This window comes from Globicephala melas, chromosome 4 (assembly GCF_963455315.2).
Source record: "Globicephala melas chromosome 4, mGloMel1.2, whole genome shotgun sequence".
NCBI classification, from domain to species: Eukaryota; Metazoa; Chordata; class Mammalia; order Artiodactyla; family Delphinidae; genus Globicephala; species Globicephala melas.
In genome coordinates this window covers 103183987-103256075 of record NC_083317.1, presented here as the reverse complement: position 1 = coordinate 103256075, position 72089 = coordinate 103183987, and the positions used below count along the sequence as shown (strand labels likewise).

General features: G+C 37.4%; 1 protein-coding gene across 1 annotated transcript; it reads left to right on the top strand.

Moving 5' to 3' along the window:
• Positions 1–19428: 19428 nt before the first annotated feature.
• NMD3 (NMD3 ribosome export adaptor) lies at positions 19429–59211 on the top strand. The gene is made up of 16 exons (XM_030845141.2): positions 19429–19551; positions 20108–20164; positions 20705–20839; positions 22973–23069; positions 27309–27389; positions 30024–30152; positions 30432–30522; positions 38004–38082; positions 38765–38861; positions 41669–41786; positions 47803–47948; positions 54144–54256; positions 55064–55136; positions 56403–56509; positions 57439–57509; positions 57833–59211. Exons 2-16 carry the CDS (start codon positions 20121–20123, stop codon positions 57961–57963), a joined length of 1512 nt encoding a protein of 503 aa, XP_030701001.1. The 5' UTR covers positions 19429–19551; positions 20108–20120; the 3' UTR covers positions 57964–59211.
• The last annotated feature ends 12878 nt before the right edge of the window (positions 59212–72089 follow it).

Sequence of the window (72089 nt, the reverse complement as noted above, 5' to 3'; positions counted from 1 at the left end):
TTTGGTGGATATCAGAATCTAGTCCTGTTAATTGTTTGAGGTTTTGTTATATACCTGTAAACTGGGCTGTATCCTGAATTCTTCTAATTTCCCCAAGTATCTGGCTCCAAACTAACTTCTAATTTCTTCCATCCTTCTGACTTGAAGTCACTAAGAACAAAGGCTGCCCTTTTCTCAGCAAACTGAAGCTGGACAACTTGATATAAACTTCAGAGAAATCACTGCAACAGCTCACGTGTGGACAACCTTTATGCCTACTGCTGTGTGGGCCACGCATAAGGTTCCCTGGAACACCTGATAACATCACCAGAGAGATTCAAACCACAAAATATTCTGCAAGCCCAACATCTTGAAATCACTGGCTGCCCTCAGAACTCAGCAACTGGACTCACAGTCTGCTCTAATCATTAACCTTTGTTTTTATTTTGTTTCCATAGAAATACCTCTTATTAAATACCTGACTGCTTGAACCATATAAGCCTAACTTTGGGAGCCCACCTGTATCACTGCTATAGGGGTTCAGAATTTGTCACCCCAAAATATGCCATGTTAGTATATTGATTATTTTGAACTAACGTTACTTGAGAAACAACTGGTACAAGAAGGACACTCTGACCCTCCTTTGTCCCCCTAAAAGTAGGAGATAAATCTCCCATGAAAGTTACCCTCCCTGTACCAGGAGGGTAGAAGGCATCCTTATCAAAAGAGATAGGGAATTTAGGGCCAAGAAGGCTGTGTAAACAAACGTTGCTACTTCATCATTTTACTAAGCCAAGCCCAAACCCTCTTGTCTTGTCAATCTTCACAAATTTATTGTTTCTTTGTCTAAAATGTATAAAACCATCCTGCTTTGTTTACTTCTTTGTGGGGCTCCCGTATAATTACATTTGTTTATCTCCTATTAATCTTTTTATTACAGGTGGGTCTCAGCCAAGAACCTAGAAGGGTAGAGGAGAAATTATTTTTCCTCCCTTACACCACCTCCTGAAATGAGACACAACTCTTTAACCGAACTGACCTATTCTCAGTACTAAGAGACTGGTTCAGTAAGATGGAGGAAACTACCAACTTCACAAGGGCTGTGAAACTTAGCAGGGAAGTTTCAAAGGCAGGAATGAAAAATAGCAGAATATGCCACACTAAAATATACCTCTTTGGCATAAGGTTTATTTTGAGCTGATTATTTTTTTTTAAAAAGCAGACACAGGAGAAGCTCCAAAAACAGAGTTGAATTTACCCTTTTTTAAGGGAAATCTCCATTGGTTAGGATGTCTCCCTCTCTGTACCAGGAAGAGAAGAAGGACTCTAAATCACAAAAGACTCATCCATGAAGAAGGTGCTGGCTTAAATCTGCATAACAACCTTACCCTGTTTACTGTGTCTTTCCTGATAACTTCCCATAACTGCCCCCTCTACTCCCCAATATCTTTCTTTTGTCTTTAGCTGAAGATAGTATTTAAAGTGATGGCTTGGGCCATTTCGGGGCTTTTTACTCAGTTTTCCTGGATATCTCCCATGTATACATGAGGTATTTGTGTTAATAAACTTCTGTGTGTTTTTCGCTTATTAATCTGTCTTTTATTACTGAACTTAGAAGGGTAGAGGGAAATTTGTTTGAAAAGGGCTTTTTTTGTGGAAAAGAGGAGGATAAAGAAGAATGACAATTAGTTCCAAAGATAATTTCATAATAGTAACAGTTATTAATGCTAGAACTGTTAATGAAAAAGATAGTGTGCGTGTTTCTAAGAGATCTTTTAATATGAGGATCATTCACAACTTTCTCTTTAGGGTCAGGAGTAGTTAAAAGGTAATATGACAACAGTAAGCAAAGTATTAGTTGCTGTTGTTCATTTTTACAAAAGACCAAATGGAGTAAAGACACCCTCTAGTGGAAGGTTAGGTCCTTTCTACAATCAAACTGAAAGAACAGAAAATCTATCCACAGTTAACATTGCAATTGCGATGTGGAGATTTTGCTTTCTTTCTGAACAATAGAATCAATAACAGAATTAAGAAATTAATTCCCTTGTGTAAGAAATTAATTCTCATTCATATGTTCTTTTTTAAAATAAATTAAATTTATTTGTTTATTTTTGGCTGCGTTGGGTCTTCATTGCTGCGCGCAGGCTTTCTCTAGTTGCCACAGCAGGACGTACTCTTTGTTGCGGTGCGCGGGCTTCTCATTGTGATGGCTTCTCTTGTTGCAGAGCACAGGCTTTAGGCACGTGGGCTTCAGTAGTTGTGGTGCACGGGCTTAGTTGTTCTCGTCATGTGGGATCTTTGTGGACCAGGGCTTGAATCCGTGTCCCCTGCACTGGCAGGTGGATTCTTAACCACTGTGCCACCAGGGAAGTCCCATATGTTCTTCCTGAATGAATTTTATTTATTTTAATTACTTTTAGGGTGCATTATCCTGTAAATAGGAATAACCAAATTGTCATGGTCCAGGAAATCTGTTGTTTTCTATTTTGAAAAAAAGGGTTAGTCACTCTGTATTGACAAATAAATCTACTCTTTCTCACAAGTTTATACAAATAGATATTGACTTGTTCAATAGATAATCTGAATGTGTTATCAAAATTTGCTTTAATTTTATAAAATTAATATTTGAGAGAGAATAGTTTGCAAAGTTATCAAAAGATCTAATAATAAATATCTAGAAAAATAAGATGTTGACAGAAATGCTTATTTTATGACTTTCAGTGTCAAGGTGCTTGAGAAAGAGAAAAGAATGAAGGGACTGAGTGTGTAGAGCTGGTGGGGGTGGTGGGCAGGAGACTATACTCTCAGAGTCCAGCCCAGGGTCTTGTTCACAGTGGAAATAAATAAACATTGTTGATTGGAGGTGAGAAAAGTTGTTCCCTAACCAACTGAAATAAAATCTCTTCTGGATGAATTGCTAAGATGATTGCGGTGGTAAAATATCTGTAAAATGCAAAAATCCATTGTTTCATTTATCTAAAACTGTCCTGTAAGACTTACATGTTGACATTCCCTTGGTTTTGACAAAAGAAATACTGAAATACAATGGTGGAAAGATGGTCTTTTCAACGAATGGTTCTGGGCCTATTGGATAGCCATCTGGACAAAAAAAATGAATCTTAGCTTCTACCTCACACCATAAAGAAAAATCAATTCCAAGTGGATTGCAGATCTAAATGAGAAAGGTAAAACAGCAAAGCTTCTAGAAGAAAACACAGGCACCTCAGGGACAGCAAATATTTCTCAAACTGGACATGAACAGCACTAACGACAAAGGAAAAGGTTGATAGGTTGTACTAACTGAAAATTAAGTACTTCTCTACATAGGGCTTCCCTGGTGGTGCAGTGGTAAGAATCTGCCTGCCAAGGCAGGGGACATGGGTTCAAGCCCTGGTCCAGGAAGATCCCACATGCTGCGGAGCAACGAAGCCCATGTGCCACAACTACTGGGCCTGTGCTCTAGAGCCCCTGAGCCACAACTACTGAGCCCACGTGCCACAACTACTGAAGTCCATGTGCCTAGAGCCCGTGCTCCGCAACAAGAGAAGCCACCGCAATGAGAAGCCCGCGCACCACAACAAAGAGTAGCTCCTGCTCGCCGCAACTAGAGAAAGCCCGTGCGCAGCAACAAAGACCCAATGCAGCCAAAAATAAATAAATCAAATAAATAAATTTAAAAAAGAACTTCTCTACATAAAAAACACCACTAGAAGACATTTGCAATACATATAGTCAATAAAGGACTTTTATCAAGAATACGTAAAGAAGGGACTTCCCTGGTGGCGCAGTGGTTAAGACTCCGCGCTCCCAATGCAGGGGGCCCGGGTTCGATCCCTGGTCAGGGAACTAGATCCCACATGCATGCCGCAACTAAGAGTTCGCATACTGCAACTAAGGAGCCCACACGCTGCAACTAAGGAGGCTGCCTGCTGCAACTAAGACCCGGTGCAACCAAATAAATAAATATTAAAAAAAAAGAATACGTAAAGAATTCCTACAAATCAATAAGAAAATGAACACAGTAGAAAAATGACCAAAAGACTTAATAGGGACTTTATAAAAAAACACATTCTATTGATTGATAAACTTATGAAAATGTGTTCAACTTTCTTAGTCATCAGGGAAAGAAAACTTAAATCACAGTGTGACAGCACTATAACTAACGGTATCCTGGTAAATATTAGACAATTGGCTTTCCAGAGGGTCAAAAAAGTGTGTATGTATCACAAATTGACAAATAATAATAAAATATACAACATAATATATACTCTTCATTGTAAATTCCATATAGCCAACAGAATGCTTCTGTTGATTTTTGATGAACTTCTGTATCCTTATCTACAGTTGTAATTCAACCATGCTTCGATAATTTTTTTAGCTATTCACAAGATAGCAACTACAAACATGACACTTTTAAGTTTAATCTGCATTATTAACGTTTCCCCCATCCCTATCTTAAGTCTGTATAAATCATCAGAACAATAAATCAAGCTCTGATTAGTAGCACTTCCCAGTTTCCATAGTGTAAATACTCCACTGTGGCCAATTTCAAACTACCTAGAGGATATCGCTGAAGAGATGCATATAGTATTATGCACTATATAGTATTTCCACCATACAGATACAATTACTGTAAATAACCTTAAAAGCATAGATGATAGTCAAATGTAGTAAAATAATTAAGAGGTGGTGAATTTTGAATACTTATTATTTTTGTTTTAATATAACATTTATATTTATGTAAGTTAATTTTTTAAATAATGGTTGTGTTTAATAACGAGCTCTCAAAATTACTACAAATTTAACCTTTGGCCCCTGAGAGCCGATCTAAGCCAACTCCAACAAAGGTGAACATAAGGTAGGTTCACCTTTGCACTTACCAGAATGAAAAGATAGCCAATACCACATGAGGCCCTATGACCTGACAATTCCTAGATATATCCTCAACAGAAATGAACACATATGTTCACCAAAGACATGTACAAGAATGTTCACAGCAGTACTATTCATTGTACCCCTGAACAAAAAGCAACCCCAAAGGCCATCAACAGTAGTGCAGATAAGCAAATCATACTATATTCAATGAGAATGAACAGACTATTGTTACATGTGCCAGCATGGATGAATTTCATAAATGTAATGTTGAGTGAAATAAGCCAGACCCAAAGGTATACATGCTGTTTGTTTCCATTTATATAAAGTTCAAAACAGACAAAAGTAGTCTACAGTGTCAAATCAGGAGAGTGGCTACCTCTTGGGGTCAGGGCACAGGGAGACAACTGGGGTTCTGGTTATGTTCTTTTTCTCAGCTGGCACTGTTTCCACAGGTGTGTCCGGTTTGTGAAAATTCATTAAACTGTACAGCTTAAGATCTGTGTGATTTTCTGTGGATGTTGCATTTCAGAGTTTAAAACATTTTTTAAAACCCACTCCCTAGATTTAAAAAAGTAAAACTGACTTAACTGAAAATTCCAAGGTAAAATTAACTTGGCTAATTTAATTATCCATAACTAAAGGAGTAGGGGAGTAGAAACCAGAAGGTTAAGTCATGGAGTCCCATTGTCTCACCATGAGACCCTGTGAAAGGATTTTTATTCCTTTTGTGACTCAACCTTTTCTACTACAAAACAGCAGTGAATTACAAAACCCAGAAAATTACTGAAAGACAGAGATTACCAAATCTCTATACTAATCTTAAAAATAGTTAAACTCTCCCTGGTGGCGCAGTGGTTGAGAGTCCGCCTGCCAATGCAGGGGACACGGGTTCGTGCCCCGGTCAGGGAGGATCCCACATGCCGTGGAGCGGCTGGGCCTGTGAGCCATGGCCGCTGAGCCTGCGCGTCCGGAGCCTGTGCTTCGCAACGGGAGAAGTCACAACAGTGAGAGGCCCGCGTACCGCAAAAAAAAATTACATACAAAAAGACATTACACTCTGTTGCTGCATAAAGACCCTCCTTCTAGAAGTTTTACTGCTATAGCACATTTCACATTTCATAAATTTTCATGTCTGTTTTGCCCTAGACTTTCCTTTCTATGTGAGTTACTTAGCGGAACTTAGTTTAAGAATATGTGATATGTCTAAAAGAGTAATGGATGTGATAGAAAGAGATCCTTTCTTGAAGGTTCGTTCCTGTGAGCCTTACATTTTGTTCAAGGATAAGAACCATCACTAGAGCATCAGTTTCACCATAAATCTACCCATCTCCTTTGAAAAGAGTCTATAATCAGCAAAGATCTTAGAATTATTCTAGACATTTAGCTCTGCACACACACCGACTTGACAAATGTGAATAATAGGCTCAGACTGACTGGACAACCAGAAGACGACAACATTTGGGTAAATCAAACAAGGTTTACGTATTTAAAGGTGCAGCATGAAGTCAGAACAGGTAGGCCGTGCAGTAGAGAGATCAGCTCTCATTTCCTATTAATGGACAGAAGTCCTTTTACTTGAGGACCCCTCAAAGGGGCCACACCAGCAGATACACAGTTGGGGGTGCTAAGTTTGAGCAAATGAGGCTCACATCAGACCTTGCAAAGATCAGCTGCCTCCTTCAGACCTAGTCTTGCATACATGGTGCTAAAGCAGTCCAAGATGTGGTCTTGGTCTTGCCTGGGTACACACTGTAGACAACTGCACCCTGGCCAGGTGTACTGCATCTATCAGGGAGTCATAGTACACACCCCAGGTTTGCAGGAGTACATAGGGCTCCACTGGGCTGGATATAATCCTGAATTCCATGCCATGGAGCTAGAGTAAGGATCTGTCACCCATATGGCCCTGGGAGTCATGCTAATGTACCCTTGGACCAGTTTTAGGATCTAATCTACAAGTCCAGACTTATGTTGACAAGGAATCATGAGATTGAAGAAGGAAAAAAAGACTGCAAAATATATGCCCCAACCATAGACAGTCCAATTATGGAGTCACTAAGCATTGTAAGACAACTTTTCTACGTCATAATGTTTTACATGTGTTTTTATTTTGCTTATTTGTTTTTGCCTTCTAAACCTATGCATTGAGACATGAGAAGGTTTCTATCTAACCATCCTTCATCATCTGGGGGCATCCTTTCAACAGGTGAAACACCCTTTTGCTTTGGATGGTGTCGTTCCTTTCAACTCAGTTTTGAATGATAGGATGCCAAATTGCAGCGTCGCAATGAAATCCCTGCAATTTGGGCTTAATCCATGACATTTTCATTAGGGAAGAATTACTAGATGTTACATGTCTCTGCCTAAAGCTTAATATACCTTAACTGCTCCTTCATGCTGAAACCCTTACTCACCCTGGATCATTCTGCTGAGGCAGAGAGCTGATTTAGATCAGGAGCCAGGCTCAAACCCTGGCTTTACCACCTACTAGGCTTGTGATCTTCAGTAAGTCCCATAGACCTCGAGCTTTGCTTTCCTCATCAGTGAAGTGGGATTTAATCTACCTCATGAGTTTGTAGCGACAGTTCAGAGAATGTTTGTAACCTTGCCTTGAATGGTGCTTGACAGTCTGTGCTCAATAAATATAAATTGAGTCTAAATCTGACAGTTCAGTATTTGAAATATCTCACGTGTAAAAATTCTTTATTGTCTATAATTTTTACTGACATGCATGGGTTTTACTGAAAAGTCTCTAAATTTCAGCAATAAAATAATTGCTAGGATTTTAGAGGATGAGTTTGTTGAGCTCTGAACAGACATTAAAGTGCTTGCAGCTAAAAGCATTTCCTTGTATGTGAACTTAAGGCTTGCGACTACATGCCAAGCAACTCACGAATCAATATCATATTCTGGGCCACCACTTACCCTCTTGGAAGCTTTTTCAGAAAATTAGTAAGTGTAACCAAGAATTTGTTGAACTCAAGTAAATTTTCACTGAGCTGTTTGATTGCTCAGTCTTTTAGACGGATTAAAGGTTATTAGAGAGGGGCCGAGGTTGACAGTGCTGCTGATGGGCCAGGAAGCAATAAGCCTGTACAGTAATGAAGAGAAGGAAAATCATGCCATACAGGGATTAAGATTTTAATTGGTTTCTCAAGGCACTTGCAGACTCTATTCAGGAGCTAATTCTGAATTTTAAAAGAATATTGAAGGAGTGCAATCATGACCATTTAGGGCTTTCTGTTTTACATTTATAAATATTAATTGAATACATCACCACTGTCTAAAAATAGCCCAATAAACATTTACCAAGAACATCTGGCTATTAGACTTCTTAAAGCATCCAGCTATGTTAATTTCGGCAATGAATGTGCAAATTGCTAAGCTTGTTTAGGGATTCTAAACTTGGAAGGGGCAAAGGTTGGGGCATAGGAGGTAGTTCTTTGAAAATTAGCAAGAAAGGGACTGGACTGTAGTGGTCAGTGGCTCAAACTCTGACTCAGCCTCTAGTTACTGCCCCATCTCCTTCATCTGCCCACACGATCTAGGTTCTGCTGATTACAGCTGCCAGCTCTGAACTTCTGAGTTAATGATGCAAAGAATCAGGACTGCAGGAAGCCTTATGGTAGCCACACAGAGTTCCTAGGGAAGCAGGGACTGAGGTTCTAGCAGCAGTAGCTGTGTCTGCAGGGCAGGCTGCAGTGTGTATCCTGTGGGAGTGATGTCTGTGTGGTTTTGACTGGATGAGTTGTGTGATTTTGAGTGGTGTTCCTTGCTGCATGACTCTGAGTCTTGTCTTCCTCCTTCCTTTGGATTCTGAAGCCTACCAAGAGCATGTCACAAATTCCTTTCGGCTAACTAAGCCACAGTCAGTTTCTCATGCTTGTATTTAAGAATATTATAGGATAAAGCAATTCATTCAATTTTTTAAAAGCCAATGTTAGACATTGTCAAAAATTCCCATGCATTGGATTTGCTGTAGTACACCACTTTGAGTCCTCCCTTCTAAATTATAAGCTCCTGGGAATTCCTGGGTGGCCCCGTGGTTTGGACTCCGCTCTGTCACTGCCATGGCCCGGGTTCAATCCCTGGTCAGGGAACTAAGATCCCACAAGCCACATGGTATGGCTAAATAAATAAATTGTAAGCTTCTTCATAAATAAAGTGGGAGAAGAGAAAATATGAAGAGAATTCATACAAGTTGGGTTTCTTCATTTTTCCCCTCATTATCAAAGTAATACATCATCCTATCTTTTTAAAACAGTATTTTTAACAGAGTAATAATTATAAAGTAATTCTTTAACAAACTTATAGGATCAAAGAAAATGCAAAGGTCAGGGGGAAAATGGCTGGGTCATAGGGCACATCTAGTTTGCCTGAGTCCTTGACACACCATGCTGACAGGAAAATGCATATTCCGTAATGTTTAGAACAATGGGGTAGCCTGGTGAGAAAGACAAAGGAGGCTTTTCTCTTTCCTTCTTTTAACACATGCCAATTAGTAAATGTTGTTTACTTTGGGCAAAACATTGTGCTAGCAATCTGAAGAAACTCAAAGAAGTATGAATCACCTGACTGCCCTTCAAGGAAACTCATTCATTCACTCATTCATTCATTCATTCATCTTTCAAATGTTTATTAGACTCTCCTATATTAGACCTGATGGATATAAAGGCCTACAAGGTATAGTCCTTTTCTATTGAGGCTTATGGTTAATAGGTATAAACATCCACATGACTAGAGACCTGTGTGGCCTTGTGACATACAGGCACCTATTAGACATATATATATATATATTTTTTAGCTTATTTATTTTTGGTTAACATTTTAAGCATGTACAACCAATTACCATAACTTGTGTTTTTTTGAAATTGATATTCATTGCATATCTTGAGTTTACAGATTTAAGCAGTATATAATCAGAAAAGTTATAAATAAACTCGGATTATACAGGCAAAGGTATGTTCCCAAAGGTGACACGTACAAGTACATTATTAAAAGCAGGCATCTAAAATTGTGACCGAGCTCTTTTTAAAATGCATAAATGTAAAATTACACTTTTTTTTATTTTGCGGTATGCGGGCCTCTCACTGTTGTGGCCTCTCCCGTTGCGGAGCACAGGCTCCGGACGCACAGGCTCAGCGGCCATGGCTCACGGGCCCAGCCGCTCCGCGGCATGTGGGATCTTCCTGGACCAGGGCACGAACCCGTGTCCCCTGCATCGGCAGGCGGACTCTCAACCACTGCACCACCAGGGAAGCCCACAGCTGCATTTTAATTGTCAATCTAGTGTTAAGCTAGTTCTGAAAAAGGTAATGCAACCGAAAGACTTCCAAACTCCAAATTAAAAATCTGCTAGGCCCAGATTAAATTATGGAATGCTGCAGATGAAAAATAAAGATACAATTGGATTACTGAATGGAATGAAAAATTGCTGACATTTCTCTGAACCTTGGAACTACTAAATTTCATTTCGTTAAATATTTCCATTATTTTTTCTTAGTGGTGTGAGTTATCTCAAATAGCTTACAAAATTATTCTCTACAAAGCACTTTTGTTTGCTGCTGTTCAGAAAGAACAAAAACTGTTCTGCGTTAACTTAACAATATATGTATATTTGTTACAAGATTTTATCATGATGGATAACTAATAGTTTTTCCATTAAGACAAAACAGTAAAATATTTTTGTTCCATTAGCACTGCATCTTAAAAATGTTAACATTAAATACAAAGAACCATTATCTTATTTGGCTATTAGATATTGAGTTGGAAAAACCTACAGTTCTGTGTTTCTCCTTTACTCTCACACTACTGCCACACTCATAACACTTCGGACACTTCCGGTCACCAAATGTTTGCATTTTTTTGCCCCACGCCAAGCAATTCTCCAGGAAGCCAGCTGGGTTTATGATTTAATTGAATTCTGGCACTGTCTACCTGGAGATAGAGTCAGATTCCACAGGTTAAGGGGTTCAATCCCACAAAACTGCTCCCGTCCCACTTCAGATGTCAGTTTCAAGTACTAGGTCCCTAGGTTACCGACGTCTATCTGACTTGGCTACAAATAGGAGGTTCTCACAGCTCCCTCTTTGGGTATTATTAATTTGCAAAAGTGGCTCACAGAACTCAAGGAAACACGTTTACCAGTTTATTAAAGCTATAATAGAGGATATAGGTGAACAGCCAGATGAAGATACATAGGGTGAAACCTGGGAGGGTCCTGAGCACAGGAGCTTCCGTCCCCATGAAGTGGGGTGTGTCAACCTCCGGTATGGTATGTGGATGTTCACCCACCTGGAAGCTTTGTGAACCCCTAACTATTGGAATTTTATGGAGGCTTCCTCACATAGGGATGGTCAATTATTAACTCCATTTCCAGTCCCTCTCCCCTCTCTGGAGGATGGGTGGTGAGGCTGAAAATTCCAAAATTCTAATCATGGCTTGGTCTTTCAGATGACCACCCTTCATGCAGAAGCCAGCCAGAAGCCTACCCAGAGTCTCCTGAATGGAATGAAAGATGCTTCTAGTGCTCTTACCACTTAGGAATTTACAAGGGTTTTAGAAGCCCTGGGTCAGGGATTGGAGATGAAGACCAAATGTATATTTCTTATTATAAATCACAATATCACAGATATATTTCAAATCTCTTACTAGAGAGAGGGCCTATGAAGAAAATGCAGAATTTCTTGAGGTTTAAAGGTTGAAGAACCCCCAAAGGCAAAATCCAATCAAGTGGTTTAGCAGCCTAGGAGGAGGTTAAACCATTTAAATATCTTAAGACCTGAGTCAGAATGGGCTTCTTCTCTTTCTAGGTATTGTACTGATGACAAATTGAAATTATAGTGGAGTGATCACAGTTCAGGTATACAAAAATGGGGTTGGGCGGCCATGGAGGTTCTGGTCTCAGACATGTCCCTGAACCACTGAGAACTGAACATTCTTTGAACTGTACCAGATCCAAGGACACAACCAGCTGTATTCAGAACAATACCTACCAAGTGCAACTTTATGTCCTCAAGGTCTCCCCTTATAACTATGAAACCATTTCAGACCCCAACCATTCCTTACCTAACAATCACCCTTACTTCTTGCCAGCTCCAATTATAATTCTTGATAAACAACTCATGCAATTAACTGTTACCTTGTGGGTTTTGCCTTTATAAGCCTCTCCCATTTTGTAGACTGGTAGAACACAATTCAAGTGCTTCTTGGATCTGTGTCTCATGGGATACAGTCCTAAGAAACCCCAAATGAACACCTGCTTATTTCAATCAGGTCTCCATTTCATAGGATTGTTGTGAAAATTAAACAGTGAGTGTCAGGTGTCTGGCTTATAGGAGGTAACTTAAACACTTACTCATTTTTCTTTTCTCTAGGAGCTTAAGATCTAGTTGGGATGATAAGCTGTAAACCCCTGAAGAGGTAAAGAAAAATCCAAGATTTAAGCCACAATTCACATGCAGTGAGGTGGCTGGAGAAGATGGTTTTTAATGTCATGTCCAGCTCTAAACATCGATTATTCTATGACAGCTGTAACAGAAGTGTCATGGGGCAGTGCATGATGAATTGGCAGTTGGGAGGTGCAGAGAGTAAGTGCTATGAGGTCAAAGAAGGGAGCAACTGCCTTGGACTGGGATGGTTTAGGAAGACTATTAAAAAATTCTGAGCTGTCTGAGCTAGAACAAAAGTCCAATTCAATTAGGAGAGTGACTGGCAAGGGTCTGTTTATAATACAAATTTAGCCCAAGCTGAGGAGAATAAGAAACATAAAATATTGTAGAGAAAGAAGAAAGGAAAAGGCAGTATCAGCAATTTGGTTTCTGAAACACACAGAGAATATAAAGCAGCTATCCTGTTTTTCATCCTTATAATAGTCTTATAATAGGTGAAGTGTATCAGCCCTGATGAGAATCTCCTGAGTAAGGAATCTGTTAGAAGTGTGTTTGGTTACAAATAATGGAAAACCTGGCCAATGGTGGCTTACACAAATAAAATGTTTTGTTTTTTTTTATCCTTCAAGAGAAAGAACTCCAGGGTTGGTGCCACCACATAATAACACAGCCAAGACACAGGCTCTTTCTAGCTCTCTTCTGCCTCACCATACTCTGCTTGATAGCATTTGCCCTTATTGCTCTTTGCCTTATGGACAGGAGAGGGCTGCTGTGCCTCCAGGCATCACATTTGCGTTCCAGACAAGAGGCAGACAAAAGGGCAAAGGAGCAAAGAGTGAGGGCAAAATGGCTTCCATTGAGTCTGTGCCTTTTTATTAAGATAGCTAAAGTTTTCTGGAAGATTGCCCAATAGATTTCTCCTTGTAACCTGCTGGCCAAAACTGTGTCTTGTGGTTGCTCCTAGTGGTAAAGAGACTGGGGAGAAGGGGAATATGGTTGGGGTTAAGTCAGCCAACTGACGATGAAGAAAAAAGTGTTGAAGCATTGTGAAAAAAATTACTACAAATTCAATTTTCTTAGTAGTTATCAGGTTATTCAAACTATATACTTCATTTTATGTGAGTTGTGGTAGTTTGTGCTTTTTTTCATAGTATTCCCTTATCAATATCCAACTATTTCCCAGATGTCTAACTCTTCAAGATATTCAGAAACATTGTATATGTCATCGATTTTTAGTTTCTTGTAGAGATCTCTCTCAGAGCCATCTGATTGCTCCAATCCAGATGAAGCTCCCTTTGTGTAGCATATAACTATCCCCTTGGGATTTTGCTTAACTTTTCTCATGTTTCCTGAGTCCTGTATCTTCCTTTTTCTTGGTTTACATCTGTCAGGAACTTCCTCAGAAGGGTGAAACTAGGAATATCTTTATTCAATCCTCACACTTTATTGACAGTTTGGTCTAGGATAGAATTCAAGGTTGGAAATAATTCTTCTTCAAAGTTTTCAAAGTATATCTTCATTACCTTCTTGTTTCTGTTGTTGCTGTTGAGAAGTCTGAAGGTATTCTGATCTTGATCCTCTGTATGTGACCTGTTTTTTTCTACTTAGAAACTTCAAGGTGATGTTTTCATCACTAGTGTTCTAAGCCTCATGACAATGATCTCTGGTGTGTACCAATTTTTTCCATTTTGATGAGAATACGGTGGATTCTTTCAATCTGTACATTCTTGTCCTTACGTTCTGCAAAAATATTTCTTGTATTATTTCTTCAATAATAATTTTTATAATAATTTGGGAAGTTTATTAGGAGGTCATGGTTCAACTAACTGTAAAGTATCCTAAAGTAAATCCTAAATCCTAAAGTAAATCAGCTACCAGACATTTTAGAAAGTGCTTTTTTCTGACATCCAAATTTGGTTACATACACTCCCTGTACATCCTTGGCAACTCCCCTGAAACTCAACTTCAGATGTTATAAAATGCCGACATAGGCAAAGTAAGTTTATTTCTAGATAGTTTTGGCAGGAAAATTCTCCCCATCACCTCCAGACAAGTACAGTTTTGTGTATCTTCCCCATTCTTGCTACAGGAGTGAAATAAAAAACAGAGCACCAAGTATCTTTGAGATCATCTGAGAGGAAGAGGTGAGCAGGCTTTTAGACCAATGAGACACTGACATGGTAGCAAGTACTGAAAAGAAGGATCAGAGCAAAAATGTCAGTTTCATATCCCCCAATTCTTAGTTCATTGGGACCCAGCGCATATAAAGTTTTATTTTTAAAATTTTTATTGGAGTATAGTTGATTTACAGTGTTGTGTTACTTTCTGCTGTACAGCAAAGTGAATCAGTTATACATATGCATATATCAACTCTTATTTAGATTCTTTTCCATATAGGTCATTATAGAGTACTGAACTGTACTGTGCTATACAGTAGTCCTTATTAGTTATCTATTTTATATATAGTAGTTTTATTGTTGAAAGTTATTTTGGTGCATCTAAATTTGTTCATGTTTTTTCCTTTGTTCATGTTCTCTTTTATAATACCTATAAAATTTATTTTTGTAAAATATTTCCTCATCTACTACTACAGTAGTTCTCTCCCATCACTAACATCTAAAGCGAGAAGTCCATGATTACATCTTTGAAAAACTACAGTAGAACATTACAAATTTAATCTCCAATATTTTGCAATTTGCAAAAGTGGGGAAATTTCTCAAGTACTATTATAGTAATTTTATTATTTTATTTTTTCTGTTTTATTTACTGGGATTCTATGTGAGAGTTTATTTGTATTTTTAAAACTTTTTGTTAAGTATAATACACACGCAGACATATGCACGGATGTTATAGGTGAATGAATTTCACAAAATGAAAACTCAAATTTTATTTTGTTTATAATTTCTTTATCTGTAAATTAAGAGTGAAGCAAGATCACAAGTGTGATGTTTCAAATTCTATACATTGGATGTATCAAATACTAACCATTCCTTGCCATTTAACTCAATTGCTGTTAAGGAGCTTCACCTGAGAATAACATAACTGTCCATAACAGCTTTTTATAGTTTACTAAGCACTTCTTTTTGCAGCTTACTAACATTTCTACATACCTTATCTCAATCATTTCTCACAATATTTTATGAGGGACAGATTATCACATAGTTTTAGAAAGAAGGAACCAACAGGGGCCTACTGTATAGCACAGGGAACTATACTCAATATCTTGTAATAACCTATAATGGAAAAGAATCTGAAAAACAATATATATATATATGTTTATATATGAATAACTGAATCACTTTGCTGTCCAACTGAAACTAACACAAAATTGTAAATCAACTACAATATATTTCAATAAAAATTAAAAAAAAAAAAAGAAGGAAACTAAGGCTCAGAGAGGTGAAGCAACCCCTTGGGGGCAGAGGGTCTATAAGTCGCAAGTTATGGACATGAAGCAAGGCCCTGAGAGTCCAGGTCTAGTATCAATTCTATAGATAAACTGCTTTTGTGTGGTGCATCCCAGATCCCCTTTCAGAAATGAAGGACTTATTCCTCTGAATGGCTTATTCCTTATTCCTGCTGCTGGCAGAAAGCTCTGAGTCTCACCCACTTCTGGGACTACCTTGGCTGAAGAAGGAAACCTCACCTGAGGTTACGCCTCCTTCCTTGAGCGGTCACATCCAATGACTCATCAATGAACAATGGCCCAGCCCCCTCAAGAAAACCCTCAAGTCATCTCAGCTTCAGAACTTCTGGCATTATGGTTGCTGAGGCCTCCATCAGACTGCAAGGCACCTCGGCTTCTTTCTCTACCCACTTGTGGTTCCCTTCCTTCCTTTGCACAGGTGTTGATTCTAAATGTACTCCCTAATAAACCTCTCCTGCGCTAATCTCCAACCAATGAGATCTTGATATCCCACACGTGCTATCACATTTGATGGTGTGAAAAAAACCACACTCTGCATCTGAAAGTTCTGTGTAGAATTTCAGTGATTAACAGATATGAATGGAGCATTTACTACTTGCTAGGTATTGAAGATATTTAAAATTAATAAAACTCTACTTTTAAAACACTTATTCAGTCTGTCTCCAAGAAAGTTATGTTGTAATCTAAAACAAAACAGATGAAAATCAATACTTATATTTACCTTAATTGGTTGAGAAAGAGATTTTATGGATTCTGATCTAAACTTTTTTTTTAATGAGTTTGTGGATGATGAATCTGGTGAAACTGTAACTTCCTAGGAGGTCTGAATTTAAGTTTGTAAAAACAAATGAAAGCTAAGATTCAAATAAGGACAGATATCCTGAATGTAAGGACTATGGTACAAGAGAACACATTTTTTCAAGGTGAGATTTGAGGATTAAATAAAAAGTGCAAAATGAGTTTCTCTCAGGTGTAATTTGCCTATATTATCCCACTGTGAGACCAGTCCTAGCAAGGTCATCCTGGTTTGTGGCAGACGTTTAACAGCAAGCACTTACTTCTCACATCTGGAGATCTTAGTACTGAGGGGTGGGAAGTGGGAGGAGAGATATAGGTACGTATTTCATTTATCAAAAGCCTGTGAATCAACTATACTCCAAAAAGAAAAAAAAACCTGTGGCCTTTCTGCATTAACCAGAGAGGGGTCCATATGGAGGCCTTGTTCTTGGCTCCCCCTTGTAACTTACAGGGAAAATTTCACAATAACCGGAGCCCTTGATGTCCTGCAAATGAAGGAGGAGCGTGTCCTCAAATCCCTCACAGCGGAGCCCACTTAGGTGGCACCAACCTGACTTCCAAATGGAACAGGACATCTACAAAAGAAGAAGTGATGGCGTTACCTCATAAATCTGAAGAGAACCCGGGAGAAGCTTCTGCCAGCAGCTCGTGCCATTGTCGACATTGAAAACCCAGCAGACGCCAGTGTCATACCCTCCAGGAATGCGGACCAGCGATCTGTGCTGAAGTTTGCTGCTGCCACGGGAGCCTCTCTATTGCAGGTGCTCCATCCACTCCTGGCAGCTTCATTAACCGGATCCAGGCAGCCTTCCGCTGTGTGTTGTGCGGTTATCAGGGGTGACCACCAGCCTCACAGAGGCGTCTTATGGTCCCTGTGCTGTGTGGACGCTGCCATCCCTTCAGCACGAGGGGAGCTCCCGGCGGGTCTGATGTGGTGGTGCTGGCCTGGGGATTGTGCGCCTGCGCGGCTCCATCTCCGGTGCGCGCTCGTGGGAAGTCAGGTCGTGTCTCTGCTTCTACAGGGATCGTGAAGAGACTGAAAAGGAAGAGCAGGCGGCTGCTGAAAAGGCTGAGACCCCGGAGGAATTTCGGGGTGAATGAGTCGCTCCAGGTCCCGAACTTATTGCTACTCAACCCGAAGTTGCAGACGAGTCTGAAGGCGCAGGTGGCCTCAGCACCTTCTAGCAGCTCCTCCGGAAGGACCGCGGCGCGCAGCCAGCCTCTGAAGGCCGGTCTGCCGCCGCCGCTCAGACCACTAAATGGGGAGAAACAACCAGAGTGGTCTCAAAGCTGCTCTTCCACAGACTCTTTTTTTTTTTTTTTTTTTTGCGGTACGCGGGCCTCTCACTGCTGTGGCCTCTTCCTTTGCGGAGCACAGGCTCCGGACGCGCAGGCTCAGCGGCCATGGCTCACGGGCCCAGCCGCTCCGCGGCATGTGGGATTCTCCCGGACCGGGGCACGAACCCGTGTCCCCTGCGTTGGCAGGCGGACTCTCAACCACTGCGTCACCAGGGAAGCCCTTCCACAGACTCTTAAACAGAAGATGGAAATAAGGTCGATGGAAAATAAAGTTTCTTAAAAAAAAAAACAAAAAAACGAAAAAAAGCCCACGAATAGGAATAGCTGACCTGAGCCTCAGAAGGCTGGCAGCCTGGTATGGTGGTACATGTACACAGAGTTAGACAGACTGTTGTTCAGGTCCTGGTTCTGCCACTTACTTGCTACAGAACTCTCAGCAAATTACCTAGTTTTTTGGAATATCAGCCTCATCTGTAAAACATAAGCTCCATAAGGGCAGGGACCATGTCTTGTGTTGATCCAGTGCCTAACAAGACTGGCACTGTGGCACTTGCTGCCAAATCAAACAGGGTATGGAAGGGGTGTATTGAGAAAGAAAAAAGGAACAGCCCTTGACATTCTGAAGCTGGTCAGTACTCACAGGTAGGCCAGCAAAGGAAGATTATTTCCTGTAGGACCTGCCAGTTGGTTTGAAAGGCTGTGTTCTCAGGAATGTGACAGGTTACGTCAGGGTCAGATCCTGAAGGGTCCTTTTTCTATGCAGAGAAACGAAATAATCCAGAGTGGAGACCATTGAAGGATTAAAAGCAGGGGAGAGTAACAAAATCAAATTTGCATTTTAGAAGGATGGATTGGAGTGTGGAAATAAGAAGGAATGGGAGACTACTTAAGTACCCTACGCAAGAAATGGGAGGCCTTCTTTAATGACCTTCTATAAGACGACCTTGCTTATTTCTTGAAATTTGGGGCGAGAAGACAGAAAAAGAATATGGTTGCACTCTTCAAACATTTGAAATTCTGTCATAAGAAAGTGATTAGACTCTTTCTGAGCTGCTCTAGGATCAAGGTATAAAGTCATAAGGAAATATTAAGTGCACTATGGGGAAACACATTCTAATAATTAGAGTGGTCTGAAAATAACATAGACTTCTTCACAAATAGTTATTTCTTACATTTCTTTCATCTATTCAACAAATATTCCTTGGAGCAGTTAGGATGTGGCAGGCATTAGGCATATAACGGTGAACAAAATAGACAAAGGCACTGCCCTCGATGGAGGTTACTGTAATTTTTGTCCAATGTGGTACCGTTTATAGATAACTTTTATATAATCATTTAAACAAGAAGCAAGCTCCCAATAGGGGTATCTAAAAAATGGCTCTGAGTGAACTCTGGCCAAGAAGATCGGGAAGGACGATAACCAAATAGAAGAGTTGTAAAGTCTGTGTGAGTCTCAGGCGCCATAGGACGGGAGAGCCAGAGAGCCCGCTGCCTTCTCTCCCTCATCTTTTCCACCAGCCTGGCCTCCGCCCCGCCCCGCCCCGCCCCGCCCCGCCCTGCCGTCTCCGCCCTGCCGTCTCCGCCCTCCGCTCGCCAGCACCCTCCCCTTTCTCGGTCCCCCACACGCCGCTGTGATTCGCGCTGTCGGCCCGCGAGATTTCGAGCTATTCTCTCGCGAGATCTTCAGTGTACAGGAGTCAGGTGTGGTGGCCGCTGACTAGGCGGTAGGAGCTGGTCCTGCTGCGGTTTTTCGGCACATCTGGGTCTGGCCCAGAGGCGGTAAGTAGGTTCTGGGGGCCGAGACCCGGCTTGCAGTCGTGCGGGGTCCCTAAGGAGAGAGGGGGACGGACTCCCTGGGCTCGGGCTTCCTCGGGCCGCGTGCGCGGAGCGTGTGTGCCGCCGGCGGGAGCCCGCGTGAGGTCTCACCCGTGAGGTGCGGGGTCGGAGTGGGGTGGTGGGTGGCCCGCAGGTGCGGTGACACCGCCCGCGGACTCTTACAGTGAGGTTCGAGGCACGCCCGCGGCAGCGGTGAGGGCGTGGGGTGTCCGGTGCGGCCCCGGCCCCCTCTGGCCCCTCCTTGGGTTCGCCGGGGTTGGCGTCCAGGTGCCGCCTGAGGTCAGCGCGCAGTTTAGTGGCTCGAGGGTCTTGCAGACGGGAACCTCCGGAATTCGCTTATTTGTGTTATTAAAGAAATTACTTCTTCCAAAGGTTCCAGGTGGAATTGGTTTTTCTTATTTGCGGCTTTACGAGGCTTGGCTGCCTTATTCAGAGAGGCAGAAGGAAGATGAGTAACAGATGTCTTAAATCTTACTATTCTCTCTCTTTTTAAAATCAGGATATACAGAAAAATGGAGTATGTGACAGAACCCGCGAAGCACACACCTGGACACATGTGAGTCGCGTCCCTTTTCCCCCATCCCTCTTAAGTTTAAAAATGTTAAAAGTGACTCTTTGAAACTTACTGTGGGGAAAGCTTTTCTTTGCGGGGTGGGGTCGGGGGGATTCTTTTGTCTTAAGTGGGAAAAATGAAAAGCCTTGTTTCCTGAGAAAAACGAGTTCATTTTTCGCTGGGAAGTTTGTGGTAGTAAATACTGGTTTAAGAATGTTAAAATATTCACTGTACATTCTTCTATGTTGGCATCAGCCATTGACTTTTAAATTTAAGGTAATTAAAATGTAATAAAATTATGTATTCATTTGTTCTGTCTAGCAATGTGATTCAGTTATATATATTTTTTATATTCTTTTCCATTATTGTTTATTACAGGTTATTGAATATAGTTACCTGTGCTATACAGTGAGACCTTGTTGTTTATCTCTTTTATATATAGTATTATAGTTTGTATCTGCTACTCCCTGTTTGATAGTTTTTTAATTTAACCTGTGCACTTATGAAATCTAATTTGAAAAACGTATGCTTTGTTTATTTAAGCTTGTGCTGCGATTGCGGTGTCCCGATCAGTCCAAATCCTGCCAATATTTGTGTGGCTTGTCTGCGAAGTAAAGTAGATATCAGCCAAGGCATTCCAAAACAAGTCTCTGTATCTTTCTGCAAACAGTGCCAAAGGTACGGTGTGGTACTATTTTATCCTGCTTAAAGTTGAAATTTGTATGTGGGAGAGCCACCAGGATATACTGACAATATTTTAAGAGTGTTAAGATATTCACTGTACATTCTTCTAGATTGGCATCAGCCATTGGCCATATGTGGCTTTTTAAGTTTAAGGTAATTAAAATGTAATAAAATTAAGTATTCAGTTCTGTCTGCTACCCACATTTCAAGTCCTCAGTAGTCACATGTGCCTGGTGGTTACCATAGTGGACATCAGAGGTTATAGAACTTTCATTTTGGATAACACGGCAATGATTCTTAAACATTTTGTGTTCCCAGTACACCTAGGGTTATGACACTCCCATAATAGTGAATCACTAGACATGATACTCTTTCCATCCTTTAAAAATAACATGCGATAAGATATATGTAATAAAGTGCATGTAATTGAGATTTAAGTTTTATTTATGTTGGCCTAGTTAGAGGTTTTAGAATTGGCAATTTTGTAGTGTTCTTTTCTATTTTTCTCTGCTAATTTGGTAAAGTTAGTGCAAAGGTATTTGAATCTGTTCTTTTTCTGTTAAGAGATTAATAGGTTTGATGTATACAATTAATAGATACAAGTTTATGTTTTTAAGGGTGAGAGCAGATTTTAAAGACATATTACTATTAATTACCATGAAGCTTTTGTTTTCCGCTTCAGTCATTTAGAAGCCGTGTATGATAAAAAGCACCTTATTTTTTAAGTAATTTAGTGGTGTGTTTTAAATTAAAAATCATGTATTAATGTTCCCATGTAACTAAAATAACTATAGCTGATGGAAAAACAGCTCAATATATCATATCTAGCATGGTCTGAAATGAAGACTGGATTTTAAGGCAGACTTCTTCTGAAAGTTAATGTTTTATTCCTTTTATGTTTTCTTTAGTCGTTGGCATGAATAGCTTATGTCTAGGAGGCCATTGAGTAATACAGAACTACCCATTGAAACTACCCATAAAATTATATGCCTGTGATTTCCCAAATGGGTTAGGACTCTAGTGGCTCTTAACTTTTTTGGGAGGGAGGGGTTCATGAATCCCTTTAAGAATTTAAAAACTGCATCTTCCCAGAAAAATACAGAAAACAAAGACATGAAACTTGTGTACTGTTTCAGGGAGTTTATAGTTTGTAAGCTTGGCAGGTGTGAGGCTTAATCTATAATAAATATTCGCTATTCTTAAGAGCATCGGTGGAAAAAAAACACTGGACAAAGAATCAGGAGACCCAGTTTATCTTGAATTTCTCACAAACTAGCTCTTTGATACTCTTGGCCACTTCACCTCTCTAAGCCTTAATTTCCTCATCAGAATGAAGGGGCTTTATTAGATGATGTACGAAGCCCTTTCTAACTCCAAAAACATGCTTATAACAAAGGGACCTATATAAATAATTTTTTTCAGTGAAACTTTAAAAGTGAAAATCAGACTATTTACTTAACAAGTAAGGAAAAAAAAGCATTCACATAATACATTTAGAAGTATTAATTTATTGAGCATTTGCTGTATGCTAGGCACTGTCCTAAGTCCTGAGCTGACTGGGCTAAAAAACTTTAAGTACATACATAAGGGATTTCAATTTTTATTTAGTCAGGTTTTATATAAGATTTTAAATTTTACAATTTAAAATTTGAAAAGGGACTTTGAAGTAGATAAATAGTCTGAGGTATTATTGATACATAGTATTAGGTACTAATTTACCTTTTTTGTGTGTGAGAAATAAGCAGTTCTTAAGCATTTTAGATGTACATTATAAACCATTTTAATGCTATTTGGAGGTGATTTTTTCACCTGTGTTTCAAAGTATAGCTTCAAGGAACACTGGGGCATTTTGTCATCCTCACTGGAATGCTTATTGGTGCTTGAAGTAATAAGACCTTTTAATAAGTTATTTCTGATTGACTTTCTCAAATACTCAGAATTTTATCTTTTTAACTAAATTACTTGTCTAACCGAAAGTTTTCTGGAACTTCTAAAATATATTTTGGTTAAGTGCCTCAGATCAACCTTGGGTATTATTAATTTAATAATCATTGTTACGTCTGCATATTCACGTGGAAATTTTTTTTTTTCCTGAGAGATCCTGAATTTCAATATATTTTCTCTCAGATATTTCCAGCCACCAGGAACTTGGGTACAATGTGCATTAGAATCTAGGGAACTTCTTGCTTTATGTTTGAAAAAAATCAAAGCCCCTCTGAGTAAGGTAGGTCAAATAGCTAAAACCAGTTTTTGTGGGGGGTTCTGTGTGTGTGTGTGTGTGTGTGTGTGTGTGCGCGCTTAATCTCTCATTTTCAGATAATCCTTGTTTGAGTAGATTTTCCAAAATAACTATTAAATGCTACTGTTGGTAAGCACACTACTACAAATGCTGTTTTCATTTTTAAAGTTGTATATATTCTTTTTTAATGGAAATGAAAATCTTTTTGCTTTAGAATCAAATTTTTTTCATTCATTATTTGAGAACCTCTTATGTGCAATAATCTTTACTGAAAATGTTTATATAAAGCCATTGCTAAACATAATTTGGAGACTATAGTATTAGGGCTATGGTATTCGGTTTTAAAAAATTTTTCGTTACTGCTCTGCAAAGAAAATATTTGTGCCTATTACTTAAAGTCAGGGTATAAACATCTTCAGAAAACAAATAGGGTTTGTTAGTGTAGTTAGGCTCTCTACATACCACTTTCAGTTTTCTTTATGCTAAACTTTATGACTTATTTCCATCAGGTATATTTGTAATTGAAATGGCTCTTTTGGTTTGACGAGCTTCAGATTCTCTTAAAACTCTGATAAAATTACATGTAAGAGTTCTTTGAAGTTTCTCCCTTTATTTTCCTTGTTTTTTCTCCCTGGAATTTGTATCAGTCAAATATTGGCCCTACTAGCTGAAAACTTTGCCTTTTTGCCCTTGTATTGGTTTTGATCTTTTTTTCCCTGTGTTCCTGACAGTTTCTTTTATCTTCCAGTTTTTGTATTAATTTTCTTTCAGTAGTAATATTTTAAGTTTAGAGTTTTTAATGTTCTTGATACAGTCTGTTGAATATTTCTGAAGGTTTAATAATATGCTGTTATTGTTTTTTACTTTCCTTCTGTTCCCTGATTTGTCTTAGTTTTTTTTTTTTTCCTGGAGTCAGTTTTTGTGTAATTTGGTCTTTTGTTTTCATACTTCAGGCTTTTGTCAGATGTTCATTAATAATTCATTAGCATTCAACAGATGTTTATTAACTCAACTCTGTGCCAATCTACTTTTGGTGTTAGGGATATGGAAGTGAATGAGAGAGACAAAATCCCTGTCTTAGAGAGCTTTTATTTTAGTTGAAGGGGAGGGTGTAGAGTGGTCAATGAACAAAATAAATAGGTATATTAAGAGGTATAAATTCTGTGGAGGAAAAAGCCAGAACTGTGCAGGGAAGAGTTGCAATTTAAAATAGAATGGTTAGGGGAGGCCTCATTGATAAGGTGATACTTGAATAAACATTAAAGGCAGTACGGGAGGGAGCCACAATCTGGAGGAGAAGAGCATTATGGGTACAGAAAACAAGTGTAGAGGCCAAAGGCAGGAGCATACCTGTGTGGTTAGAGTGGAGTGGGGAGGGAAAAGTAATTGGGGATGAAGCCAGGGAAGGCATGGAAAGTCGGTAGGTCAGGCCTTGTAGGCCCTTTTGAGGCCTGGTTTTTACTCTGAGTATAGTGGGTATAGAGCAGGGGTCCCCATCCCTCAGGTCGCGGACAGGTACTGGTTGGTGGCCTGTTAGGAACTGAGCCGCATAGCAGGAGGTGAGCAGCGGCGGTGGGTGAGTGAGCAAAGCTTCATCTGCTCCCTGTTGCTCCCTATTGCTGGCATTACCGCCTGAACAACCGCCCCACCCCCCACCCCCATCTGTGGAAAAATTGCCTTCTGTGAAACCGGTACCTGGTGCCAAAAAGGTTGGAAGGTTGGGGACCGCTGGTATACAGGGTATAGGGCAGAATAGTGAGATGAATGATTTACAGTTTATCAGCTTCCTTCTGGCTGTGTTTAGAATAGATGTGAGGGGCATGGGCACCTTTAGGAAGCGATTGTAGTAGTCATGAGAAATGATATTTGGATCAGTAGTAGAGGAAGTGAGAAGTGGACAGGTTCTGGCTGTATTTTGAAGGTAGTCAGTAGGATTTACTCATGAAGCTGGATGTATGTTTATGAGTTGGAATAGTCAAGGGTGACTTCCATGGTTCTTAACTTGATCAACCAGAGGAGGGAGTTACTGATAGTGAAGTAGGAAAGGCTTTAAGAGGAGCAGGTCAGGGGACTTCCCTGGTGGTCCAGTGGGTAAGACTCCTTGTTCCCAATGCAAGGGGCCCAGGTTGAATCCCTGGTCGGGGAACTAGGTCCCGCATGCGTGCAGCAGCTAAGAGTCCGCATGCCACAACTAAGACCTGGCACAGCCAAAATAAATAATAAATAAATAAATAAAATTAAAAAAAAAAGAGGAGCAGGTCAGGCAGGAGAGATCAAAGCTCATCTCAAAGTGGTGCTTAGATGTCCATTAGACATGGAAGTAGAAATAGTGGGGAGCTGGATAAATGAGCAAGGGAGTGGTCCAGACCAGAGATAATAAATTTGGGGTGTGATGGTATTTAAAGCTATAATATTAGATGAGATTTCCTAGAGAGTTTAGAGAAAGGGAGAAATTTCAGGACTGAATCCGGGGATCCTTTAATGATAAAAGTTTGAGAAGATGAGAAAAAAAATCAGTCAGTACTTCTAATTAGCTGCAGGGAGAACAATATATATAATCAGGAGATCTAGAAGGTGAAGGGAATGTTCAGGAAAGAGATTGAGGATTTTGGAGGTTTTGTTGTTAGTGAATGTTGAATTCCAGAGGCCAGTAAAAGGTTTTCAGGATTTGGGGAGGAGTGTTAGATGGGATAGAAAAGGGCATATGTGGGCTTACCTGGTGGTGCAGTGGTTGAGAGTCCGCCTGCTGATGCAGGGGACATGGGTTTGTGCCCCGGTCTGGGAAGATCCCACATGCCGCAGAGCGGCTGGGCCCGTGAGCCATGGCCACTGAGCCTGCGCGTCCGGAGCCTGTGCTCCGCAATGGGAGAGGCCACAACAGTGAGGCCCGCGTACTGCAAAAAAAAAAAAGGAAAAGGGCATATGTGGAACCATATGGAGATCGGAGTGTGGGAGATGAGGGAGTGACTGAGGTAATGGTAAAGAAGAATTAAAGGGCTCGATAAGATGGATTATTCCTGGTTGTCTGAGGACAGATAGTGTGGTGAGGCTGAGGAATGGGGAATGCAGATGGAGGCTGAGGGAGTAAGAAGCTCTCTGTCACCCTCTGTACGTGGTGTCGCTTGTTGACTACTAGGCTTTGCTTTAGGGAACCAGTCGAATGAGGAGGGTTTTACTCTGGATGGCTGTACCTATACTAGCTTATCTAGTTCTCACCAGAAAGGTCTTGATAAAATTATCTGCCTGCTCATGTCTCCCAAATCTGTTATCTACAGCTCAGATTTCTCCATAGAGCTCCAGACCAAATAGATATCTCACTATCCACTGAACAGCTTCACTTGGATATCTTAGATAAATCCTCTTAAACTTAAATGTCTGAAACCAAATATAGCACATCCCTCCCCATTTAATCTGTTTTTTATTTGTGTCAGAAAAATAGTGTTACCTAGATGCCCAAGCTGGATACTTGACCATCATTCTAGAATCTTCTTTTCTTCCTTCCCATATCCAGTTATTATTAAATCCTATAGATTTTATCTCCTAAATAGCTCTTGGCTTGGATCTTTATGCTACTGTTATTTCTGACCCCTCAGTTCAGGTCAGCTACAACTCCTGCCCAAATTATTGAAACAAACTCCATTTTTGTTCTCCCACCCCCTTCCTCAAAACACCCATTTTAGCCATATTGAGCTACATTCATTTTGTCACATATGGCAAACTGTTTCTGGCCTCTGCTGATTTAGCAGTGAGTTACCATTGTGGATTCAGTATTCAGTGCATGAGACTCCTTGTAATGAATGTTCATTTTTTTTTTAAGCCACATACATATTATAGTGAGAATAATAAAAGTAGAAACCTTTGTTCATGAGATTTCTAGTAGATGATGAGGTCATCAGGTCTTTGTTTTCTTCTAAAAAGTGTAATTTCCATTCAAAAAACTGTATACTGTTTTTAGGGGAAAGGAGTTTTTTTCTATGCAAGTATTTTAATTTTTGCTTGAATTATACCAGTTTCATCAATATAGTCATTAGATTTTCCCTTTATTTGCTGTTTTTGTTGCCATACCTCTGATGATAACTTTTTTTTTTTTAAACTGGTGATGTTGGGTAGATTAATCATGGATTCCTTAAGCATCTATGAAATCTGTTTATTAATGAGTTATTCTCTCATTTCTTTTCTCCTCAGAGGGGAACTTACGTTTCTTTTTGTTTGTGTTTTGTTAAGGTACGGCTTGTAGATGCAAGCTTTGTTTGGACTGAGCCCCATTCTAAGAGACTTAAGGTTAAACTAACTATTCAGAAAGAGGTAAGCTATACATAATTTTCTCAGCATGGTTTAAAGTATAGGTAGGATAAGGAGACAAAAGACCTGTATGCAGAAAATTATAAGACACTGATGAAAGAAATTAAAGATGATACAAATAGATGCAGAGACATACCATGTTCCTGGATTGGAAGAATCAACATAGTGAAAATGATCATACTACCCAAAGCAATCTACAGATTCAATGCAATCCCTATCAAACTACCACTGGCATTTTTCACAGAGCTAGAACAAAAAATTTCACAATTTGTATGGAAACACAAAAGACCCCGAATAGCCAAAGCAATCTTGAGAACGAAAAATGGAGCTGGAGGAATCAGGCTCCCTGACTTCAGACTATACTACAAAGCTACAGTAATCAAGACAGTATGGTACTGGCACAAAACCAGAAAGATAGATCAATGGAACAGGATAGAAAACCCAGAGATAAACCCACGCACATATGGTCACTTTATCTTTGATAAAGGAGGCAGGAATGTACAGTGGATTGTATAGTGAATGTACTGCCTCTTCAATAAGTGGTGCTGGGAAAACTGGACAGGTACATGTAAAAGTATGAGATTAGATCACTCCCTAACACCATACACAAAAATAAGCTCAAAATGGATTAAAGACCTAAATGTAAGGCCAGAAACTATCAAACTCTTAGAGGAAAACATAGGCAGAACACTCTATGACATAAATCACAGAAAGATCCTTTTTGACCCACCTCCTAGAGAAATGGAAATAAAAACAAAAATAAACAAATGGGACCTAATGAAACTTCAGCGGTTTTGCACAGCAAAGGAAACCATAAACAAGACCAAAAGACAACCCTCAGAATGGGAGAAAATATTTGCAAATGAAGCAACTGACAAAGGATTAATCTCCAAAATTTATAAGCAGCTCATGCAGCTCAATAACAAAAAACAAACAACCCAATCCAAAAATGGGCAGAAGACCTAAATAGACATTTCTCCAAAGAAGATATACAGACTGCCAACAAACACGTGAAAGAATGCTCAACATCATTAATCATTAGAGAAATGCAAATCAAAACTGCAATGAAGTATCACCTCACACCAGTCAGAATGGCTATCATCAAAAAATCTAGAAACCATAAATGCTGGAGAGGGCGTGGAGAAAAGGGAACACTCTTGCACTGCTGGTGGGAATGTGAATTAGTACAGCTACTATGGAGAACAGTATGGAGGTTCCTTAAAAAACTACAAATGGAACTATCATATGACCCAGCAATCCCACTACTGGGCATATACCCTGAGAAAACCATAATTCAAAAAGAGTCATGTACCAAAATGTTCATTGTAGCTCTATTTACAATAGCCCGGAGATGGAAACGACCTAAGTGTCCATCATCGGATGAATGGATAAAGAAGATGTGGCACATACATACAATGGAATATTACTCAGCCATAAAAAGAAACGAAATTGAGCTATTTGTAATGAGGTGGATAGACCTAGAGTCTGTCATACAGAGTGAAGTAAGTCAGAAAGAAAGACAAATACTGTATGCTAACGCATATATATGGAATTTAAGAAAAAAAATGTCATGAAGAACCTAGGGGTAAGACAGGAATAAAGACATACCTACTAGAGAATGGACTTGAGGATATGGGGAGCGGGAAGGGTAAGCTGTGACAAAGCGAGAGAGCAGCATGGACATATATACACTACCAAATGTAAGGTAGGTAGTGGGAAGCAGCCGCATAGCACAGGGAGATCACCTCGGTGCTTTGTGACCCCCTGGAAGGGTGGGTTAGGGAGGGTGGGAGGGAGAGAGACGCAAGAGGGAAGAAATATGGGAACATACGTATATGTGTAACTGATTCACTTTGTTATAGAGCAGAAACTAGCACACTATTGTAAAGCAATTATACTCCAATAAAGATGTAAAAAAAAAAAGTATAGGTAGGAAAATGAGGGGCTATTGGTAAATTATGACTTGAACAGCTTAAAAGGAAACAAAGGCACTCTTAATTTTAACCCTTTGTTTTCTTTTGGATCATCTGCACAGATGATCAGGTTGATAGTAAGCAGCCATTGTTCATGATAGTGGGCTAAGTTAATCTTCTCAAAGTCATTTATATTTGGAATAAGATTGAAGTAAAAACATGAGCTAAGGCAGTGCTTCTCAAACTTGGCTGATCATTTGACTCACAGTGACTGAATCAAACTGGATTCAATTGGATGTAAGATCCAGGAATCTATTAAAGCTTCCCAGGTGATTTCTGATGATTGCCTATGTTTGGGGACAATTAAATTAAGGAATGTCTTCTTTTTTGAGAGTTTTCTTGGTCTCCTAAGGAAGAACTTTATACGCACACATGCATGTACATGAATATATAGCTATTAAAATTCTGCAAAAAATATCCTTACAACACTTCAACTAAAGGTAAATTTGAAATGTTAATCTAATAAATCCTATGAATTAAACCTATATATCTTTCTTGAAATAGTATGACTTACGATTTTAAATGTAACTCATTTGTTGTTGATTTCCTCAAAGCATTCATGGAAGAAGATTTTAAGTTAAATATTGAAGGATCTTCTTTTAAGAAAACTATGTTATTAAACAGAAAGGAAAGAATGAAGGAGTGTGATTGTTTTCTTCGTCAGGTGATGAATGGTGCTATCCTTCAGCAAGTGTTTGTGGTGGATTATGTTGTTCAGCCCCAGATGTGTGGAGATTGCCACAGAGTGGAAGCTAAGGATTTCTGGAAGGCTGTGGTTCAAGTCAGGCAAAAGGTAATGAGAGAAAGATGATGTGTGAATCCTCCATCTTGTATTTCATCTTTGTCGGTTATAAATAGCGAGTAAAACTTTCTCCTTTCCCCTCTTTCCAAATCGTTCAGGCAGTAGGGATATCCAGGTCTCTGGGGCATTCACCTTTAGAAAGAGATCACTGCCACATTTTAGATAATCTTTAAAGGTTGTTTTTGTTTTAAAAATCAGTGTCCTATATCTGTAGATGGCTTTTTTTTTTTTGCATTTCATTTATTAATCCAGTAATGCATTTATGTTTAGACTTTGCACAAAAAAACTTTCTACTATCTGGAACAGTTGATTTTGAAATATGGCATGTACCAGAATACACTTCGTATCAAAGACATTCATGGTGAGTTAAAATTTAAAGCATTTGAAATGATGTCAGAATTTTATTGCAGCTATCCTAAGGAGTCTTTTATCTTTACTGATAGTATCTAGAATAGTACTGTCCAAAAGAAATTTCTGTTAGGAAGAAAAAAATCTTAGCTCTTTATCTGCACTGTCCAACCAGTTTGGTAGCCTCTAGCCATATGTAGCTATTGAATATTTGAAATGTGGTTAGTGCAACTGGGGAGCTGAATTTTTAATTTTTTTCTATTTTAATTGAAATTTACACTAAATAGCTACCAGATGAGTAAACCAGTAACTACATTAATAGAATGTAAAGTGGTATGATAGAAATTCATCAAAAACTTATGTAGAGGTCAGTTTTCTGATTGAAAGAAAATTATTTTTGAGATCTGTGAGTTGTAATATTTTTGTTTTTCATATGCCTAGCTGCATTTGTGCTGGATACATTAAATCAAAAGGCTAAACTCAGTAATAATAAATAGTGATATACAAATGATATAATTAGATTTCTTGAAGATGGAATTTAAAAATGTGTAATTTCATAATGGCTCCTCACAGCGTGTTCTGTCTTAGCACTTACTATTGATGTAGCACACTTTTATATACTAGCCGATGGATAAATATTTCTTTAATAATAGAAAAAGTAAATATTCTTTAGCAAACTCTTAAGTCTCTTGCTAAAAGTTAATATTTTTAGTTGTAGGACATGTGTATAATTTTCCTGGTTGTTAAAGTACAGGTTTAGAGATAGCTATTCTTGAAGGAATGACCAAATTCTTGTACTACTTATTTTAAAAGTGTAAGCTCCTCTGTTACTTACTGATCTGTTAGTCATTTATCTCATATGTCTTGAGGAAAGTAATTAGAAGTGTAATTTTAGGTCCTTAAATGGGAAGAAATGAGTATCAGTTATGTTACCTGGAGAAAATCTTTTAAGCTTTGTATCTGATTTGAGTGCATTACCACTATAAGGTTAACAGTCTAAATTTGTAAAACATAGTTTACTGAATACTTACTGTGGGGAAGGTACTTTGCAGCCTGTTTAACATGGTGCCTGGATATTTGTGGCTAGCCATCAGGCAAAAATACACCTTTGTTCTGAGTAACTTTGTTTTGAGTAACTTTTGGGGATTAGGGGATCCTAATATTCTAGAAAAGGAAGCAGAAAACTCTGATTATCGTTCATCACCAGGGCAGAAATGTCCTTACACAGAATTTTTTGTAGCAAAAGACTTGGATACATTCTGGTACATACCTTTGCAGTCACTTTAAAAATCAAAAATGCTGGAAGTTTAACAGTCCTTTTTTTCATCCAGAGGAATTAATCTATTTTTTTCCCCCTACTGGTTCTTGATTTGATGTAAATGAATCTTTTGTTTGTTTGCTTGTTTGTTTGTAACTTTGTTTTTAAAATCATAACAATTGTAAAAATTTAAACAGAAGTATATATGAATAAAGGACCTCTGTCCCATTTATCCACTTGTTATTCCCAGATGTAGCCCCTTAAAACAAGGTATTACAGTGTGTACTCTGTATATGAATTGTGATAGCATTGGTTTTCCCTCATATGTGAGACTGTTCTGTAATATTCTGTGACTTGCCATCTTAATATATTTAGAAACGTTTCCAGGTCATTGCATATAATCCTATTTTATTATTTTTAACCACTATGGTTGTATATTTGTTAATCAGTATGTTTTTAATTATTTAGTTGTTTCCTATTAACTGGTTTACAAGATGCTCTAGTTTTTTTTGCTGCTACAAACAGTACTGTAATAAACATCCTTATGTTTGTGCATAGTGGTTTTTCTGTGGGACTGAGTTCAGGAATTGAAATTACTAGACAAAAGTATGCAAATGTTAAATTTTATACATGTGCTGCTAGATTGTTTTCCAAAATGGTGCCAGCTTACAGTCCAGTCACTTGTGAGAATTTCTGTTTTTCCAAACACTTGCCAACACTGCATAAGATTGTATTGGACTTTCTAATTTTTGCTGTTCTGATGAAGAGAATAAAGGCATCTTGTTTTTATTTTCATTTCCTTGATTACTAATGAGGGTTAACATTTTCATATGTACTGGCTATTTATGTTTATCTAATGTGAATTGTCTGTTCTGCATATATCTGTTTTTTCCTTACATATTTTGTGTCTGTTATTTAGTATATCAATCTCATTACGTGTGTGTATTATTACATATAGAGAGAGAGGAGCATGCAGAGCATGTGTTTGAGTGTGAGCCTGAGAGAGCATATACTTTCTTACAATGTCTCATGTCTGTTATCATCTAAATTTTTCTTTTTTCTTTTTTTTTTTGTGGTACGCGGGCCTCTCACTGTTGCGGCCTCTCCTGTTGCGGAGCACAGGCTCCAGTCGCGCAGGCTCAGCAGCCATGGCTCACAGGCCCAGCCGCTCCGCGGCATGTGGGATCTTCCCGGACCGGGGCACGAAGCCGTGTACCCTGCATTAGCAGGCAGGCTCTCAACCACTGCGCCACCAGGGAAGCCCTAAATTTTTCATTTTTTGGTTTTGTATAGCTATGGCTTATGACTTTCTGTCTTACATAGGAAAGTTTTTTATACTCCAAAGATATTTTTAGAAAGTAAATTTCTGTTTTACTTTTGGATCTTTAATCTTACCTGGTAAGAGTTTTTCCCAGAAAGTTAACTTGCATTGTCTCAATACTTACCTACCAAGTAGTCTGTCCTTTCCCCACTGATTTGAAATATCTCCTTTCTTATATATACTAAATTCCTTTGTACACATGGCTCAGTTCTGGTTTATTTTGTCCCACTGCTTTTATTACAGTATGTAAATTATACTTTATAGTATGTGCCCTTTTATTAATTCTTTTGTAAACCTTGGTTGATAGTGAGTAAGAGCATGGATTTTGGAACCAGATTTTGTGAATTTGAATCTCTGTCCCACCAGTTTTTTGCTGTGTGACCTTAGGCAAGTTATTTAACTTCTCTGAGCGTCAGTTTTCCCATTAATAGAATAGAGAGGATCATAATAACACTACCTCATAGGATTATAGTGAGGATTAAATAATTTGTGTAAAGCACTTAGAACTGTGCCTGGTGCATAATCATGTTTATTTAGTTCTTTTCTGTATTTCAGTGACATGTTATTGTTTTCATCGTGAAGATTTTGAATGTTTCTAGTTTTTTTTGACTATTCTATGCTTTTTATTATTGTGGATGGCAACTGTTTTCATTATGTTTTCTAAGTGATTATTGCTAGTATTTTGGAAATGTTGATTTTGTATGTTGATCTTTCTGAAATTTCTTAATCACTAATAGTTTACATTATATTCTTGTCATATACATGATAATTTACTAGGTAAATTATTATCTGTACACAACGATAGTTTTATTTCTTCCTTTGCAGTATTATTCCCTCTTTTTTTCCCCTTTGGCTAGGAGTGGAGAATAGCATTGAGTGGTAATGTATCAGGCATTACCATCTTTCTGTGTTTCACCCCTAAATAGAATATTTGTTGAGATTTCTATCTGATACATATGCATACAAAGTTATATTTAAACTGTTCTGTCCCATCATGCTATCAGTTATGTTAGTGACGTTGAAACAGTTGGAGTTTTCCCCTCTTTCTGCATACTGTTAATCAACATGTTGAAGTTTTGTAAGAACCTGCCCAGTAAGCCATCCAGTTTGGTATGAGGAAAGGATGTAAAGGCTTTTCAACTCCTTTTATTAGGACGTTAGTCTTTCAGGTATTATACTGCTTCTTGAATCAATTTTAATAGCATTTTCCAAGGAAATTCACCATTTCGTCTAGCTTTTCACATACTTGGCATAAAATTGAACGTGGTATATATATCATACTGTTAAATCTCATCCATAACTATCATTGTATCTTCTTTATTTTTGCTAATGTTGTTTGTCTTTTTTCATCTCCCTTCACTTCCTCTCTCTCCCCGTTCCCATCAGATTTGCCAAAGTTTTGTCTATTCTAGTTTTTTCAAAGTTAGTTTTATCAAGAAAGTCTTACTTTTTCTTAATTTTTGCTTTTGTTACTAATCCTTCTATTTAAAAATTTTTTTAATTGAGGTAGAATTGTAGAATTGACATAAAACATTATATTAGTTTCAGGTATACAATATATTGATTGAATATTTGTGTATATTGCTGAATGGTCACCCTATTAAGTCTAGTTAACATACATCACCATACATAGTTATACAATTTTTTTCCCTTCTACTTTCTTTAGTTTTTTGTTTGAATTAATTGAAAGCTTAGTTTATTTTCAGTTGCTAATATGTAGACTTAATAAATTTTCTGAGTATCATATTGGCTCTGTAGCTGGTACTTAAAGCTGACTTTTTCCACTACCCATTGCATATTTCTTTTTTTTCTCACCAAGTATCTCAGCTATTTGATGCTCTTGAGTACATACCTAGGTGTAGAATTGCTGAGTCATATGGTAAATTTATATTTATCTTTTTAAGAAACTACTAAAGTGTTTCCAAAGTGGCTGTATCATTTTATATTCCCATCAGCAGTGTTTGAGGGTTCTAGTTTCTGCATATCCTCATCAACACTTGCTATTGTTTCTTTTTATAAATAGCCGTTTTAGAGGATAATTTGAAGTGGTATCTCATTGTGGTTTTAATGTGCATTTCCCAAATGACTAATGATGTTGATTATCTTTCATGAGCTTATTAGCCATTTCTGTATCTTTTTTGGTGAAATAGCTGTTTAAATATTTTGCCCAGTTTTTGATTGGGTTGTCTGAAGTTGTAAGAGTTATTAAAATATACACTGGATACAAGCCCCTCATCACATATGATTTGTAAATATTTTCTCCTAGTTTATCTTTCCATTTTCTTAATGGGTCTTTTTTTAAAATTGTGATAAGAACACTTAACATAAAATCTACCCTCTTAAATTTTTAAGTGTATAATACATTATAGTTGACTGTAAGTATAGTGTTATACAGCATATCTCTAGAGCTTAATCTCTTGCTTAACTTAAACTTTATGCCCATTAACTAGTCACTCCTCATTTCCCCCTCCTCTCTGGCAACCATCATTCCACTGTTTAATTCAATGAATTTGACTATTTTAGATACCTCATATGAGTAGAATCATGCAGTATTTGTCTTTCTGTGACTGGCTTATTTCACTTTGCATAATGTCCTCAAGGTTAGTCCATGTTTTTGTACATTGTAGAATTTCCTTCCTTTTTAAGGCTGAATAATGTTCCATTGGAGGTGTATATCACATTTTAACCATTCATCTGTTGTGGAAACAACCTAAATGTCCATCATCTTGGCTGTAGTGAATAGTGCTGCAGTAAACATGGGAGATCTTGATTTCGCTTCTTTTGAATAAATACCTAGAAATAGGATTACTGGATTATATGGTAGTTCTATTTTTAATTTTTTGAAGAACATCTGGACTATCTTCCATAGTGGCTGCACAGTTTTATATTCTCCGTAGTAGTGTACAAGGGTTCCAGTATTTCCATGTTCTCGCCAGTACTAATTGTCTTTTGTGGGTTTTTTTGGTAATAGCCATCCTGACAGGTGTGAAATGTAAACTTATTGTGGTTTGGATTTGCATTTCCCTGACGATTAACAACATTGAGCTTTTTTCATATACCTATTTGCCATTTGCACATCTTCTTTGGAGAAATGTCTTGTTCCTCTGCCTGTTGCTTAATTGGGTTATTAGTTTTTTTTGCTGTTGACCTGTAGGAATTCCTAATAGATTTTGGAGATTAACCCCTTTGCAGATACATGGTCTGCAAATATTTTCTCCAATTCTGTAGGTTGCCCTTTCACTGTGGTGATTGTTTCTTTTGCTGTGTGGAAGCTTTTTGGGTTTGATGTAGTCTCAGTTGTTTATTTTTGTTTTTGTTTTGGTGTCATCCATGAAATCATTGCCAAGACCAGTGTCATGAAGCTTTTTTTGTATGTTTTCTCGTAGAAGTTCTATAGTTTCAGGTCTTACATTTGAGTCTTTTTAATCTGTTTTGAGTTGATTTTTGTAAGATGAGTTCAATTTCATTCTTTTGCATGTGGATATCCAGTTTTTCCAATGCCGTTTGTTGAAGAGACTATCATTTCCCCACCATGTATTTGTGGCACACTTGTTGAAGATCAGTTAACTGTATGTGTGGATTGATTCTATAGACTTGTCTTTTTGTCGATACCATACTGTTTTGATTACTGTAACTTTGTAATATATTTTGAAATTAGGATGTGTGATGCCTGCATGAAATGGTGTCTTTTGAATTGTGAAATTTCTAAATTTTGAAGTCTAATTTATCATTTTTTAAATAGCATGCTTTTGGTGTCATGTTTAAGAACTCTTGTCTAATTGATATCAGAAAGATTTTCTCCTGTTTCTTTCAAATGTTTTATAATTTTAGCTCTTATATTTAAGTCTAACCCTTTTGAGTTAATATTTGTGCATGGTGTAAGGGTCTAAATTCATCTTTTCCCATGTGGATAGCATGTTTTCCTAGTGAAAAGACTATTCTTTTCCCAATGAATTGCCTTGGATCCTCTGTCAAAGATTTATTGACTATAAATGTAAGGGTTTATTTCTGGATTCTCAAGTCTGTTCTGTAGATCTGTATAATCTATTCTTAATATACTAGTACCTCACTGTCTTGACTACCTAAAGTTATTGAGTTTTGAAATTGGGAAGTGTAAATTCCTGACAACTTTGGTCGCCTTCAAAATTGTTTTGGCTATTCGAAGTTATTTTAGTCTTCCTAGTTAGCTGAGTTGTTTGGAAGAATATCTCTAAACATTTCTTAGCAGGTAGTTTGCTTTTAGTTATCTCTTTGCTGCTTATTTTTAATGGTACTGCATTGTGATCAGATAACATTGTAGTAATTTCTGCTGTTTGGAATTTATTGAATTTTTTTATTTTTAGATGTGATTATTTTATGAATATTCTATGACTTTTTGAAAATAATAGTCTTTCTTGGGACCATGTTCTACAATGTCAATTAAATCAACCTTGATACTTGGTTTTTCAAGTTCTATGTATCCTCCCTATTTTTGGTCATTTTGGTCATTTTGGTTTTGATAGTCTTATACTGGTCTCCCACAATGATTGCATGTGTATTAACATTTGTTAATTTTATTCTTTTTAATAGTTTTTGTTTTCTTCATCTCAGTGCTGTGTTATTAGATGAATTCCTATTGTCTTCTTGGTAGATTGTTCCATTTATTACATAAAATATCCTTCTGTTTAATATTGTTTTCTTTTAACCTTAATTTTATTTTGTCTGAAATTTAAATTGGGCATCTTGTTTTGTTAGTATTTATCGGATTTGTCTATCCTTTTGTCAAACAAGCCTTTAAGTGATAACGGTATTCCTCCTGTGCTATGGCTAGAATATTGTAATTGTTTAATATGCATTGAATTTTTGGTGTAATCATGTTAGCAGAGGAAAATCTTACTTTGTGGTATTATTTTAACATGGCTTTTTTCTTTAAAAGATGGTCTGGATTTCTATTATTCCTCAAAACAACATGCTCAGAAGATGGTAGAATTTCTTCAGTGTACGGTTCCCACTAGGTATGTTTTGAACGTACATGTGATTAAATCCAGGGAACTGGGAATGAACTTAGGTCACATCCATTCTTCAGGCTTTGGCATCCTATCTTAAAATATTTAAATTATAGTAGGGATACTTACACAGTCAGTAAGTATTTATTGGATTAACCATTTTAAGGGAAGTATTAGCCAAAGAGCATTAGCAATCTCTTTGGGGAGCTAGACCTCACCCCACAATAGTAAGCACTGTAGTACTGAACCACTGATTGAATATGTTTAAATAAGCGAGAAGAAAAACGGGGGTAGAGGACTTTGGGGAGAAACTTCATGGAAGAGGAAGAACTTAAGCTCATAAAATGGGGAAATTTTCAAAAGTAGAGTTTGTATTGAAAAGTGAGATTAGTGTGAACAATGACTTTGGGCAGGCATTAGTGTGGCTTTTAATGGATGCTATATGTAGACTAGATTGGTCTAAGCCAAGGGCATGTTTTGGAGGTTTTCAGTAGGTAAAGTTGAAAATAGGTAGGGTGCAGTCAGATTGGTGAAGTTTTTAAATGAAGTGGACGAAATGAGGGTTCACCATAGCAGGCATTGCTGTTTCAGACCTTGGACAGTAATGATTTGTTTTGATGTTTATATTCTCAAGACTTGTTACAAGTAAGGACCTTTGTTTTTTTATATGATTAACTTTTTCTCTTAACAGATACAAAGCCTCACAGAGACTGATCTCTCAGGATGTCCATAGTAACACATACAATTACAAAAGCACTTTTTCTGTGGAAATTGTTCCAATATGCAAGGTACTTTTTCTCATTTAATTAATCCATGTCCTTCTTTCTTTTTTTTTTTTGCCGTACGCGGGCCTCTCACTGTTGTGGCCTCTCCCGTTGCGGAGCACAGGCTCCGGACGCGCAAGCCCAGCGGCCATGGCTCACTGGCCCAGCCGCTCCGCGGCATGTGGGATCTTCCCAGACAGGGGCACGAACCCGTGTCCCCTGGATCGGCAGGCGGACTCTCAACCACTGCGCCACCAGGGAAGCCCAGCTTAATCCATGTCCTTCTTAATTGGTTTATATGTAATTATTAGGTCCTGGTTTCCTTCTGGGATTGGTTAAACATTTAGAAAACCTCCTTCTTAATGGTTGCTGACACATTTCAGCCATGTTAAAAAGATGTTTAAAAGTAATCATGCTTAAAATTATAAATTTTTGGTGTACTAATTAAAAGGCCTGGTTGCAGTTTTATGGTGCGAATTCCTTAAACTTTGGCAGTCCTAGTGGACACTTGACAGTTCTGTGAAACTTTGAATACAGGAAATTACTTTAAAATAATTATCAGTGAACCACTTTGTGGAATATATGCAAACTGGATTTTGGCATGATAAAATTAAATATTGTGGAAAGGAGATCACAGAATTATTTTTGTGATTTTTAAAAAAATTTATTTATTTATTTTTGGCTGTGTTGGGTCTCTGTTGCTGCACGTGGGCTTTCTCTAGTTGTGGCGAGCGGGGGGCTGCTCTTCATTGTGGTGCGCGAGCTTCTCATGGCGGTGGCTTCTCTTGTTGTGGAGCATGGACTCTAGGCACGCAGGCTTCAGTAGTTGTGGCACACGGGATTAGTTGCTCCGCAGCATGTGGGATCTTCCTGGACCAGGGCTCGAACCCATGTTGCCTGCATTGGCAGGTGGATTCTTAATCACTTCACCACCAGGGAAATCCTTGTGATTTTAAAAATATAATCTGAATAACACTTAAGACATAGATTATCATTTCATTAATTGTACTAAGGTAAAACTCTGCTTCAAAAATATAAATGAATTAAAATTCAACAAATAGTTATTGAGGATCTATTGTATAGAAGGCTGTGTGTTAAGGATTAAGTACTAGAGGTCTCTGCCACGTAGGAACTTGCATGTCCATGTTTAAATCACTAATAATAAATGCCATAATTTATTGTGAGCATTCTACATAAAGTTATTATCTCTTATACTTATTATTATAAGTATATTTCACCTCTTCAAGTCTCATAACAACGGGAGTAAGTCATATCATCATTTGAAGATGAGGAAATTGAAGCTTGGGGAGGTTAGATGACTTGCCCAAAGTTACATAACTACAAAATGATGAAGCCAGGATTTGTGTCTAGGTCTGTGACTCTGAGGCTTTAAAGTTATCACTAATTTATGGTGTAGCACACTACCAGGGATGAAATGATGGCTTAAAACCAAGTCAGCAAATTTTTTCTGTAAAGGGCCAGATAGTAAATATTTTCAGCTTTTAGGCTATATAATCGGTTTTGCAATTACTCAACTGTGCTGTTGTTGCACAAAAGTAGCCATAGATAATAGGTAAATGAAGGGCTGAGGCTGTGTTCCAGCAAAACTTTATTTACAAAAATTTGGCCTGAGGATCTTATTTGCAGACTCCTAGTTTAAAACAGTGAACATTTTCCTGGTGTAAAACTGGGGAAATATGAATCTAGGTGTGAGGGCATATTTAGGCCATGTGTATTAAGTGCTTTGAGAGACTCATACAGGTATCTGGATAAATACACAGTGTAAAGAAGTTTTTTCATTAATCTTTGGAGACTCTTACTACGTTAAAAAAAAAAAAAAGGAAAAGGACTGAACTAGGTGCCATTAGGGAGGCACAGAATGTTCCTTCAGTGGGGGAGGCTTGTGAACAGATACAGCTTAAAATATAACCCAGATCCTTTTTATATTTCAATAACAGCTTAAAAGCAGTAAACCACATTGGTGGTAATACTTCCTGATGCACACATAGGCATATGTGCTTTTAAGGGGGCATTAGATCTTTGATTTCATATTGGTACATGTAGACAAGAAGGAGGAACACGTGGCTCCTCTGAAATTAATTTTTTTTTAATAATGGTTATGTTTTTTAAAAAAATTATTTTTAGCTGTGTAGGGTCCTCATTGCTGCATGAGGGCTTTCTCTAGTTGTGGCGAACGGGGGCTTCTCTTTGTTGCGGTGCGTAGGCTTTTCATTGCAGTGGCTTCTCTTGTTGCAGAGCATGGGCTCTGGGCGCGGGCTTCAGTAGTTGTGGAACGCAGGCCCTAGAGTACAGGTTGTGGTGCACCACGGCATGTGGGACCTTTGCGGACTAGGGGTCAAACCCGTGTCCCCTGCATTGGTAGGTGGATTCTTAACCACTGCGCCACCAGGGAAGTCCCTGAAATTAATTTTTATAGAGATTAAATGAAGGCAGAAATAGATTAGAAAATCACTCTCCTTCTGGTGTTTATAATACTTTGCTTGGAATGTAAACTATATTAACATAGAGTAAAAAGCAGGCGTTCACACTTTAATAAAATTGAAACAAACTTAATAGTTTGGTGAAGAATCTGGAAAATATTTTTTAAAGCATTTTTATTAAGACAGATATTCCCATCTTAAGAAGGTGTAGCTTATTTTCTGTTTCTTTAAGGTCTGATTCTTTTTTTTAGGCCCTTTGTTGATACATAGAATTAAAAATGACATTTTGGTTTGGGCAAATGCGCTTGGATCAGCTTTACATTGATGATTGTTTACTGGAGACTGTTACTTAGGATTTCCTTCATACTAAATGTTAGTTCTTACGCCTAGGATAATGTTGTTTGTCTGTCTCCAAAACTGGCACAAAGCCTGGGAAACATGAACCAGATTTGTGTGTGTATTCGAGTAACCAGCGTCATCCATCTCATAGATCCAAATACCCTACAAGGTAAGTTTTCGAAGCTATTTGCCTTGACAGTTCTCTCCAGCAAGCAGTAATAATTTGTTAATGTTGTTAATTTTATTAAGCATTCTTAGTAACATTGTTTTAAAAAAGTACTATACAGTGGTTAAAATTTTTACCATACGGTGTTTTAAAATACTGGAATTTTTAAAGCTTTTAATAAGTTATCCTTGTATTTTTTTGTTTGAAGAAAGGTTTCTGTGAACTTTTAAATTTTTATTAGTTGTATTCCATTTAGAGTATAATTGCTTTACAATGGTGTGTTAGTTTCTGCTTTATAACAAACTGAATCAGCTATACATATACATATATCCCCGTGTCTCCTCCCTCTTGCATCTCCCTCACACCCTCCCTATCCCACCCCTCTATGTGGTCACAAAGCACCGAGCTGATATCCCTGTGCTATGCGGCTGCTTCCCACTAGCTATCTATTTTACATTTGGTAGTGTATATATGTCCATGGCACTCTCTCACTTCGTCCCAGCTTACCGTCCCCCTCCCCGTGTCCTCAAGTCCATTCTCTATGTCTGCATCTTTATTCCTGTCCTGCTTCTAGGTTCTTCAGGACCATTTTTTTTTAGATTCCATATATATGTGTTAGCATACGGTGTTTGTTTTTTTCTTTCTGACTTACTTCACTCTGTATGAGAGTCTCTAGGTCCATCCACCTCACTACAAATAACTATTTCGTTTCTTTCTATGGCTGAGTAATATTCCATTGTATATATGTGCCACATATTTATCCATTCATCTGTTGATGGACACTAAGATTGCTTCCATGTCCTGGCTATTGTAAAGAGTGCTGAAATGAACACTGTGGTACATGACTCGTTTTGAATTATGGTTTTCTCATGGTATATGTCCAGTAGTGGGATTGCTGGTTCATATGTAGTTCTATTTTTAGTTTTTTAAGGAACCTCCATACTGTTCTCCATAGTGGCTTTATCAATTTACATTCCAAGCAACAGTGCAAGAGGGTTCCCTTTTCTCCACACCCTCTCCAGCATTTATTGTTTGTAGATGTTTTGATGATGGCCATTCTGACCGGTGTGAAATGATACCTCATTGTAGTTTTGATTTGCATTTCTCTAATGATTAGTGATGTTGAGCATCCTTTAATGTGTTTGTTGGCAATCTGTATATCTTCTTTGGAGAAATGTCTATTTAGGTCTTCTGCCTATTTCTGGATTGGGTTGTTTTTTTTTTTTTGATATTGAGCTGCATGAGCTGCATGTATATTTTGGAGATTCATCCTTTGTCAGTTGCTTTGTTGGCAAATACTTTCTCCCATTCTGAGGGTTATCTTTTGGTCTTGTTTATGGTTTCCTTTGCTGTGCAAAAGCTTTTAAGTTTAATTAGGTCCCATTTGTTTATTTTTGTTGTTATTTCCCTTTCTGTAGGAGGTGGGTCAAAAAGGATCTTGCTGTGATTTATGTCATAGAGTGTTCTGCCTATGTTTTCCTCTAAGAGTTTGATAGTGTCCAGCCTTAAATTTAGGTTTTTAATCCATTTTGAGTTTATTTTTGTGTATGGTGTTAGGCAGTGTTCTAATTTCATATTTTTACATGTACCTGTCCGATTTTCCCAGCACCACTTATTAAAGATGATGTCTTTTCTCCATTGTATATTCTTGCCACCTTTACCAAAGATAAGGTGACCATATGTGTGTGGGTTTATCTCTGGGCTTCGTATCCTGTTCCATTGATCTATATTTCTGTTTTTGTACCAGTACCATACTGTCTTGATTACTGTAGCTTTGTAGTATAGTCTGAAGTCAGGGAGCCTGATTCCTCCAGCTCCATTTTCTCAAGATTGCTTTGGCTATTCAGGGTCTTTTGCATTTCCATACAAATTGTGAAATTTTTTGTTCTAGTTCTGTGAAAAATGCCAGTGATAGTTTGATAGGGATTGCATTGAATCTGTAGGTTGCTTTGGGTAGTATAGTCATTTTCACAATGTTGATTCTTCCAATCCAAGAACATGGTATATCTCTGCATCTCTTTGTATCATCTTTAATTTCTTTCATCAGTGTCTTATAATTTTCTGCATACAGGTCTTTTGTCTCCTTAGGTAGGTTTATTCCTAGATATTTTATTCTTTTTGTTGCAGTGGTAAATGGGAGTGTTTTCTTAATTTCACTTTCAGATTTTTCATCATTAGTGTATAGGAATGCGAGAGATTTCTGTGCATTAATTTTGTATCCTGCTACTTTACCAAATTCATTGACTAGCTCTAGTAGTTTTCTGATAGCATCTTTAGGATTCTGTATGTATAGTATCATGTCATCTGCAAAGAGTGACAACTTTACTTCTTCTTTCCTTTTTGGATTCCTTTTGTTTCTTTTTCTTCCCTGATTGCTATGGCTAAAACTTCCAAAACTATGTTGAATAATAGTGGTGAGAGTGGGCAACCTTGTCTTGTTCCTGATCTTAGTGGAAATGCTTTCAGGTTTTCACCATTGAGCATGATGTTGGCTGTGGGTTTGTCATATATGGCCTTTATTATGTTGAGGAAAGTTCCCTCTATGCCTACTTTCTGCAGGGTTTTTATCATAAATGGGTGTTGAATTTTGTCAAAAGCTTTGTCTGCATCTATTGAGGTGATCATATGGTTTTTCTCCTTCAGTTTGTTAATATGGTGTATCACATTGATTGGTCTGCGTATACTGAAGAATCCTTGCATTCCTGGGATAAACCCCACTTGATCATGGTGTATGATCCTTTTAATGTGCTATTGGGTTCTGTTTGCTAGTATTTTGTTGAAGATTTCTGCATCTGTGTTCATCAGTGATATCGGCCTCTAGTTTTCTTCTTTTGTGACACCTTTGTCTGGTTTTGGTATCAGGGTGTTGTTGGCCTCGTAGAATGAGTTTGGGTGTGTTCCTCCCTGTGCTATATTTTGGAAGAGTTTGAGAAGGATGGGTGTTAGCCCTTCTCTATATGTTTGATAGAATTCGCCTGTGAAGCCATCTGGTCCTGGGCTTTTGTTTGTTGGAAGATTTTTAATCAAGTTTCAATTTCAGTGCTTGTGATTGGTCTGTTCATATTTTCTGTTTCTTCCTGGTTCAGTCTTGGAAGGTTGTGCATTTCTAAGAATTTGTCCATTTCTTCCAGGTTGTCCATTTTATTGGCATATAGTTGCTTGTAGTAATCTCTCATGATCCTTTGCATTTCTGCAGTGTCAGTTGTTACTTCTCCTTTTTTATTTCTAATTCTGTTGTTTGAGTCTTCTTCCTTTTTTTCTTGATGTGTCTGGGTAATGGTTTATCAGTTTTCTTTATGTCATCAAAGAACCAGCTGATGTTTGCTATCGTTTCCCTCATTTATTTTTCATTTATTTCTGATGTGATCTTTATGATTTCGTTCCTTCTGCTAACTTTGTGGGTTTTTTGTTCTTCTTTCTCTAATTGCTTTAAGTGTAATGTTGGTTTGTTTGAGATGTTTCTTGTTTCTTAAGGTAGGATTGTATTGCTGTAAACTTCCCTCTTAGAACTTCTTTTGCTGCATCCTACAGGTTTTGAGCTGTCATGTTTTAATTGTCATTTGTTTGGAGGTATTTTTTGATTTCCTCTTTGATTTCTTCAGTGATCTCTTGGTTATTAAGTAGTGTATTGTCTAGCTTCCATGTGTTTGTATTTTTTACAGATTTTTTCCTGTAATTGACATCTAGTCTCATAGCATTGTGGTCAGAAAAGATACTTGATATAATTTCAGTTTTCTTAAATTTACCAAGGCTTGATTTGTGACCCAAGGTATGATCTATCCTGGAGAATGTTCTGTGAGCACTTGAGACGAATGTGTATTCAGTTGTTTTGGATGGAATGTCCTATAAATATCAATTAAATCCATCTTGTTTCATGTATTATTTAAAGCTTGTGTCTCCTTATTTATTTTCATTTTGCGTGTGCTGTCCATTGGTGAAAGCGAGGTTTTAAAGTCCCCTACTATGATTGTGTTACTGTCGATTTCCCCTTTTATGGCTGTTAGCATTTGCCTTATGTATTGCGGTGCTCCTTCATTGGGTACATAAATGTTTACAATTGTTATATCTTCTTCTTGGATTGATCCCTTGATCATTATGTAGTGTCCTTCTTTGTCTCTTGTAATAGTCTTTATTTTAAAGTCTATTTTGTGTGATATAAGAATTGCTACTCCAGCTTTCTTTTGGTTTCCCATTTGCATGGAATATCTTTTTGCATCCTCTCACTTTCAGTCTGTATGTGTCCCTAGGTCTGGAGTGGGTCTCTTGTAGACAGCGTGTATACTGGTCTTGTTTTTGTATCCATTCAGCAAGTGTATGTCTTTTGGTTGGAGCATTTAATCCGTTTATATTTAAGTTAATTATTGATATGTATGTTCCTATTGCCATTTTCTTAATTGTTTTGGGTTTGTTATTGAAGGTCTTTTCATTCTCTTGTGTTTCCTGTGCAGAGAAGTTCCTTAGTGTTTTTTGTAAAGCTGATTTGGTGGTGCTGAATTCTCTTAGGTTTTGCTTGTCTGTAAAGGTTTTAATTTCTGCATCGAATCTGAGATCCTTCCTGGGTAGAGTAATCTTGGTTGTAGGTTATTCCGTTTCATCACTTAAAATATGTCCTGCCACTCCCTTCTGGCTTGCAGAGTTTCTGCTGAAAGATCAGCTATTAACCTTTTGAGGATTTTGAATGTTATTTGTTGTTTTTCCCTTGGTGCTTTTAATGTTTTTTCTTTGTATTTAATTTTTGATAGTTTGATTAATATGTGTCTTGGCATGTCTCTCCTTGGATTTATCCTGTATGGGACCCTCTGCATTTCCTGGACTTGATTAACTATTTCTTTTCCCATATTAGGGAAGTTTTCAACTATAATCTCTTCAAATATTTTCTCAGCCGCTTTCTTTTTCTTTTCTTCTTCTGGAACCCCTATAATTTGAATGTTGGTGTGTTTAATGTTGTCCCAGAGGTCTCTGAGCCTGTCTTCAATTCTTTTCATTCTTTTTTCTTTATTCTGCTCTGCAGTAGTTATTTCCACTATTTTATCTTCCTGGTCACTTATCTGTTCTTCTGCCTCAGTTTTTCTGCTATTGATGCCTTGTAGAGAATTTTTAATTTCATTTATTGTGTTGTTCATCATTGTTTGTTTGCTCTTTAGTTCTTCTAGGTCCTTGTTAAACATTTCTTGTATTTTCTTCATTCTGTTTCCAAGATTTTGGATCATCTTTACTATCATTATTCTGAATTTTTTATTCAGGTAGACTGCCTATTTTGTCTTCATTTGTTTGGTCTGGTGGGTTTTTATCTTGCTCCTTCATCTGCTGTGTGTTTCTCCGTCTTCTCATTTTGCTTAACTTACTGTGTTTGGGGTCTCCTTTTTGCAAGCTGCAGGTTTGTAGTTCCCGGTTTTTGGTGTCTGCCCCCAGTGGCTGAGGTTGGTCCAGTGGGTTGTGTTGGCTTCCTGGTGCAGGGCACTGGTGCCTGTGTTCTGGTGGATGAGACTGGGTATTGTCCTTCTGGTGGGCAGTACTGCGTGTGGGGTGTGTTTTGGGGTGCCTGTTACCTTATTATGGTTTTAGGCAGCCTCTCTGCTAATGGGTGGGGTTGTGTTCCTATCTTGCTAGTTGTTTGGCATTGGGTGTCCAGCACTGTAGCTTGCTGGTCGTTGAGTCGAGCTGGGTCTTAGCGTTGAGATGGAGACCTCTGGGAGAGTTTTCAAAGCCTTTTGATATTACGTGGAGTCGGGAGGTTTCTGCTGGACCAATGTCCTGAACCTGGCTCTCCTACCTCAGAGTCACAGACCTGACACCTGGCCAGAGCACCAAGACCCTGTCAGCCACATGGCTTTTGGGGCCGCCATTGTAGATGAAAGTATAGGTGGAGTCTGAGTGTCTGAAATCTGCCTGCTGCCTTGCTGCTGCTGAAACCCTGGAGGCGGGCTCAGACGCTCTGGTCGTTCACCTGGGACTGCATTTAATGGCTTTCGAAATACTTCAGTTCTTTTGTTCTTTAATGTTCTTTGTTTATTCTTAGTTGCAGATATTGATGGCAACACTTTTTGGAGTCACCCTTTCAATAGTTTATGCCATCCCAAACAGCTAGAGGAGTTTATTGTTATGGAATGCAGCATAGTCCGAGATCTAAAACGCAATGCAGGTGCTGGAATGATATCAAAAAAGGTAAGTTCCATCCTGCTTACCTCCCCCTAGCCCCCAACTTACTGTTTTAGTTTCACTCTCTCTCTCTTTTTTTTGTATCTTTGTTTTTAAAAATTTGTTGGTAATTCCAAAATGTGGTTCCAAATAAGCTAACAGCACATTCAGTTAAAAATGCATTGTGTGTTTATATAACATTTGCTTTTAACATGTGGTCATTGTGGTGAAAACTGTCAGACTTATACTATCTAGTAAGTTAACTTTTCCTCTTTAATATTGGAAAAATTAAAAAAAATATTATTATGAAAAAGCATTTCCTTTCCTTTTGTACAGAAGCACCAAATGACAAGCTTAACCCTCTTTTGCTTTTTAAAAAATTTCAAACATGTTGAATTAAATATATATATATTATCACTAATTACTGAATACTTCAATAATCATCTCTAAAACATAGAAACATTTTCTGTATAATCAAAGTACTATCATACATATAAACTGCATAGTTTGCCAGATTTCCTTATTTGTCCCAAAGTGCCTTTTATGGTTCATTTAAACCAGTGTCTAGTTGGGGACTGTATATTGAATGTGAATATTGTACCTTTTAAATATTTAATAACAGCCCCCCCTTTTTTTCTCATTCATTTTTTTATGATACCAACTTCCTAATGCAACTAGGGCATTTATTTATCTTGTGGATCTAGTGTTATTGTTTCCTCATGATGTCATTTTTTAAAAAAAATTATTTATTTATTTTTGGCTGTGTTGGGTCTTCGTTTCTGTGCGAGGGCTTTCTCCAGTTGCAGCGAGCGGGGGCCACTCTTCATCGTGGTGTGCGGGCCTCTCACTGCCGCGGCCTCTCTCATTGCGGAGCACAAGCTCCAGATGCGCAGCCTCAGTAGTTGTGGCTCACGGGCCCAGTTGTTCCGCGGCATGTGGGATCCTCCCAGACCAGGGCTTGAACCCATGTCCCCTGCATTAGCAGGCAGATTTTCAACCACTGCGCTACCAGGGAAGCCCCTCATGATGTCATTTAACTTGCTTCGTACTCTCTTATATGTCCTTTAAACTGGAAAATGGATCTAAAGTCCTATTTACGTTTAGGTTAATTTTTTTTTGGCAGAACATTTCAGAGGTGATGCTATGTACCTTTTATGATATATCAAGAGGCAAGTAATGTTTGGCTGTTTATCTGATAGCCAGGTGTCTCCATTGTAATTTAAGAATTTTTTCCCTTTGCTACTACCCTGCCTCCCTCCTCCCTCCCTCCCTCCTCCCTCCCTCCCTCTCAGATGGCCTCAAATGTAGCCAGTAGGAGCCCCTTCAGAATAGTTTCTATTTCCTTCAAAAAAATATTTTTTAATGACTTACTTTTTTTAGAGCACTTTTAGGTTCGCAGCAAAATTAAGAGGAGGTAAAAGATTTCCTGTATACTCCTTGCCTCCACACACGCATAGCCTCCACCATTATCACATGCCCTTCTCCTGCCAAAAGAGTGGTACATTGTTACAATTGATGAATCTACATTGACACATTATAATCACCCATTGTCCATATTTTACATTAGGATTCCCTCTTGGTATTGTACTTTCTATGGGTTTGGACAAATGTATAGTGACACGTATCCATCATTATAGTATCATGCCGGATATTTTCACTGCCCTTAAAATCCTCCGTGCTCTGCCTTTTCATCCTTCCCTCACTCCTAACCCCTGGCAATCACTGATTTTTTTTTTTTTTTTTTAATACTGTCTGTATAGTTTTGCCTTTTCCAGAATGTCATATAATTGGGCTCATACAGTCTTTTCATATTGGCTTCTTTCACTTAGTAATGTGCATTTAAATTTTCTCCATGTATTTTCATGGCTTAATAGCTCTTTTTGTTTTAAGTGCCAAATAGTATTGTTTTGATGTACCACAGTTTACTCATTCACCTACTGAAGAACATATTGGTTGCTTCCAAGTTTTGGCAGTTATCAATAAAGTTGCTATAAACATTCTTTTGCATGTTTTTGTGTGGACATGAGCTTTCAGCTTCTTTGTGTAAATACCAAGGAGCATTGGGTAAGAGTATGTTTAGTTTTGTAAGAAACTGCCAAACTGTCTTCCATAGTGGTGGTATCATCTTGCATTCCCACCAGTAATGTATGAGAGTTCCTGTTGCTCCACATCTTCACCAACATTTGATGTCAGGATTTTGGATTTGTCAGTGTTTAAGGCCTTCCTAATAGGTATATAGTAGTATCTCATTGTCATTTTAATTTGTATTTCCCTGATGACACGTGATGAGGAGTATTTTCTCATGCTTATTTGCCATCTGTATGTCTTTTTTGGTGAGGTGTCTGTTAAGGTCTTTGGCCCATTTTTTAATCAGGTTGTTTTCTTATTTTTGAGTTTTAAGGGTTATTTGTGTATTTTGGTTAAAAGTCCTTTGTTAGATATGTTTTTTGCAAATATTTTCTCCCAGTGTGGTTTATCATCTTATTCTCTTGATATTGTCTTTCATAAAGCAGAAGTTTCTAATTTTAATGAAGTCCAGGTTATCAACTATTCTTTCATGGATCCTGCCTTTGTTATTGTATTGAAAAAGTCATTGCCAAACCCAAGGTCAGCTAGATTTTCTCCTTTGTTATCTTCTAGGAGTCTCATAGTTGTATGTTGTACACTAAGGTCTATGATCCATTTTGAGTTAATTTTTATGAAGGGTGTAAGGTTTGTGTCCAGATTGACTTTTTTTTGTTTTGCATGTCAATGTCCAATTATTCTAGCACCATTAGTTGAAAAGACTGTCTTTGTTCCATTGTCAAAGATCAGTTGACTGTATTTATTTGGGTCCCTTGTCAAAGATCAGTTGACTGTATTTATTTGGGTATATTTCTGGGCTCTCTTATTTTGTTCCACTGATGTATAATATTTGTTTATTCTTTTGTCAGTACCACACTGTCATGATTACTGTAGCATTATAGTAAGTCTTCAAGTTGGGTAGTGTCAGTCCTACAACTTTGTTCTTCTCCTTTAAACTTGTGTTGACTGTTCAGGGTCTTTTGTCTTGGTATAACTTTAAAAGCAGTTGTCGATATCCACAGAATACCTTATTGGAATTTTTTTTAAATTGAAACATACTTGACATACAACAGTATGTTATTTTCAGGTGTACTATACAAGTGATTTGATATTTTCATGCATTATGAAATGATCACCATGATAAGTCTAGTTACCATCTGTCTCCATACAAAGTTACTACAGTATTACTGACCATATTCCTTATGCTGTATATTATGCCTCTGTGGCTAAACTTGTTGGGATTTTGATTGGAATTGCATGAATCTGTAGGTCAAGTTGGGCAGAACTTACATCTTGACAATATTGAGTTTTCCTGTCCATGAACATGATTTGATTTTGATTTTGTTCATCAGAGTTTTGTAGTTTTCCTCATACAGATCTTATACATATTTTGTTAATGAAATACACCTAAGTATTTCATTTTTGGGGGGGTGCTAATGTAAAAGGTATTTTTAAAATTCAAATTCCACTTTTTTATGTTGGTATATAGGAAAGTGACTTTCGTTTATAACCCTGTATCCTATAACCTTGCTATATTCCGGGAGCTCTTTGGTCCGTTTACATTTTCTATGTAGATGACCATGTCATCTGCAAAGATAAGTTTATTTTTACCGTTCCAATTTATATATACCTTTCATTTCCTTTTCTTATCTTTTGTATTAGCTAGGGTTTCCAGTAAGATATTGAAAATGAGTAGTGAGAGGGAACATTCTTGCCTTGTACCTGATCTTAGTGGGAAAGCTGCAAGTTTCTCACCATTAAGTATAATGTTAGGTTTAAGGTTTTTTTTAATAGATATGCTTTATCAGGTAGCGGAAGTTCCCCTCTATTTCTAGTTTACTGAGAGGTTTTTTTAATCATGAATGGGTGTTGGATTTTGTCAAATGCTTTTTCTTTATTGATATCATCATGTGATTTTTTTTCCTTTTTAACTTGTTGATTGATTAATGGGCTACATTAATTTGATTTTCACATGTTGAACCAGCCTTGCATACATGGGTTAAATCCCACTTGGTAATGGTGTACAGTTCTTTTATGCTTTGTTGAGGATTTTTGAATCTGTGTTCATGAGAGATTGGTCTGTAGATTGCTTTCCTTGTAATGTCTTTGTCTGGTATTGGTTATAAGGTAATGTTGACCTTGTAAATGAGTTAGGAAGTATTCCCTCTGTTTCTGCCTTTGGGAAAAGATTCTAGAGGAATTGTATAATTTCTACCTTAAATGTTTGCTAGAATTCACCAGTGAATCCATCAGGGCCTGGTGCTTTCTATTTTGGAAGATTACTAATTATTGACTCAATTTCTTTAATAGATATAGGTCTATTCCTTTGTTCTTTTGACATGACTTTCCTAGTCTTTGAAAGCATCCTTACTTGGTGGGACAACACCACAACATTTTGGTGTTCCAAAATCACAAAATCACATAATTCCTACCCCATATCTGAAATCAGGTGTTTCTTCAAGGATGTAAGTCTGATTTCTTCTACTATAAAATAGTATTTAGAGGCCCCCCCCCCAAACTGTATAGTAGCAGTGCTCATTTCTATTGAGTGCTATTTCTATTGAGGTAATATTGTGTCCTGAGACAAAAATAACTTCCAGTAACTTGAGAAAATCAATGGGAATGGAAGAATTACTTTTCATATTTTTAAAATAAAAAATTTGATGATATGATTAAGAACAAACGTTTAGGGTTTCCCTGGTGGCACAGTGGTTAAGAATCTGCCTGCCAATGCAGGAGACACGGGTTCGAGCCCTGGCCCAGGAAGATCCCACATGCTGTGGAGCAACTGAGCCTGCGCTCTAGAGCCTGTGCTCTGCAACAAGAGAAGCCAAGACAATGAGAAGCCCGCGTACCGCAACAAAGAGTAGCGTCCGCTTGCATCAACTAGAGAAAGCCCATGAGCAGCAACAAAGACCCAATACAGCCGAAAGTAAAAACAAATTAATAAAGTTATAAAAAAAAAAAGAAATGTTTATCATTTAAGCACCACCACTTCCCCTCAGGCATATATAAAACTACTTTCTTGGGCTTCCCTGGTGGCACAGTGGTTGAGAGTCCGCCTGCCGATGCAGGGGACACGTGTTCGTGCCCCGGTCCGGGAAGATCCCACATGCTGCGGAGCGGCTGGGCCTGTGAGCCATGGCCGCTGAGCCTGCGCATCCGGAGCCTGTGCTCCGCAACGGGAGAGGCCACAACAGTGAGAGGCCTGCGTACTGGAAAAAAACCCCCCAAAAAACAAGCTACTTTCTTTGCTTTCAAAAAATGCATTTAGCTAGAATTTAGTGTTTCCCTGGTAATTCGATTTTTTTTCCAGTTTTTTCCTAAATCTGGGACCTGTCTGTTATTTCAGTTTCTTCCCCTCTCTCTACCTCTTCTTTTCACCTCTTTGAGATCCTTAATTCTATCTATAATTCTTAGTATTTTGCTCTTGATCCCATTTTACTTGGTTCTGTTTTTGTTAGTAAAAGGTATTGGCATGTGCTATACTTCATTCAGCCGGGAAGTTGGAAATGTCAGTTACAATTGCTTGTAAAATTCCATGTTGGAAAGGGACATTAATGGTTTTCTGCTTTAAAAGTTCAAACTTGAGATGATGTTTCCATGGTAAATAGTTAAAAAAAAAAGTTATACCTCAAAATAGTAGACATTCAAAAAACTGATGAAGATTTGGGTTCTGTTGTGGTGGTAGTGGTGCTGCTGGGATTGCTAGATTATTTTCTCTGAAGGCTGTTTTTTTTAACCTTATGTGTAAAACAAGGGGTTGCTTAAGTTATTTTCTGGATTTAAGATTCCCCTACTTTTTTAGTTATTCTTTTTGCTCAGTCTGTGTTGGCCCATCTCCCTGTGAGAACATTTCTTTTGAAAATTCTACATATGTGTCTGTTTTTAGGTGACAATGTTAATGTTTTATAAAAGCCTTGAATAAAATCTTAACAAAAATATTTATTTTATGAATTACTTATGAGTCTTTTTCTGTACTCATAATTCAGTAATCTGTTAATTTTGACAGTGTTTCAGAGATCTGGAAAATAAAACAATTTCTGTCTTTAAAACGAAAATCAGAAAACCAAAATCAACATTGTATTTAACTATTCTATGAGATGCTTTTTAAGTTATGCCTAGATTATTGAAGAGTTCATTTTCTTTCCTGTTAAGCATACCCTCGGGGAAGTCTGGGTACAGAAAACATCTGAAATGAATACAGATAAGCAGTATTTTTGTCGCACTCATTTGGGACATCTTCTAAATCCTGGAGACCTGGTGTTGGGGTTTGTATTATTTTATATTATTTTAAACTGCCGACTAGCATTGCAGATTTTCTCTGGGAGCCAGCAAAGCTATCTAAAATAAAGTTGTTTATCTTAAAAAGAATTTAAGAGTTCTTAGGAACCATATAGCTCACTTTATTATTGATAACTAAATGAAATTATTAATTGGACAGAAACCCATAGTTATTCCATTTTGGCCATCATCTTAAAGAGTCATTTATTACAAGATTTTGAGTAATTGAACCCTGAAGTAGTATGATTAGATTATGTTTGTAGTTTTTGGGGGGAGCAGGTAGTTTTTTATTATGCATATGCTGTTGTTAAAATATTTCACTTTTAAAATATGGCAGCTATATATGTAACGGGTCTTTATAGGCATAGGATAGTCCATTCTGATGCAGAGCTTATAAGCATGCCTTAAACGTTATTTTTGCTCTTAGGGTTTCAGTTCCTTTTACTAGAGAATGAGGGGTGTTTTGTTTTTGTTGTCTATAAACTGAATGGAACCATGTAACTGAATCCTAATGTTAGACTGATATATAAGTCTGTTTTGCTTCTTTTACAAGAGTATAGTAAGGTGGACAATAATGGATGACATGTGAAACTGAGAGATAGAGTGCATTATTATCTTTACCAGGTCTGTAGAAGCCTGTTCACTGTATAGTACACTGCAAAACTTCTAAAGTGGGAAAACATATTAAATGTTTGATCTTAGGAGGAACTGTTAGGTGATCATCTATAAAATAAAAAGTTACATGGAAAGAGTAAGTGTTTTTGTCATTAAGTGTTTCATTGTTTTCATTTCAGGTTTGATTTGGCCAACTGTAACTTAAATGATGAGCATGTCAACAAAATGAAATCAGATAGAGTCCCAGATGTGGTAAGGCTTTAGATTTTCCTCTTTCTCATGTGTTGAAGACGATTGATGTAACTCTTATGAGTAAGATGCATGAGTTCACATTTTTGAAAGTAATCAATTTAGAGGTTTCTTTTAAAATTGCAGTTAAGGTATAATAGCAAAACCTTCATTTAAGATAATTATTCTTAGTGGATAAAATCCAAGATTTATTGAGTTTTTTGGTTGCTCTTATAATCAAATTTTCATTCTGTCAAAATACTTGATAGTATCTTTAGAGTAAAAATAAATTTGCAGCTAAAAATGATGACCTTTAGAATTTATCCCTGTTCATTCTTTTAGGCTCAGCTTATTCCATGTATTGTTAAGAAGGCATTTAGAGTTAAAACCATCATTCAGGTTTGAATATAATTGTAGTTGAAAATAATCTTCACAGTGTTAGGTCTTAGAGAAAGAATGTTACTTCTGAAAAAAATCTGTTAAAATTCTAACATGAGTTTATCAGAATCCTGAGTAACAGTGAATGTGAAATGTGAAAGACCCTATCTCCTGTTTGCTTTACTTAATCTTTTAAAATAAACATTGATCTCTTTAGCTGTGGGCAAAAATAAAATCATGGTGTAAGAAAGGCTCCCCTCCTCACCACCCAGTTGTGCTTTTATTAATTAATAAATTAGGAAATAGGAGCATGGTTTCGGTGTAATTCTAAATAGGTGTTTTTCAAAAAGGTCGTAAGAGAAGATCAAATGGTCTTACATAGATTTTGTATTATAAAGTTATTTTCATTTATTCCACACTTTATTAAATTGTTCTAGGATATACAGTTGTGAAAATATATATATATAATTCTATAAGTGCTTATTAGTAGGAATGAAAGTGAGAAAAATGTCTGCCTGTAATAATGTTTCAGAGTGATTTATGTGAATGGTAGCTGAAAACGGAACTTTGGTATAAAGGAAGAAAAAAAACCACCAGAAATGAAATTTTTGGTATAAAAAATTTTAATTTTCAGTCACTGGAAAATTTCAGTTAGTAAATTTTAACAGTTATACAAATAATGGCTAAATGAATTCTCATAAAATATTAAGTACATTAATAAAAATGTTAAAAGTTCTCTTGACACCACTTCTTGATCCCTACTCCTTTCCCTTAAGGTATAACCACTGTCATTAGTTTAGTGTCTTCCTGGCATTCCCATAAGCTTTCATTTTAAAAATTTTGTTGGATTTTGAGGTCCTGTGTCCTAGTTCCCATTTATTGTAACTTTGCAAATATTTCTCTTACTTTTAGGTGTTAATCAAAAAGAGCTATGACCGTACCAAACGTCAGCGTCGTAGAAACTGGAAACTGAAAGAGCTTGCAAGAGATAGAGAAAACATGGATACAGATGATGAAAGGTCCCACTTTCTTTATATTTTATATGTTGTCTCAAAGGAAATTCTTATGATAAATCTTTATGGGTTTATTTTATCATAAAGAAATAGTCACCACATACTTGCTCCTTGCACTCAGTATTAATTTTCTGTTCTTATCAATATGTTGTTTGGATCAGTATGAACAGATGTAATGACATTTAACACAGATTTAGTTATTATTTCCTGGGTTATGACCTGACAATTGCAGTGTTATTATTGATGATTCATTTGAAAATATAATGAGCAATTACCTTGTGGATATCACAAATAGCAAAGTATTACTTATGATTTAGCATAAAAAGAAAATACCACATTGATATCAAATATGCTGTTTTTCATACAACTTAAGGAGAAATGAAGATACTGTGTTCTAGAAAAGTTTATTGGATGATTGGAAAAGTGGCCTTAATGATGACATTAATGACACTGATGTATAAAAAACCAAAAAGTTTAAATAAAGTTGTGTCATGAAATGTGAGTGGGAAACAGCAATATTTCTAAAATATAGTCTCATAGTATAATTTAAAATACGTATATATAAGTATATAATGTTAAGTAGATATTGTAAGTACATATTTGACTATTTCATCTATAGTCTTAAAGTGTGTGTATTTCAACTTGGCCATACATTTTTTTGGGGGGAGGGTAAAGTATGAAGGGGTCTTGTTATTGTCTTATATTTAATGTCACCTATATTCAGGTGTGTGTTTTTTTAATAATGTAATTTTGAAAGAAAAGAATTTTTAAAAACCTGTTAGTATTTAATTAACATCCATACTTGACCTTCAGTTACTATTTTTAAAGATTTTAATAATTGGAACACACTTATAATGCTGAAAATGAAGAAAACATTAACTTCATACTTTCTTGGTAAAGGTGAAATACTTAAATGTTTCTTTACCCTTCTATAGGCAATACCAAGATTTCCTTGAAGATCTTGAAGAAGATGAGGCAATTAGAAAAAATGTGAACATTTATAGAGGTTGGTGAATTAGGAGTATTTGATTTAAGTTGTAGCTTCTGTAAATAAATATATTAACCCAGTATGAGTATTTTGGTATCTTAAACTCTGATTCCATAAATGACTTTTGTCATATGTCTTTAAAACTACTGTAAACATTTACCCCCCCCAGAAAAATCCCAAACTTGCACAACAGTAAAACTTATTAAAATGTTGTTTACTATACCACATTTGATATCATTTGCATCCTAGCATGATCCCTTCCTTAATTTGCTGACCCCTATACAAATATATTTGTATATTTCCATAGTTGTATTTGAAATCCTCTTTGTATTTTTTCTTAGATTCAACTATTCCTGTGGAAGGTGACACAGATGATGAAGGAGCACCTCGAATTAGTCTGGCTGAGATGCTTGAAGACCTTCACATTTCCCAAGATGCTACTGGTGAAGAAGGTGAATCGATGATGACATAATGAGATCATGTTGTAGATGGTTTCCACATCCGTAGGCTCAGGATGTTGGACAAAATAATTTTTACTGTCTATTCTGTCTATGCCTTCATATTGAGAGAAGAGAAATTTAGTTTTAAACCTGAATATGACTATTTTGATTGTTCACTTGAAGCACTGATAAAGGTTGATGGCTTTGAAGTTTTAGATTAAACATGCAGAATGTAATTATTACTGATATTTAGGCCATTTTACATATGGAATTTTATTGGTTTGCTTTTTTATCAGACACTAGTATTTTCACATACAATAGCTCTGGGTTTAAAAGCTCACAAGTTCTGATTCCTTGGAGGTTACCTAAATCTTCAAGCAGAAAACAAGCTTTCATACTCTCTTTATATTGATTGCTTTAGTAGAAGAGCATATGAAGAATCATTTTTAATAAGAACTTGCCATGCACTTAGTCCACTTTAGATCATTTTTATGTCTTTGGGATAGAAAACTTGGGGTTCAGTTTATCGTTGGACATTCAGTAGGAAAGCTGTCTTTTTTATTTGTAATATTTACATCTTCAAAAGCTGTTAAGCTGGAGATTATCTTAATTTTCATTGAAGAAGAAAGTATATTTAAAATATTTGTAGATTTGTAGCAAACAGTATTTAAAGGTTAAATAACAATTTGTACCTTTGTTGTTTTGGCTTGTGTCAGCAGCTTAGTGAAGTAGCTACTTATGTCATAAAAATGTCTTCCTATCACTTCAGGGATTTTACTTTTAAAATTTTGGTTTACAAATTGAGAAGGAATTCTCTTTTTATAAGTTTCTATCACTGAACACATCACTATCAAAAAGAATATTAGAATCCAGCATATAGTTGATGAAGTAATGAAAATGATCTTCATGCTTTATAAAACCACGAATCAGATTTGAATGAGGAATGCCTTCCACATCCTTGAAGGATAAACATTGGCTTGGGTTTTAAAGTGTTCTGAAAATGAAGTATTAAGATCCTATTTCTATAAGCAAGATCAGACTTACTAAGCGCTAATTCATAAATTCTATACATACCACTATATAAGGAAATTGAGTAAGTGCTGAATGGAACATTTTCCTTTTTTTAAGATCAGACTCCCTAATTCTGAAGTTTTGAATAAAGGCCTGTGCTTTCTAAAGTGGCTTCTGTCTGCATATTTAAAGTTTTTACCTGTGGTCTGTGTTTACCTCTTCTATGTCAAGACTTTAAAAAGCATGAAAATAAAAACGTTCTCCCCCTTTTTTGTGTCCTTGAAGTGATTATGTGGGTGTCATATTTAAATTTCATGCAGGTTTCTGAAGTAGAATTAATGTTATTTAAGTATTGTCATATGACTTTCCCACTGAAACATGTAATTTCTCACTAACCTTATTTAGTCTTTCTTGTTTTCATGTTGTGTCTTTATGAGTAATGAAATCTGTTGGTTGAAAGAAGGCTGTGACAAGATGAGGGAGTATAGCTAAAAGAAAAGCTGTTAGCCAAGAGTGCACACAGTTATATAGCCTTGATAAATCTACCATTTTAGAGGATAATTTCCAGGCTTATGTCCCAGAGTTGATACAACTTGAGGATGCTGGTATTAATCAGAATAACAGGAACCTGATTTATAACCCAATTTATAAATATTCTAAGTCAGTATGATTGATTATTTTTTTGTGGCCAAATCTGCATTTGAAGCTGCTGTTTTATTGGCAAGGGGCACTTGATGAGCAAGGAAACAGTTGAGGGGAGAGAGTTGCTTGTGTGGTTAGATGTTTAACAGCATCAAGCTAATTCCTTGCCGCAGTGGAACCCAGAATTGTAGACTTTGTGCTAGAGCACACTTCTCTGATCAGTTCTGAGTAAGTGCCAGCTTTCCCATGACTCTTAAAATTTTAGTAAATGTGTTCATGTTGAGTCCCATCCTTTATTTTTTTTAAAATAAGTTTATTTATTTATTTTACTTATTTTTGGCTGCGTTGGGTTCATTGCTGCACGCGGGCTTTCTCTAGTGGCAGCGAGTGGGGGCTGCTCTTCGTTGTGGTACGTGGGCTTCTCATTGCGATGGCTTCTCTTGTTGTGGAGCACGGGCTCTATATGCATGGGCTCAGTAATTGTGGCTTCCAGGCTCTAGAGCTCAGGCTCAGTAGTTGTGGCGCACGGGCTTAGCTGCTCCGCAACATGTGGGATCTTCCCGGACCAGAGATCAAACCTGGCAGGTGGATTCTTCTCTGGATGCCACCAGAGAAGTCCGATTCCCATCCTTTAGATAACTTGATCTGTTATTTTTAGCCCAGAGGACGTTTACTTTAAAAAGTAATTTATTTTAAATTTTGACATAATTTCAGACAAAAGTTGCAAAATAGTACGGAGAATTCCTTGATACCCTTCACTCGGATTTGCCAAACGTGAACATAACCTTATATTCTTTCTTCCTCTTTTTAATTATTTTTTTCCTGAGCCATTTAAGAGTAACCCCCCTAAATATTTGGTTTTTCCCCTCCAAAACCAGGAATTTTCTTACATAATCACAGTGTAATGATCAAAATCAGAAAATTAACATTGACACAATACTGTTATCCAATTGATGGACCACATTGAGATTTTGTCAGTTATCCCAACCATAAAGTCTTTTATGGAAAAAATAAATATCTAAGATTGTATGTTGCATTGGGTTCTCTTATGTCTTTAGACTTCTTTCATCTGGATCCATTCCTGATTTTTTTTAATGTAATTGACATTTTTTTTTTTTTTTTTTTTTTTTCCGTACGCGGGCCTCTCACTGTTGTGGCCTCTCCCACTGCGGAGCACAGGCTCCGGACATGCAGGCTCAGCGGCCATGGCTCACGGGCCCAGCCGCTACGCGGCATGTGGGATCTTCCCGGACCGGGGCACAGACCCTTGTCCCCTGCATCGGCAGGCGAACTCTCAACCACTGCGTCACCAGGGAAGCCCGTACTTGACATTTTTGAAGAGTCCAAACCAGTTGTTTTATAGAGTGACCTCAGCTTAGGCTTGTCTGACTTTCCTCTTGATTAAATTTATGTTAAGCCCTTTTAGCAGGACTTCCCCAGACGTAATGCTAAATTCTCAATGCATTGCATCAGGAGACGTATGCTGTCGATTAGTCCAGATGTTCCCAAATGTTTTTGGGTTATATTAGTTGGTTTTCTGTTTAAAGGGATTAAAGGATTTAATCCTTTGCAATTGTTATTTTAACTTGATTTTTCTTTTTAAATTCATTAACTTATAGATGGTGAAGCTTATGCTTTGATTTACAGTTCTTTGAATTTTAACATGTGTATATTCATGTAATCGCCCCTACAATTAAAATACAAAAAAAATTCTATCATCCTCCCCAGTCCCCCTAAATTCCCTTTGTTTTCAAACCCTTCACCCATCCTTAACTCCTGCCAACTTCCAATCTGTTTTCTAACCTTATGGTTTGCTTTTTCCAAAATATGTAAATGCAGTCATACAGTATGTGACCATTTGAGTGTGGTTTTTTTTCACTTAGCGTGGTACACTTGAGATTCATCTAAGGTGTGGTATATATCAAGAGTTTGTTACTTTTTATTTTGAATAATATTGCATTGTATGGATGTACCACATTTTATTCATTCCTCTGGTGAGGCACATTTGAATTTCCAGGTTTTGATGATTAGGAGTAAAGCTGCTTTGAATATTTGTATACAGGTTTCATTTTATTTGGATAAATAACTAGGGATGCGATTGTTGGATCCTTATAGTATTTGTATATTTGTTTTCCAAGTGGTTTGTGCCTTTTTGCTTTCCCACCAGAAGTGTATCAGCATCTCAGTAACTGTGCATCCTCACCACCACTTGATGTTGTCATTTTTTTAAAACCATCCTAATAGGTGGTTGGTTGTGTCCTTTGTGGTTTTAATTTACATTTCCCTAATGGCTTATCATGTTGAGCATCTTTTCATATGCTTATTTGTTATCCGTATATCTTCACTGGTAAAATGGCCGTTCAAAACCTTTGCCTACTTTTAAAAATCAGATTGTTTGTTTTCTTTTCGTTAATCTTTTCTTTCGTTGCTCACATTATCCCAGAATTGGCTAATGGGTGCCCCATCAGTGTGGCTCCTGTGCCCTTTTGCCAGGTTCTTCTCCATATATTTGAGTTTATTCATGGATGCTGATAATGTAACTCTTTGAGTAGGTTTTGGATTTCCCTTGTTCAGGACATGTGTGCAGTCTCCTCTTGGCTTATTTTCATGATGGGACCAATTTTCCTAAAAATAGACCAATTTTCTTAAAAATAAGCCAGCCTTAGTTGAGTCAGCCTGTGAATTAAGGAATCATGAAATAGCATCATAAGAAACACAGATATAGGCTATTCATTCTCAGTTTATCAATTCTGTCACATGTTAAAATAGCTTGAGCAGTAGGGTGGTGAGCCTTGATGAAGGCAAGAAATCAGTCTCAATATCTCTTTGAACTTAACAGTAGTGTAAGGAGAATAATTGATTTGATACATTTTGAAAGAACCACCTTATTGCCTAGGAAAGAGGCATGCTTGAGGATGCCTCCTGGTAAAACAAGATCTAAATATTTTAAAGTTATTAGAAGTAGGTTTGGCAGTCACTGTGTTTCTGTAGCAGTGCTGCTTGTACAGTTGCTCACTGACTTACGATAGTTCAACTTAGGATTTTTCACCTTTACCATGGTGTGAAAATGATACGCATTCAATAGAAACCATACTTTGAATTTTTATCTTTTTTTTTCTCTCTCTCTTTTTTTTCCTCTTTCTTTTTTTCCTCCTTTGGCTGCGCTACGCGGCAAGCAGGATCTTAGTTCCCCGACCAGGGATTGAACCCACGCTCCCTGCAGTGGAAACACGGGGTCTTAACCACTGGACCACCAGGGCAGTCCTTGAATTTTGATCTTTTCCCAGGCTAGGAATATGCAGTACGATACTCTCTTGTGATGTTGGTCAGTGGCAGAGAGCATAGCTCCCAGTGCCATGAGGGAGTAAACAGTCAAGCTACTTACGGTCATTCTGTACACATATAACGGTTCTGTTTTTCACTTTCAGTACAGTGTTCATTAAATTACATGAGATGTTCAACACTTTATTATAAAATAGGCTTTGTGTTAGATGATTTTGTCCACTGTAGGCTAATTAAGTTTTATGAACATTAAGGTAGGCTAGGCTAATCTGTGATGTTTGATAGGTTAGGTGTATTTAAATGCATTTTCAACCTAATGATATTTTCAATTTATGATGTGTTTATCAGGACCTAAACCCATTGTTTTATCTGATGGAGGTTTTGTTTTGTCTTTGGCGGAGTTGGCACTGCAATGGTGCCTGTCACATTTTTCTTCTAACACAGTTTCACATAAATACCGTTATTTAAAACTGACTTCATAGTGTTGTTGTGAAGTACTTTAAGATAATATATGGCACTAGTGAACGAGTAATTCTAGGGAAGCTATATTATCTAAAAATAAAAGCATGTTTGAAGTCAGCTTATCTGCCATCTGTTAGCTCTGTGGCCTAAAATTTCTGAACCTCTAGTTCCTTATCTTTTAAAAAGGCACAGTGGTGTTCTTTTAAAACGGAATAGTAGTGTTCACAGAGTATTGATAAAATTCTTAGCAGGGCTTCCCTGGTGGCACAGTGGTTGAGAGTCTGCCTGGCAATGCAGGGGACACAGGTTCGTGCCCCGGTCCGGGAAGATTCCACATGCCGTGGAGTGGCTGGGCCCGTTAGCCATGGCCGCTGAGCCTGTGCGTCCGGAGCCTGTGCTCCGCAGCGGGAGAGGCCACAACAGTGAGAGGCCCGCGTCCTGCAAAAAAAAAAAAAAAAATTCTTAGCACAATCAATATGCAACAAGTTGTAATTTTTCAATAAATAGTATCTGCTTTTAAAATTTATAATCACAGTTCTAGTGTTTAGTATTTAAGTTGAGCAAACAAATCTTGTATGCTTATATGTTTTAGAGCAACATAGTGCTTATTCTAGAAAATGTGTATGGCACAGAGAACTATAAAGACAAATCATAAATTGCCCATATTTCCAGTAGAGAGAGATCTATCATTTAATACTTGGCTGTTTTTTCTTTTTTAATAGACATTAATTTTTAATAGTTTCAGATCTTCAGAAAAAGTGAGAAGATAGTACTGAGTATATCAAACCCAGCTTCTCCTGTTTTTAACATTTTACATTTTAACATTTTATATACTTTGTTATGCTTAATAAACCAATATTGATATATTGTTATTAGCTAAGTCCATAGTTGATTTGATTTCCTTAGTTCTTATGTAATGTACTTGTTCTTTTCTGAAATCCTATCCAGGATACCATGTTACATTTGGTTGTCCTGTTTCCTTAGGCTCCTCTTGGCAGGGGCAATTTCTCTGAATTTCTTTTTTTTGATGAACTTAACAGTTTTGAGGAGTACTGGGCACAGATTTTGTAGGATGCCCCACTATTGAGGTTTGTCTGATGTTTTTCTCATGATAAGAATGGGATTATGGGTTATTGGGAGGAAGACCACACGCAAAGTGCTATTTCCATGACATTATATCAAGGGTATATACTGTTAGCATGATTTATCACTGTTGATGTTGGTCATGGTCACCTGACTGAGATAGTGTTTGTCAGGTTTCTCCACTGTAGAGTTACTCTTATTTTTCCCCTTTGCATAATGTACACTTTGGAAGGAAGTCACTATGCACACTCCACACCTACGAAGTAGTGAGTCATGCTGCTTTTTCTTGAGGGTGGGATATCTACATAAATTATTTTGAATTCCTCTATATGGGAGATGTGTCTCTTTTTTCCCATTTGCAGTCATCCCTCCATATCTTTGGGTTCTGCATCCACTGATTTAACCAACCTCAGATTAAAAATATTTGGGGAAAAAAAGAGTGTATATACATGTATAATTGAATCAGTTGCTGTACAATAGAAATTAACATTGTAAATCAACTATACTTCAATTTAAAAGAAGTATTTGGGACAAAAGTTCCAGTAAGTTCCAAAAAAAGCAAAACTTGAATTTGCCAAATGCCAGCAACTATTTACATTGTATTTGCAACTATTTACATAGCATTTATATTATATTAGGTATTTTAAGTAATCTAGAGATGATTTGAAGTATATAGCGGGGTGTGTCCAATATGCAAATACTGTGCCCTTTTACATAAGGGGCTTGAGCATCCTCAGATTTTGGTACTTATGGAGAGTCCTGGAACTAATCCCCTGCAGACTCTGAGGGACAACTGTACTAGTTTGTTCAATCATTTATTTAAAGCAACATGGACTCATGAGTACTTATTTTATATTTTGGGTTATTAGCTAATACTATTTTACTTTGCTCTTTGAATTGTTCTAGATTTGGTCATTGGGAGCTCTTTTGGTTGGCTCCTGTGCTCCTTTGACATAACCCTACTGGGCTTGTGTATGTAGATTTTCTTTTTTCTTTTCCTCCTCTTCCTCTTCTTCCTCCTCCTCCTTCCCTCTCCTCTCTTACCCTTCCCTCTTCCCTACATCCCTCCTCTCTGCTTGTCTCCCTCTCCCTTCACATTCACCTTTGCATTTCCTTATTCTCTGCCACCATAATTATGGCACTACAGAGTCATTTTGTATATTTACTACCTTAGAATCAGCCATTTTGCCAAGAAATTCTGCTTCCATTTATTGGAGAATGGTTTTAGAAACCAATGTCTAGGCACAAGGAATTCTTGTTGCTCCTGTGTGTCATTTCTTTTAGGCCCTCTTAGCTGACGGGCGGAAAAAAATGCTTTTATACTAACCTGTGCATTTACACATATTTATAAGTATTTCTGTATGTAACCATCTCTAGCTACATTAAACTAAACATGAGTTCATACTGTCTCCAACTCTTAATTCATTATGTCATGGATCAGTCTAACTTCCCTCGTTTATCTGTAAACTCCCACTCCAGTAGTAAAATAAATAAATAAATAAATAAAAACCCTGGTCCCTGTCATCTGCCATTCATTTACTTAATTATTCAATTCTGGTATACATGTATAGCTGTATCAGAATTGTTAACCTCTGCCCATTACAACATTATTTATTACAGTTAGTGCTTATGTGCAGTTCCTTTTGCCTTTAGTCTTACAGACTGCAGTCATTTCCAGAGTTATTTAGTGACCTAAATAAACCTGCCCCACCTCCTTCAGTGAGGTTGTTTTTATATATTTGTAATACAGTTAGAATCTCTTGTCACAGTCTGCATTTAATCCCCTAACCTCCTAAATGATTTTTTTTAATTTGCATGGATTAGGTTAAGGTTCATTTTGTGCTATAAAGTTACATGGGTTTTGACAAATGCATCATGTCTTGTATTCACCATTACAGTATCATACAGAATAGTTTTACTGTCCTAAAAGTCCCCTGTACTTCACCTATTCATCATGAACCCCATACCCTTGGCAACCACTAATCATTTTACTATCTCTATAGTTTAGTCCTTTCGAGTGTCATACATGTGATATACATATCATATATACATATTATATGATATATAACCTTTCATACTGCCTTCTTTCACTTAGCAATATGCCTTTAATGTTATTCTATCTTTTGTGGCTTGTTAGTGCATTTATTTTTATTGTTGAGTACTATTCCATGGTATAGGTATACCATACTTTGTTTATTCGTTCACGTGTCAAAACATATCTTGGTTATTTCAAGCTTTTGGTGATGATGAATAAATCTGTTATAAACTTCCATATGCAGGTTTTTGTGTTGATAAAGGTTTTCACATCAATTGGTTGAATACCTAGGGACATATTGATGGCTTTTATGGTAACACTATGTTTAGCTTTGGAAGAGACTATCAAACTGTCTTCCAAAGTGGCTGTGCCATTCTACATTCCCACCAGCAATGTGTAAGAGTTCCTGTTGCTTTGCATCCTTGCCAGCATTTGGTATTGTTAGCTTTTTTGATTTTAGCTATTCTAATAGGTGCATAGTGGTATTTCATTGTTGTAATTTGTAATCCCTGTTGACAAAGGATGATTAGCATCTTTTCATATACTTAATTGCCATCTGTATATGTTCTATAATGAGGTGTCTGTTCAGATCTTTTTTTTTTAATTTTTTTGCGGTACGCGGGCCTCACTGTTGTGGCCTCTCCCGTTGCAGAGCACAGGCTTTGGACGCGCAGGCTCAGCAGCCATGGCTCACTGGCTCAGCTGCTCCGCGGCATGTGGGGTCTTCCCGGACCGGGGCATGAACCTGTGTCCCCTGCATCAGCAGGCGGACTCTCAACCACTGCGCCACCAGGGAAGCCCTGTTCAGATCTTTGGCCTTTTTTTTTTTTAATTGAAGTATAGTTGATTTACAATGTTGTGTTAGTTTCAGGTGTACAGCAAAGTGATTCAGTTACACATACACATATTCTTATGTTTTTCAGATTCTTTTCCCTTATAGATTATTACAAAATACTGAGTATAGTTCCCTGTGCTATACAGTAGATCCTTGTTGGTTATCTATTTTATATATAGTGGTGTGTGTATATGTTAATAACAAATGCCTATTTTATGCCCTCCCCTTTCCCTTTGGTAACCATGTTTGTTTTCTATGTCTGTGGGTCTATTTCTGTTTTGTATATAAGTTCACTTGTATCATTTTTGTTTTGGATTCTACATATAAAGGATATCATATGATATTTGTCTTTGTCTGGCAGCCCATTTTTATTTTTTTTATTATAATTTTTAAATTAATTATTTTTGGCTGCATTGGGTCTTTGTTGCTGTCCGCGGCTTTCTCTAGTTGCGGGGAGTGGGGGCTACTGTTCGTTGCGGTGCGCGGGCTTCTCACTGCGGTGGCTTCTCTTGTTGCGGAGCTTGGGCTCTAGGTGTGCGGGCTTCAGTAGTTGTGGCGCATGGGCTGTTACTCCACGGTATGTGGGATCTTCCTGGACCAGGGCTCGAACCCGTGTCCCCTGCATTGGCAGGCAGATTCTTAACCACTGTGCCACCAGGGAAGCCCTGGTGGCCCATTTTTAATTTGAGTTTTTTTTCTTTCAGTTTTACTGAGATATAATTGACATGCAGCACCATATATATTTAAGGTATACAACATAATGATATACATCATGAAATGATTATCACAATAAGTTTATTGAACACCAATTACCTCATAGAGATACAGAATTAAAGAAATAGAAAAAAAATATTTTTCCTTGTGATGAGAACTCTTAGGATTTACTCTTAACAACTTTCATATATAACATACAGCAGTGTTAATTATATCCTTATTGAGTTTTAAGAGTTCTTTGTGTATTTTGGATACAGGTCCTTTATCAGATACCTGTTTTGAAAATATATTCTTTATTTGTGGCTTGCCTTTAAAAATATATATGAAAATAATATATGTATATGAATTATTTATATATAATATATGTAATTTACTTATATATGATTATGTAGAGGTGAGATCATACTGCCTGTTTATTTTTGTACCTTCTTTTCTCTTTAACATTATTTTATAAACCTTCTCTAAACCGTTAAATTTTTTAAAAGGTATTTAATAATAAAACAATATTCCACTGGTAGATTGCAGAAATAGCCCCAATTCTTTACTCTTCACTGTGTCCATTCCCTTTACTGTAATTTTACGATAAGACTAAATAATAAACATTTAAGGATTTTTAGGTTATATGGTCTCTGTCACAACTATTCTGCTGTTGTAGCCTGAAAGATCCATAGAAAATATGTAAATGAAAGGAAGTGTCTATATTCTAATAAAACTTTATTTAAAAAAAAGGCAGGGGCTTCCCTGGTGGCACAGTGGTTGAGAGTCCGCCTGCCGATGCAGGGGACACGGGTTCGGGACACGGATTCATGCCCCGGTCCGGGAAGATCCCACATGCCGCGGAGCGGCTGGGCTCGTGAGCCATGGCCGCTGAGCCTGCGCGTCCGGAGCCTGTGCTCCGCAACGAGAGAGGCCACAACGGTGAGGCCGTGTACCGCAAAAAAAAAAAAAAAAAAAATTAGTAGGTCACATTTTACCTGTAGCCTATAGTTTGTTGACCCCAGATGTAACTTTGTAGTGCCCTTATACTCTTCTCTGGGTTTTGGTGATTAGAATGAGGTGGAAGTTCTGAGTGTAAGGCTCAGGAGGACTTGCACCTCTGTCTTAACTGTGAAAACATGCCTGGCTGAGTGTTGGAGGAAGAGATACAGATGGCACAGACCAAGTTGCCCCATTGCCCTGTATGAAGCCAGCCAACCCTCAGACATTGAGCAAGCCCAGCTAAGATCAGCAGAACTGCTGAGCTGACCCTTGACTAACCCGACACGTGAGTAGTAAACTTATATGCCCCTGAAGGTTTGTGTTCACCTCATAGCGTTGTTGTGGCATTAGACAATTGGTAGACTGATGTGCCAGCATTTAATTATCCAATTTCTAAAGTTGGTCATTGCCAGGTGTTTTTCTTTTTTTTCCTTTTCTTATAAAAATCTGTCCATTTTGCTCATTTTCTTAGGAGTGAAATTACTGTCAAAGAGCGTGTATGAATCTCAGGACACATTACAAAAATCCTTTCCAAAAATCCTTTCCAGAAGATGCTTTCCATGGGGTAGAATTTTTAGGAGTGTCTCTTTTACAGTCTTACTATTCTTGATATTGACATGTTTCTCTTTTCACTTAATATTTTCTGCTTAAGTAGGTGAGGCCCAGTCCACAGTGATCTGTTTGCTGAACTTCTGTAGCAGTTACTGTCTGTTCTACTTGGTTAGTTTTTATATGCCTCCTGAGTTATCATTACTGTTTTTATGTGTATATTTGTCTTTCTCTCTAACTAGACTGCATTTCCTTAAGGCAACACAAATATAATGCATAAGTCCTCAAATATATAGGTAGTAGTATGATTTGACTGAAGTCAATATTTTGAAAAATGGGTATGGTTTTGTTTTAAATAATTCCTTACGAGTCTGGCATGAAATAAGAAATCAAGCAGATCTTACTGGCGTTAGAGAGGCAGTAAGTGGGATTTGTAGGGAGAGTTGTTCATGTTGGTCAAGACTTCATTTTACTTAATAGAAACAAAACCTGCATCTAATTCTAAGCTTGGTAAATTTTATGTGAGTAGTGCTAATTATAATTAATTAATCACAGAAGTCGTATGTTGTAGTATTAACACCAACTGTTCAATGTAACACACAGTAAATAGTTTTCTTACTTTAGGGTACTTTATTGTATATAATAGCACAAATGGTATTTGTAAATGATCATGTGGACAGAGAAGTACCAATGACCTATGCAGGGAAGGTAGCTTGTAATCAGAATGATAAACTCTTGGGCAGTATTCAAGAAGTATGAAATATGTCTGGTAGTTTTCCTGTGTTTATGCATTTGGATCAGAATAATGTTGATGTGCTGACTACTTGACAGAGGCTGAGATAAATCAGTGTTCATTTGGGTTCTAGAGTGTCAGCATAAACAAATGCTATAGAGGTCTCCACGGAGTGTTGCAAGACTGGGTTGGTGACACTCTGAATAGTCTGGAATGTGGAATTCTGTGTTTCTGAGAGGATCTTAAAAATATCTGTGTTCTGATTGTAGAGTTCCATTTTGGCATTTTTCCTTTTTATTTTTATTGGAGAATAGTTGGTTTACAATGCTGTGTTAGTTTCTGCTGTACAGCAAAGTGAATCAGTTATACATATACACATATCCACTCTTTTTTAGATTCTTTTCATATATATATATGCCATTAGAGTATTGAGTAGAGTTCCCTGTGCTATACAGTAGGTCCTTATTAGTTATCAGTTTTATATATAGTAGTGTGTATATGTCAGTCCCAATTTCCCAATTTATCCCCCCCCTACACCCAGCCTTCCCTCCTGGTAACCATAAGTTTGTTTTCTACATCTGTGACTATTTCTGTGGCATTTTGCCTTTTATTTTGTGGGAATAGATAGACTCTGATCCTAGGTAAATTTGTAATTTGCAGAAAGTTTGTTTGGGGTTGTTCCCCCAGTCCCTTACTCTGCCTTCCCTAGTCATGTTTGCGTTTTCTTCTTTTCATAGGAAATGGTTTAATATTCATAGTAAGGGATAGAATAAATAGTTATGGAGTAAAGTGTTACTCCTGAGAGTATTTTCATTTTTGTTAGGGACTTAAGCAAAGGCACATTCAAATGGAGAAAATATATTTTGGGAGATAGCAAATCTTCTGAGTGTGGTAGATTGAATTGTTGGTCACAATTCTTAATTCCTCTGTAAGTAATGAATAGCCTTATATTGCCCCAGTCCTTATGGTGGTGGAGTGTATTTCTTTGTCCCTTAACTTTGGATTTGGCTGTGTGACTTGCTTTGGCAGTGGGGTGTTAGTGGATATGGTAAGAAGATTAAAATGCCTTTGCTTATTTGCATTTGTGTTCCTGTCTTTCTGCCTTCACCACGAGAAGAAATGTCCTGGATAGTCACTGCCTCATCTGGGCTCAGAATGGAATATTTGAAGCAGTGTCACTCTAAACAACCCCGAGTGTAAGAATAAATGATTAGTTGTTAAGCCTTTGAGTTTTGGGGTGGTTTCTTATGTAGTATCATTGGCAATAGCTAACTGATAGTCTCTTCATCTTTAAAATTCATTAAGTAGTTGTCAGTGGATACCTTCTCTGATTGTAGAAATAGCCAATCTCCCTTCCCCCATTCATTGGATAGGGTTAAAGTTAAGATGATAGTGGATATACTCCTGTAGAGTCCCTTAAAGCAGCCTGGCGTTTACTGCTGCTTTCACTGTTACGAACAAGTACAAAAATTTTATTGGGTTCATTCCCATGCATTCTCCTTTCTGTCTGTATTATAGGCTTTACTGGTTTAAATAATGGTACCTTGGGCAGATGGGGGAGGCCAAGAAGACCTAGCTCCATTTGTTCCCAACTCTGCTTCAGGCAAGCAGCTTCACTTTTATTTAGGTATTTGGTTTTCATGTAAGATTTTGTTAGGAAAAAAGTATTTTTTAGAAAATTTAAAAATTGCTTATAAACAAACTTGTACATTCATACCATGGGATATTATTCATCAAAAAGGAATGAACTCTTGATACACATAACTTGGATGAATCTCAAGGGAATTATGCTGAGTGAAAAGAGTCAATCTCAAAAGGTTATATATTGTATCAT

Coding starts and splice junctions, on each gene's coding strand:
- NMD3 (XM_030845141.2), top strand. CDS start 20,121: ATGGAGTATGTGACAGAACCCGCGAAGCACACACCTGGACACAT. Junction 47,949..54,143: donor CTGGAATGATATCAAAAAAG/GTAAGTTCCATC, acceptor TTTCCTGTTAAG/CATACCCTCGGGGAAGTCTG. Junction 57,510..57,832: donor AAATGTGAACATTTATAGAG/GTTGGTGAATTA, acceptor ATTTTTTCTTAG/ATTCAACTATTCCTGTGGAA.